The 71,385-nt window shown below is 36.4% G+C and overlaps 2 protein-coding genes across 2 annotated transcripts; both read left to right on the plus strand.

The window, feature by feature from the left end:
- The first annotated feature begins 23,381 nt into the window (after positions 1-23,381).
- On the plus strand, positions 23,382-27,329 carry LOC123552754 (baculoviral IAP repeat-containing protein 7-like). Its single transcript, XM_045342493.2, has 5 exons — positions 23,382-24,370; positions 24,626-24,819; positions 25,090-25,300; positions 25,744-25,947; positions 26,320-27,329. The coding sequence occupies exons 1-5, from the start codon at positions 23,587-23,589 to the stop codon at positions 26,514-26,516; spliced, it is 1,590 nt and encodes a 529-aa protein (XP_045198428.2). The 5' UTR covers positions 23,382-23,586; the 3' UTR covers positions 26,517-27,329.
- Positions 27,330-28,958: 1,629 nt separating this feature from the next.
- On the plus strand, positions 28,959-60,595 carry LOC128556575 (uncharacterized). Its single transcript, XM_053542087.1, has 9 exons — positions 28,959-29,940; positions 30,392-30,585; positions 47,305-47,455; positions 49,224-49,309; positions 52,104-52,232; positions 56,896-57,489; positions 59,080-59,092; positions 59,626-59,787; positions 60,096-60,595. Exons 1-9 carry the CDS (start codon positions 28,962-28,964, stop codon positions 60,290-60,292), a joined length of 2,505 nt encoding a protein of 834 aa, XP_053398062.1. The 5' UTR covers positions 28,959-28,961; the 3' UTR covers positions 60,293-60,595.
- Positions 60,596-71,385: the final 10,790 nt, after the last annotated feature.

A 71,385-nucleotide genomic window follows, 5' to 3' on the forward strand; every position in this document is an offset into this window, starting at 1 on the left:
AATAGCCGTAAAAAGTTTTCCCAAACAACTTAAGATTGTTATCGGTCTACAGTTAGAAGGATCCAGTGGAGAACCCTTCTTTTTAAATAACTGCTTCATTGTACCAATCAGCCAAGTTTCAGGCAGATTGCCTGAATTAAAAATAGCGTTAAAAAGGACGTATAAACAGGTAACATTAAGTGTTTGGTACTTTTTATATATTCATTACAGATGTTATCGAACGGTGATGCAGCTTTACAATTATTGCACTTTGAAATCATTTCATTAATTTCTTGGGAGGTAATTGGGGATTGCTAGGCTTTCAATGTCACTTTCCGTAGGATGCACATTTGAATTTACATTCTTAAAATGTTCGAAAAAATCGCTTGTCGTCGGCATTTTGTTTTGTTCAGTTTTATTTAAACTATTAATTTCCAAAAGTCTTTTGGACGTTTAGAGTGCATATCACGTATTTTCCGTTCATTATTTGTTTTACATATACATGTATGTATATATGTGTTCATCGTCTGTTTATAATGTTTTCTGGCACGGGCCTACGGAATCCTGTTGGGCCATTTATGTCGCCGTCGCGTTTGTGGGGTCGACACACGACAACGCAAAGTGACATAGCGACATTACGAAGTGACACCCGACAATCGCAAACGACGGCGACAATCCCAAACGACAATGTCGCGATATCTACTTTGAAATGTCGCCTTTCAAAAGCACGATATATCGCGATGTCACTTCGCGTTGTCGAGCGTCGTATCGCATTGTCGCTATGTCACTTCGTAATGTCGCGATGTCACTTCGCGTTGTCGTGTGTCGACCCTGCAAACGGGACGGCGACATTATCAAACGACATGCGATAATCACAAACGACGCTCGACAACGCGAAGCGACATTTTCCAAATGTCGTATCGTATGTCGCGTGTCGCCGGTTCTGGTGTGGGTCGACGCGCGACAATTCCAAACGATACACGACACGCGAAGTGACACTCGACAATACGAAGCGACATTTTCATAATGTCGTATCGCATGTCGCCCGTCTACCGGTGAAAGGGTAAGATAAAAAGCTGTATTTCCGAATTTTTCCGTACGTAAAATGTCCATGTTTTTCATTAACTTCAAATAATTGTAGAATGTTCCAAACACAAGATATTTTAATGAAAAGTTTTTTATAAATTAAATTCAACCATTGTCTAAACGGATATGTAACTTGTATAATTTTACCGCCGACGGTTTCGTGAAAATATGCATACTTCTTCATATATTAAATAGAGGGGTGGTCCTTGTCTGAGGAGTCATATCTTCATAACCTGATGTCCGATTTTAATAAATGATACTTTGTTCCAAAGGGCAAGCCAGTACCTAGAGAAACGAGGCCACGTCAGGTTCCAAACCGGTCGGCTAGGGTTCAAGGTCAAATTCCGGTAATATTCTCAAAATATGAACTTGTCAGAGCAGTCAAGACAGTCCTGAAAACCCAAGCACTACCTTCACTGAGTCCAATAACACCATTGGAGCAATTCTCATGGCTCCCCGGTTCGGGTCAGCTTAGTCTTGGCCAGCACCCTACCGCATATAACAAGTTTGATCATTTTCTGATACCCGTCCTATTTTTTTTTTTTTTAATTATTATTACAGATCAGCTCACGCGGAAAACCCACTTTCCGTTTTTCCTCGAAGGAAAAATCTTGCATAGCGAGGAATTCCTCCGAGAACTGCCTAATTCTGACTCGGAGTACCGACTGTTATAGTTTTATTACTTTAGCGGAATTTCGTCGAGTCGCTCCGAGAAATTACTTGACGGAACTCCGAGTCGAAATTATACAGGTAACACTATAAAGATTTCCGGTATTTTATGGCCACTCTGCGTGACTCCGAGTCTGTAATAAACAATAAATCGGTCATTTCGAGTGCCGCGAGATGATTTGACGAAACTTTGAGTCAGTATTTCCTTACTTGGACGGATTGTTTTTATATAATTAGCTTGTTCTTTTAATTGAATGTATGAAACTGTTGTGAATTTTGATATTGAAATAGTTTCTGACCATGCGAATTAGATTAAGACGTATATTAATGTATAATAAACTAAATTATTAATCATACGAAATTAAACAAACTTTCAAATCACCGCCGTTAAAGGCAAGTGATTTGTTAAATTTTTATATTTAAATAATTTCTGACTTTTAAATTTAGGAAAAAAGTCGTGTAATAATTTATACACTTAATTAAGAATAATTTATAAATAGATAAACTTTAAAATAACACCCGCTAAAAGTAATTGTTTAGTATAATATTGAAATACATTACCAGATAAGTTTTAAAAATACGCCCGCTAGAAATATAAATTGTTAAGTATTAAGAATTATATAAAACTAAACAAAATTTTAAATAACTGCCGTTAAAAAATAGTGATTTGTTAATTATTATATTGAAATAGTTTCTGACAGTGCAAATTAGATTTAGAAGTAAATTGATGTAAAATGGACTAAATTAGAAACAATATAAGACTAGATAAACGTTAAGATAATGGCTGTGAAAGAAAAGTGACCTTTATTAATTAATGAGAATTATAGGAGAAATGATTAATTTTCAATAGGATAAAAAATACTACAGCCGTATCCACTCAAAAAGTGATAAAATATCATAAGTAAACAGAAAAAAATGGTTTATTTTAAAGTAGGATAAAAATACTACAGTATTATTTTTATTTAGAAATACTGTGTTATTTCGCCTATCACTATGGAAAATATAATCACCCTGCTCCGATTTATCTGAAACCTGTCCTCGAAGTTACTCTAAGGCCCATTTAAATTTGTATAGGTAATTAATTATTCGTCTCGGAGTCACTTGAAGGAATTCCGTCAAGTGACTCGGAAACAAAAGAAACCAATATAAGTGTGTATTCCGCTAATTGGATTTCATCTCGAGTCACTTCGAGGATTTCCTTCGAGTGACTTCGCATAAATCCTCGGAGTCAGATAGCGAAATTCCTTCACGGAAAATGGCTGACTCGAAGAAACTTCGAGTCGGAGCCTTGGTACTCGTTTTGGCCATCCTCCGAGGATCGAGTAGAATGGGTTTTCCGCGTGAGCTGATCTGTATTGTAATTTATACTGAATTTCAGTTGATAATGACACTATGGTAGATTTTGACCCTTGTTCGAGTCTCTACGCCCCAGGTACCTACCTATACCATATATATATATATGAATATGTTTGGAGATGTTTTGGCTTTACATTTAAGCTACTTACAAGTCCATATGATGCCATCAGAGCTCAGGACAGGTATCAGAAAATGATTAAACTTGTTATATACGGTAGGGTGCTGGCCAAGACTAGGCTGGTCCGACCCGGGGAGCCATGGGAATTGCTCCAATGGTGTCATTGGACTCAGTGAAGGTAGTGCTTGGGTTTCCAGGACTGTCTTGACTGCTCTGACAAGTTCATATTACCGGAATTTGACCTTGAACCCTAGCCGACCGGGTTCGAACCTGACGTGGCCTCATTTCTCCTAGGTACTGGCTTGCCCTTTGCAACAAGTTATTATTTATTAATATCGGACATCAGGTTATGAAGATATGGCTTCTCAGACAAGGACCACCCCTCTATTTAATATATGAAGAAGTATGCATTTTTTCACGAAAAATGATACATTTTGAGACGGTCCTTTGACGAAACCGTCGGCGGTAAAATTATACAAGTTACATATCCGTTTAGACAATGTTTGAATTTAATTTATAAAAGTTATTTCATTAAAATATCTTGTGTTTGTAACATTCTACAATTATTTGAAGTTAATGAAAAACATGGACATTTTACGTACGGAAAAGTACGGAAATACAGCTTTTTATCTTACCCTTTCACCGGTAGACGGGCGACATGCGATACGACATTATGAAAATGTCGCTTCGTATTGTCGAGTGTCACTTCGCGTGTCGTGTATCGTTTGGAATTGTCGCGCGTCGACCCTCACCCAAACCCGCGACACGCGACATACGGTACGACATTAGGAAAATGGCGCTTCGCGTTGTCGAGCGTCGTTTGTGATTATCGCATGTCGTTTGATAATGTCGCCGTCGCGTTTGCGGGGTCGACACACGACAACGCGAAGTGACATCGCGACATTACGAAGTGACATAGCGAAAATGCGATACGACGCTCGACAACGCGAAGTGACATCGCGATATATCGTGCTTTTGAAAGGCGACATTTTAAAGTGGATATCGCGACATTGTCGTTTGGGATTGTCGCCGTCGTTTGACATTGTCGGGTGTCAGTTCGTTATGTCGCTATGTCACTTTGCGTTGTCGTGTGTCGACCCCACAAACGCGACGGCGACATTATAAATGGCTCCAACAGGATTCCGTACGGGTCAGTTCTGATTTGTAGTAGTCATTCTTATTTCTATTGTATTTACTACGTGCCTTATGATAAAGCGTTCTCGCTTTCTTGCACTGAGGCCCGAAAAAAGTTCTATTACTTTTCGGTGCATTTGTGGCAACGTTAAATGTCGCAACGCCGCTAAATGTCGCAACCACCGTTATATGTCGCAAGGTTGACGTTAAATGTCGCAACCACCGTTAAATGTCGCAAAATCGTCTGCCGCTAAATGTCGCACCTTTAACGTTAAATGACGCAAAAATTTGCCCACCGTTATATGTCGCAACACCAACGCTAAATGTCGCACTTCCTATTTGACAGTATGAATATCAATTCCTTGTGTATATTTACTTTTTTGAGGGAAGAAAAATTAACAGGTTTATGTAATACAAATAATTATCTTAATGATAAGTGCTGTTACGTATAGCAACAAGCGGACCTTGTTGGCCCTAGACCGCTCACCTGAGTACCACACCTTGCTTGAACAGTCACGCAAGAAAAATATTTATTATTTTGTAATAGGATCAGTGTTTTAGGACAGAAATATTCTGATGTTTCTTCTAACTAAATACGATTTGGTAATGATGTTGTATGTTTGTGGGGGTTGGGTATGGTTGGGGAACTGGGTGAATAACGACACAGAAATCTAAGACACAAACACACAGCACCAAGACAATTAATAGAAAATATAAATATTTACATTTCTGGAGTGTGTGTGGGGGAGGGGGGTGAGAGAGAGGGGGTTATGTGTGGGTAGGCGGAAATGTAGGTTAATTAGGGGAATGAGACTAAACAAAACAATTTTAAGAGACTAAAAGTAAAATAATAACAAAATTCCCGCTTTACCTAAAAAATGTACAGAGGGCCACATAGGATCTTTCTCCGACATTGAAGCTTAATAATTACCTTATGACTTTAAATGTAAACCTCCAAACAAAGAAATAGAATCCATGGCTGATTAATAGAAAATCTTCGCACGGTTTTCTACAGCTCGTACAAAACACAGTTACAGTAGTCGTGTCGCGTAGTTAAACATCCTGTTGTGTAACAGGCCCGGATCGCGGCCCGAGCCGATCCCCCACCCACAACCCCACCCTTGTTGGCTTAGTAGTGACTTATACTCATCTAGGTTGCACCCGACTATTTTGGAAATAATATTTTCTCAAAATGTAGACCCAAAACGCCCCAGAGGCGAACATTTTACACTTATATTTCAAAATTCCCCAGGGGGGAAGAACCCTTGACCCCTTAAAATGAGGGGAGTACCCCTCCAGTACCTTAAAACTAAGACAAAAATGCACCAGAGGCAACCATTTTATACCTGTTTTTCAAACTTTCAGGGAGAGCCCCTGAGCCCTCGAAAATGGCAGGGATAACCCCTCCCATGCACCGAAATTTTGAACAAAAAATGCAATAAAAGTCCAGCATTCCATACCTGTATTGTATAGAGGAAAAGACCCTAACCACCTAAAATAAGGGGAGTGCCCCTCTAGTACGTACCTCAAAAAATAGACAAAAATGCACCACAGGCCAGCATTTCATACCTGTACATAAAAAACTTTCCCACAAATACGGATAGAGGAACCCTGTACCTACCGCATATCGCCGGTGACGCTTTTGTTTTTAACTGGTGCCCCCTCCTCCATCAACAATTTCTAGCCCTCGGGCTGTTATGTAACGAAATTCAGGTCGACTCAAGACATGCGATACAACGCGCGACAATACGGAGCACGAGCTTAATATCTCATGAGCTAAACAGGACTCCATAGAATTACATAGTTCAGACCTGAAATGAATTTAGTACTGTGGCGAGTACTACGTTAGTGCTCAAACCTTTATATATAGAAGATATAACGTATGTATGGTGCGGGACCACTGAAAAGCAAACGTGCAGATTAGAGTGAAAGGTCATTTCAGCCCTTCCAAAATCAACACATTGCATACTGATGCATATGCAAGCATGCATTACCCAATCTTATCTCTAAGTTGTAAAGACTGTTTAACTTACCTTATTTTGCTGTGCGACATTTAGCGTTGGAGCTGCGACATATAACGGTGGGCAAATTTTTGCGACATTAACGTTAAAGGTGCGACATTTAGCGGCAGACGATTTTGCGACATTTAACGGTGGTTGCGACATTTAACGTCAACCTTGCGACATATAACGGTGGTTGCGACATTTAGCGGCGTTGGTCAGTGAATATTTTATATCGCTAAATTTCTGACGATAAATATTTGCTATAAAATCGTTTTGTAATGCATTTTAACCATTTTGGCGGTTTTTGCTACACAGGTGCTGTTTTTTTTTATTGCTTGAGAACTTAGATTGATTTGCATCCCTTAGTTCAGAAAGTGACATACTTAATTTGAGAATGGCGTGTCCGTCAGAAAATAATGGTTCTGTTTCAATGATTTCAAAATTTGAAAAATATGGAAAACATTTGGTAGAGGCAAAAATGTAATCTATGACAGATATTCCCCTAAACGTGAAGTTTCCTACATCTCTATCTTCTACTCTACCATTTAAAATAAATATAAGTTATTATTTTTGCAAATATCTAAAAGTTTCGAGCCAATAGTATTTACTTTATCATCTTTCGAAGCTATATGTTTTGAAAAATAGTATTAGAAATACAATCTGTTGAGTTAAAACTTTTTATAAGATCTTCATCAAATCCAAACTCTTTTGAAATGAAATCGTCTACCAAAATATAATCAGGTAGAACTGAAGTGTGTCCATTCACGTCCCCTAACATAATACAATATTCATGTTTAGTACACATATCGGATACTTCAGATTGGAAAAGAAAAACTCATCGTCGTTGTGAAAACGCGATTGTTGAGGCGGGAAATAAACTGCGCCAAAAATACTATCATTTTTTAAAGTTTTGTTAAAACATGTTTCAGCTTAATCCAGAATACGTATTCGTAGTCGGATTGAATGATATCTATAAACTCTATCAGACTGTTTTTAATAAAGTAGCCTATACCTCCAGATTTCCTAAAATGGGGATCTTTTCGTGGTTTAGATAAAAAAGTATAACCACTAACATTAACTATATCATACTGGCTAAGTTTGGTTTCAGCAATGCACAAAATGTCAAATTTGTTTATCATTTCGATAAATTCAGGATATTTCGTTCTAGTCATCAAACCACATACATTTATACAACCAACTTTTAAATTAGTTACTGAAACAATATTTGATTCAGAAATGTTAACTGAAGACAGTTCATGTATTGGACCTTGAACAGGTTTTTGACTGTTCTCTGTTATCAAACCAGAGTTTTCTAAACTTACAATGTGTTCACAAATAATTTTGGTTGAAGTACTTGGTAAATCCATGCACATGTTACACAAGTATCCACAATACCACAACTGTTACTGGTCGAAGTATCAACCATGCCAGAGAACACTGCCCCCGGCACTTCCTATCCATAGTTACCGTTATCGTGTTCCGTACGCACTGAGCTCACAACTGATGCATCACAGTTTGATTTATTACTGCTTGGAGCCAACGAAGCCTCGTCCTCGTGTTTTGCAGTTTCCATATGATCAAACGATTTGTTTTCATTAGAAACCGCTTCCGGAATAATGACAAGTGGAGGAGAAGTTGTCCCTGTATGAGAGTCAGATTTAAGATTGTTCGGTCGTTTGACGTTGAGGACTATATGGCGGCCGGACAGGGCCATCACCAAAACCAGAGGGTTTTCCGTTGGCAAATTGTGCATCATACGCCTGACGTATACTGTCTGATTCAGATTTAAGTGAGTCTGAGATTCGTTTAGACAGATCCGTTATTCGAGGTTCCCTATGAATTTCGTACCAATCTGGAAAGAAATTACGAGTAGCACGGACATTCACTTTTAGAGCTGCCGGATACAGTAGTTTTACATTGTCTTGGCCGAATTCTTCCCGTTTTCTCTTGAATTCAGGCCAAGGATCTTTTCTAACATCACTGATCTCCCTGGGGTAATCCCTAGACAGACCGATATTGGAATTCTTAGCCGAGGAGCACAACCCATCAAGGCCTCGACCTCACATGCATGGCTGAAGGCAGCAAATAAAAAACGGGGTTTGTTTGTGACTTTTTGATTGTGGTGTGACGGCCGTGGGGTGAAAACCCTACCAAGTCTAAAAGCACGAACAATGACAAATTTGGAAGAGTCCATTTTCAGATTATTACTAATAATATTGTTCACAACTTGAAAAGGGTCCTCCGCACTAGATTCGGGAACACCAGTTATAATAATGTTATTCTTCCTGCTATGCGCCTCTGTCTCTATACTTCTGTACTCTAGTAGGCGTAGGCGTTGTTGTGTGACCTCGTGCGTAGCGCTTTGTACATATATATGTGACTCAATGTTATCGATTCTGTATTTTAATAGTCCCATACTAGACATTCCTTCAATAATAACATTTAGCTTTTCGTCTGTAGGGAGTTATTTGAGTTCATCCAGTTCAATTTCACTAAGAGTTTGAAAAGTTTGTGACGGCGGAGCATTTGACCTTTCCGACCATTCCCAACCCGTTGAATGACAAACTCTCTAGCTTCGATTGACTTCATTCCAGGAGTCGGATAGGGGTTCAAACCAGTTCATATAAGGCATATCGGATGCAGCAGCAGCACCAAAGGAAGTTTTCCAAACGCTCATGTTCATAGTTTTGCAATAAACTGCGAAACTTTCAGCAATAGGTGACACGTCATCAAAACACGTCCGCCATGTTCAATTACCCTAAAGAATATACGTAAATAAAATTAATGCAAGATCGAATTCCAGCCGTTTCAAATTCAATCCAAATTTTAAATTCGATTGCTTTGAAAATTTTAGCAGATGTCGTTCTCTTTCTGTAGGGATGGGCGTTTTGGCCTGTAAAGGCACACAAACAAAATCCTGATAAATAATTTATCGAGATAGAAAAAAACTTCAGGCGCAAGCCATCAAGAATCTATTTCCAAGTGCAATTCAATAAATACAGCGGCGAATTACATAAATATGATATGGAAAGATGCATGAATACATGACAAAATGAATGCAATAACAACTACCTGTAAAGGCACAAAAACAAAATATTGATAAATAAGTTATCGAGATAGAAAAAACCAGGCGCAAGCCATCAAGAATCTGTTTCCAAGTGCGCATGCGTGTAGTTACATCCGGGAAAATTAAAAAAATGAGGCCCGGCATGCAAATCTTGTTAAGGCCTTAAATTAACTGGTAAGTGTTAGAAAATGTTAGATGGATGAATGAAATGAAAATGATGTAGGAATTCATATAGGATCGGGCTGTATGGAAATAATACAAAATAATAACACATAAAGACATTTCATACAATATATACACGGAACGAGGATAATACAACATATAGACAAAATACTGTTATTCAGTGGTTTTATTGTTCCTTCTCTTGAGAAGGAATACTTAGGGCCGGTAAGACACACTTGACTGAGCAAGTGACCTCGAAATGTGTTGTCATTACGAGCTGGCCAATCAAACTCCGTGACTAAACATATTATATTTTTCCTAATTGAGGCGACTCTGACTGAACATTCGATAACCCTAAGGGTAATAACAATTTAATATTTTTAGGATAACTATCGACAAACGTTAATGAAACAGAGTGAGAACTATAGAGTCTTTGAACATTCGAAACCCCGTAGAGTAAAAAACAGTTTAGTTTTAAACATATTTTATTGCCAATATATACATATATAAACAAATAACTACGTCAATTATACATATAATAGGCAAAAGGGTCGACCCACAAATTCTCGCAACATTAGTAACGGGTTTTCCCTAATGCAAATATTTACACAATGACAGCTAATCAAGTGCATGTGAGGTAAATAATAAATTTACAATATTACAGCTGTACATGTGTACTTATATGAACAACACATTTGTGACTAGTGGCAATGTATAGATAGATGTAAAAGTAAAAATGATACAATTATTTTGCATTAACATGCACTACATTTGGGAAAAAAGAACTTAAAAAAGAGAAACGAGTACATGTATACTTATATTGACGAGCATGTTTGTGACTAGCCAATATACAAACAGATGTAAGAGTACAAAAAATGCGTTAACATGTACTACATTTGGGGGGTGGGGGGTGGGGGGATGAACATAAAAAGAAACAACGGGGGTCTTGTCAATAATAAACTATATATAATATATATATATATATAGTCAAACTCGCAAACTCCCTTTATACGAACTCTTCGGGACCTGGGAAATGTCAAAGAGTTATAAAAATAAATAGATCGGCAACTTGAAAGGCAGGAAGAGCAAATCTCGTCAACATCCCGTGGCTGCAAACGAGATCTCGTTACCGGAAGTTCTCCATGCGCCATTTTGTATGCGAAAGATATGACACTGTCAATTATTAATTATCACCGTATGACCACGCTTTTTTGAAAGTAAGAAACGTGTATTTTGTGCTTAAGACTATTTCACATTAAACAAATGTTGTTTTAGAAGCTAACATGTATTTTACATGTAGTTTTAAAGGTACAAATTGCAACTCCATGCTCGCTTCACTAAGATAACGCCAAATCACGCTCGGACGCGAGATCACGCGAGATTACAGCCAGTTGCCATTCTGTGTATTTTATACTTCTTTGGAAATGTGTTCGTATCAAACGAAATTCATATTAACGAATGTATGACTCCCGGATAATTTGCCCGAGCAAGTTGGGCAGTATCACCGGTACCGCCGGTGAATAGCTTCCGATAAATTTAAATACAGTAGTGAATAGATGTACATTGGTAGTTTTAAACTGATTAAGTTTATGCCATTTTTATACCATTTTTCTCATCATTCCATTTTTATTTATAACTTATGGTACCTGCATCATCAGCCCTCTTTTGACAGTCTCTAATTTCTATTTGTGATTTTGACTTCACTATTTTAGTTTAATCATATTTTATTATACATATATACAGAAATACAAACAACAATCAAATATGTCATATATACAAATGGGTTGGGCCAAAAGTTATGCCAACATTATCGAGGGCCCTTCCCATGGTTGTCACGCTATACATTGCAAAAGTAATGTGTTTTATGTCACACTTATACATATATACATACATAAATATAGTAAATTATGATTGCTAAAGCTTTTTAGTAATTAAACAGGTTTCGTATTTTTAAAGGAAAAAGCAGATGTTATAAGTAAAATCAATTATGAAAAGCTGATAAGGAAAAAGTAAACAAAAGAAAAACACCAAATATATATTCATTATTTATACACTGCTATAAACTGTCCTGCATAAAACATGGTCAATGGTACTGCTATCTTGTGAATTTATACATGTATATTTACCTATATTTTTTATCTTAATCCACTGTTCCATTTGATATTCTTAAACCGTTCCATTTAATATTCTTAAACCTGTACATTTACAAAATTCTAGTAATAATTTTCCATGTTTATTTATTTTTTTATCCATATTCTTTCTTGGTAAAAAAAACTTGCACATAATCTTCAGGTAATAAATTATGTAAACTTAAATGTATATTATCATTAATAACAAAATCTGTCATTTCTTTGACCCTGGCATTAAAATCGCCGGAAATTATAAATTCACACTTGTGTTCATATAGATTTTCAAAATACATCATATCATCTGCTTTCATTTCAAAAACATTCTTATTATCAATAAATACTTCTCTGCTACTTTTTTGAGGTATATTGTATGTCAAACATGATAGGACATCATAATTTAGCTCAAATAGCACTGTGGGAAAACGGACACCTGATACAGCTTTGAAAGTGATCAGTCAGTAGCATGATCGCAAATAAATATTCAGTAATGTGGTAGGATTTCAAACATAAAACAATAAATACAGATTTATTGAAAAATAAATATATTTATGCAAGTACGGGACGGTACGGGTTTTAATATTATTCAATTGCGGAGGCGCAAATTATCAAGAACTTCAAAATTGTCAATAGAAGAGGTTCTAGCACGTACAGTTCTGATGTTTTACTACAATTTGATGTCCAACACAATGTAATGTTATGCTGCAGACATCGCCGTAGTGTACAACACTGGACAATCGTATTTATATGGTTTTAATTTTCTTTATTCGTACTAGGTCATTTTCGACCCAGTAATATAGTTTACTTAGTGCTAGAGATGTCTTTGCTGTTCATGGGAGATTCTCATAGAGCTCAATTTGTGGCGTATATTTATAAACTGCAAATATATGTTTTACTTAATATTGATTCGGCAATTGACGTGAAGTTCTGTGGAATTAGTGGCGGTTGTTTAACAAACTCGAACCATGTCCTGTTCTTTCAAAACTGATTAGTGAAGCATCATCCTGACTATGGTGTCATGTTCATTGGTGGTAACGATATTGATTAACCAGGCTCTACTGCATTAAATACAGAGACCATAGCATTACGAAATGTTTCAATTGCTAAACTTTTCTTACGTTGCTACAATCCGAAACATATCTTTATTTGCCAATTTATTCTAAGGCAACACACCCGCCACAGCCCAGCGTACATATACAATGATTTCATTATTACTGAGAAAAGCAAACAGGGTGTTTAAGAAAGAACTTGGAATACTTAACGTACTGGAATTTGAAAGGAATGAAATATTCTAATGCTAACATTTTACAGATAGATGGTGTTCATTTCAACAACCTGGGATTTGAATTTTTTCCACAATTTGAGAGAAATGATTTTGAAGTGCATTGCAGATATGTAATTCACACATGTACTGGAAGATACTGTATTATAATTGGTGGCACATTTGTATCTATATTATCATATAACAGTAAGTATAGACATAGTAAGTATATTAGCCGTCATACATGATAGAACCAAACCCATATGGGGTCCATTTCAGTTAAACAAGACTTCCTGCAGGCTTATGAACATGGCAGATCTTGTATATCACAAATTTTCTGTCCATTTGTGGTAAAAGACTAAATGTAGTTAAATGGACTAACAGAATTATAAAGTCTAAACACATTGTCTGTATTTGTTTATATAGTTTAAATGTAGATAATGGACTACTAGAATTATAAAATCTAGACACATTGTCAGTATTTGTTTATATTCTGTTCCACTATATAAATAATGGTTACAGACAAGTAATCTGCAGTCAAATACACCGCAGGTTGTCAAATGGGCAACAAAATATGATCGTTTTTGACAGCTGTCTACATTTATGTAATCAAATGGGCTGCATGGAGTCAAATGGGTTACTAAGTCTATGTTACTCAGATATTTTGTCCGTAAATGTAGTCAAATGGACTACAGTGTAGTCAGATGGACTACTTTGTATAGTCAGATGGACTTCTTTGTATAGTCAAATGGACTATATGTAGTCATATGGACTACTTTATTTAGTCGATGGATTGTTTTTACTGTATGGCTAAACACAGGATGACTGCCATACACTTGTAAAATGTTACAAGAGGAGATTGTTGTAAATACAGTATTATCTCGTGGAAGTTGATCTTTACATGCTCTTTTAGTAAGTATAGATATAGTAAGTATATTAGTCTGTCATATATGATAGAACCATTTCAGTTAGATAAACAAGACTTTCTGCAGGCTTATGAACATGGCAGATCTTGTATATCACACATTTTTCCGGTTTCTAGTAAAAAGACTAAATGTAAGTAACTGGACTAATAAAATTATAAAGTCTAAACAGATTGTCTGTATTTGTTTATACGTTTGTGGCCGATTTGTTTAAATGTAGTTAAATGGTCTACTAGAATTATAAAATCTAGACACATTGTCTTTATTTTCTTATATTCTGTTCCACTATATAAATAATGGTTACAGACAAATAACCTGTAGTCAAATACACCGCAAGTTGACAAATGGACAACAAAAAATGATTGTACTTGACAGCTGTCTACATTTATGTAGTCAAATGGGCTGCATGGAGTCAAATGGGCTACTAAGTCTATGTTACTCGGATATTATGTCCGTATTGATGTAGTCAAATGGACTACAGTGTAGTCAGATGGACTACTTTTTATAATCAGATGGACTTCTTCTTATAGTCGAATGGACTATATGTAGTCATATGGACTACTTTATTTAGTCGATGGATTGTTTTTACTGTATGGCTAAACACAGGATGACTGTCATACACTTATAAAATGTTACAAGAAGAGATTGTTGTAAATACAGTATTATCTCGTGGAAGTTGATTTTTACATGCTCTTTTAGTAAGTATAGATATAGTAAGTATATTAGTCTGTCATATATGATAGAACCATTTCAGTTAGATAAACAAGACTTTCTGCAGGCTTATGAACATGAAGTTGATCTTTACATGCTCTCGTATATGGTTTTCTATTTCATATGCCACCAAGACAGCGAAGGCTGCTGCAGCTGGGGAAGCTGCTAAAACCGAACAAAGAACAAACCAAATTGAGCAGGTTTCAGAAGCTAACACATCCAATTTATCAGAAAAAGTCTTGAACACAATTATATCAAATGTTGTTCCTTCTGTCACACAAGGTATGTTGTAGGTTTTAAAAGACTTGAAGGTACTACCGCCTGACTATTCAGAACCAAAACTTCGGGAAAGAACAGATACCTTTGGAATCCACACAAAGCAGTTCAACATCTGCTCCAACACCAACTTTGCCAGCTTCAGTTATGAAACAAAATTCTGCCACATTTTTGCATCCACTTTTTCTTGGTATTGATGAAAAAATCAAAGCTAAGATTGTATCAGATCAGTTTGTGGAGTTAGATTCCATATAAAATAAAGGTGATTATCAATATCATTTAGTCGAAAATGGCAGTGGGGAACTCTCGTTCAAAAAAGTTTTAAATCGTCGACCAGTATAAAAACGCTGGATCAAGGGTTTAATACATTTCATATTTTTACAAATGTTTACACAGACAGACACCCAACATCTGCTGCTACGTTAATGAAACATTGCGACACGGTTCGTAAACTTGCAAAGCAATCGGGGGATTCCGCTGCCATTTTTACGATAGACAATTTAGTCTCTTAAAAGAAGCAAGATTGGCTTCGATTTCATATGGGGAAATCGATACCCAGTTATACACGCAGGCACTGGTCATGGGGTTAATTAAACCAAAACAAAAACAGTTCTTTCTTGGTGCAAGATACCACCAAAACAAACCGTGCTTTGATTTTAACAACGGGTCTAGTGCCAAAAAATCGTGGATCTTTCAGCACAGATGTCAAAAGTGCCCCGGTCCTCATGGACGAATTGTGTGTTTTTAAAAAGGTGCAATCAAATTTCAAGTCAAAGAACTGATAACGAAGCCCTATGCATGGTGCCTGCAGTCTTAAATAAGGCTACTTTTCATATTGTTACACCAATTAATTCTGATAACCTACGATACTGGCTGCAAGGTATACGACTTGAAATTAACTGAATATTTGATGAATGGCTTCACAAACGACTTTAAAATACCTTTTACAGGTACTCATTCTAATAAATTTCCTGGGAATTTCAAATCTGCGACTGAAAATTTAGAGGGCATAATTTAAAATCCCTGTTGAAATTGATGCGGGTCGTGTTCCGGGTCCTTTGAATGAACCACCTTTTAGCAACTTTATGACCTCAACTCTGGGTTTAGTACCAAATCAGGAACCCAGTGAATTTCGTGGAATACATCATTTATCATTTCCAGAAGGTCAATCAGTTAAGGCTGGAATCCCATCAGAATTGTGTTTTGTTCAATATAAAAATATTGATGATGCAGTAGAACTTGTGAAAACTATTGGACCTGGTGCACTTCTGTCAAAATTTATGTCCAAAATGCATTTAAAATCATTCCAATTCAGTTGTAGGCTTGGTAAATAAACAAACATCTCAGGACCTAAGTATTATATGCCTGGTCAAAAGATTAGTTCTACAATGTTTGAAATATAACTTTTTGTTTTAAGACACGCATTTTAAGGTATTAGACCCCTAATAGCAATGTTTAAAAAATGGCATTTGCTTGGTATATTCTTAAAGTTGACCATGTTTTACACTGTGTCGCAAATTTTAAACAACTTTTACCGTGCCGTTCTTTGTAAACTTTGTATAATTTATGGTATTTCCTCACGCTCAAGAAGAGACAAAATTCAATGTGATAGTCCCTATCTAAAACATTTGCAGAGAATTCATTACAGCATTTAATTTGATAAAAGAAACATCAAACTGTTGTTAAACAATTATAAAACACAAAATAGAACTGTAAAAATCATTTTTTTCTAGGGTGCCTCAAGTAAACAGATTTAATGAGACAGAATTCTAACTCCAACATTGAAAAATCAAGGTCGAATCCTCTGGGTCTGTTTTGAATTTTGCTAATTTCATTCAAAAATAACCTTGGGGCAATAGTAAAACCTACCTGCATTTCTTCCACAATATGTAATCTAAAGAATGAAGGCAAAATAGAGAACTTTTAACGCACGTAACTCAATATTTTTAAAGATGTCTATATCTACTCCTCCTGATTCAGAGGTAAATTCACATTGAACAGCAAAAAGTCGCTTATAAAATGAAATTTTTCCACTTTTGTACAATACATGCGTAATTAGTCTTGAAAGAAGTACAAACTTACTAGAAAAAAGGAAAACATTGAAAAAAAATTTGGTCCCAGTGGGGTTTGAACCTACGTTACCCCCCCCCCCCCCCCCCCCCACCCTGAAAATTGCAGTCAAAGTAGGTTTATGGTAGGAATTGAATACTCTTCATAAAGGAGATACTCTATTACGTGTCCAATACCTTAAAAGCATTGCAAGATTATCATAATTTAGTTCCTAAAACAGACACACGTTTGCCAGTTGCATAACTTAATACGGTCAATGGACGTAGTTTGCAATTCGCAATTTCTACGTATACTGCTAACAGCCAGTTATTTTTTGACCTTTCATGTTTTCCTTCGAGTTAGAGAATTTACTTCTTCCTCTCCTGACTCGTATATTATAGTAGTAGAACATGTATATATAGCATTCAGTCGAACTAAATAGCTTTGACTTGGTTCTGAAAGCTATAAATATAGTCGAGGCAAGACCCATAAACTGCATATATCATGTTGTCACTATGAATTAGGTGTGCCCATTGCATGCATTGTACTCGTATTATACATTAAGTAACGCTCCACCTGGCCCACTATTTTCGTTTTTGATAATCATCCAGTGACAAGATAGTTCTTTTGTACCAAGCTTCAAATGTCACTCACTCGGTTAGGTTATAGTAATGACTTTTACAAAGATCATAGTTTCCGCATTGGTGCGGCATTGCAAAGAGGTTTATGGGTTGTTTCAGAAGAAAAAAATCGATCTTTTGGCAGGTGGTTTTCAAACGCTTATAAAAAGTATATTCGCATTCCTATGGGAGAAAAATTAGATTGGGTCAAAGCTCCAATAATATAGGTACATCATGGTCACAGATGTGATGGGGTCAAGGGTCTCTCACCTTGTGATTATCATGATAACAAGTATTCTTCAGTTATCCTCTTAATACAAATATCAGTATTGGATTTTAGAACTCATACACCTTTGTTTGGGGTGGATTATTTTTATCAAGTTAATATCTAGTTTTCTTATATTGTAATTCTTATTGCTAATGGTGCGATGGGGTCATGGGTCTCTCGCACTTAAGTTATCATTTTACATGTACATAAAGTTTATTAGTAGGCAATTTTGCATGTTTTTTATGAGTTTCTAATATTTTGCTTGTGTGATGGTGCCAAGGGATGCTCACCTCTATTTTGTCATGTTAAATATACTTGTACCATTTTCTACAATTTCTGCATGTTAGAGAGTGTAACACTTCAACAAGTATTCTTCAGTTATCCTCTTAATACAAATATCAGTATTGGATTTTAGAACTCATACACCTTTGTTTGGGGTGGATGATTTTTATCAAGTAAATATTTAGTTTTCTTATTGCTAATGGTGCGATGGGGTTTGGGTCTCTCGCACTTATTTTATCATGTTACATAAAGTTTAATAGTAGGCAATTTTGCATGTTTTTATGAGTTACTGATACTTTGCTTGAGTGATGGTGCCAAGGGTTGCTCACCTCTATTTTGTCATGTTAAATATACCATTTTCTACAATTTCTGCATGTTAGAGGGTGTAACACAACACATGAGTAAGCTGTTGATAAATAAATGATACACTCACTTTCTTCGGATGGGGTTATTGCTAATAACTTAATAAATGAAATCCATTTATTATGTTTTTGCAATATGTGGCATAAAGGTTAGATCCCCACCTTTGATGATGCATATCAACTGTTAATATTTGTTTTTTCTTGATAAAATTAGTCACCTATCACATATTGTGTATGATGATGTAACAGAACCATTTATTGTTAACTGTGTTTTCAAATTCGTCATTTAGATATTAAATGACAGATTTCAATCAAAGATACGTGTTGGGTTTTGATTTGATTTACTACATCATCAAACAGAGCTCGTAAAGAGCGTGTAAGATATATACTTTGGTTATATGGAGCTAATACTACGGAGCTTGCATAAATACAGATTTATTGAAAAATAAATATATTTATGCAAGTACGGGACGGTACGGGTTTTAATATTATTCAGTTGCGGAGCACGAAAAGCTTACGCGCAAATTATCAAGAACTTCAAACCCTCCCTCCCATCCCTGGTATGCTCAGTATACATATAGTTGTAGATAGTTCAACATGTGCCAGTCATTTTTTGTTGTCTTGATAGATATGTCATTACAGTTTCATTGTAAAAATGATGTTCAACATATGGTAGTCATTGTTATAATAGATATTTCTCATACTTCTTAATTGTTAGCATGGCATAAAGGTTAGATCCCCACCTTTGATGATGCATATCAACTGTTAATATTTGTCTTTTCTTGATAAAATTAGTCACCTATCACATATTATGTATGATGATGTAACAGAACCATTTATTGTTAATTGTGTTTTCAAATTCGTCATTTAGATATTAAATGACAGATTTCAATCAAAGATACGTGTTGGGTTTTGATTTGATTTACTACATCATCAAACAGAGCTCATAAAGTGAGTGTAAGATATATACCTTGGTTATATGGAGCTAATACTACGGAGCTTGCATAAATAAAAATTAAGAATAAAAACTGAATCGAGCGATTTTATTATAATTACATCGTCCAGTATTGTGTATGATATAAATACTATATGTTTTGTTGTTACGGAGATATTTATTCTATTTGATGAACTGAAAGTGTACTGAGGATAGACGAAGCAAATAAATAACTGCACACAGGGGATAGCTATTAAGTGGACTGAGGATAGTAACGATGTATTTTGAATAATGGGACTGCGATAATGATTACGGCTTTTTACCACTACGTTAAGTCGTGGGGACATGATTTCACTTTTGTCCATAGAGGGATGAGAACAAAAGTGCGTTTTTTAATCGGTATGTAAAAACAGTTTCACTCTGACCTCTCGGTGCGCTTGTCTGACTTTTCGTCCACTTGTCTAACGAGAGCAATACCTGCAATGGTTGGTTAAATTGAGCAGATACTGCATTAACAAAGGGGTTCAGTTACTTTGCTTATTTTCTAATGTGCAATTTGCAATTCAATCTAAATAGATTTTCTCCACAAAAATAAGTATCCTTTGTTCAAATCAGTTAAGAATTAAGTTCACAAGTATAGATTAGTTAACCATAGTTTGTGTGTGTTCACAAATCTCAACGTTCGAGTCGAAACTATTTGAATACTGTGAAATCATTAATATTCCTGGGGGACTAATTTTCGTGGATTTTGTGGTTGAGTCAATCGACGAAATTTAATCCCAACGAAAAAGTAAAATTCACATTCATTTTATGTTCAAAACTTGAAATCCACGAATTCATATGCCCACGAAAATGCCGTTTAGACCAAAACCGCGAAATTTCATGTCCACGAAATTAAATGATCTTACAGTATGGTATAAAGTTTAAATCTGATTGATAAAAACTCAATGTACGCACGTATTGAGTGTACTTTATACTGACTAAAGGTTACTGTTAGGTTTAACATAGGTTTAATGCATGATGGGGCACCTTGGGTCTTCGTCCACTATCAAAGCTGGAAAGTCGCCATAATTATGACCCATAAATGTGTCGATGCAACGTTAAACCCAAACAAAAAAAAAGTGCGGAACTCCTTCATTTAACTTTATATAACAGAGAATTAAAACTTGATTCGAGATTCATGACTAAGTAAGTTTCCTAACCAAAAAATTTGCTAACGACGGATATTTTTTCTTGGGTTTAACGTCCGTTTTCAACAGTTCTTCCTGTTTGTCGGGTGGGCAGTTTACCTAACCATCGCTCATGGGAAGAAGCAGTACAAGACCCCCGTCCTCCGTATGAATCTGCCAAGCGTTCTTACATAGAGATATGGCTAGCAAGGCTCGAACCCATCCCCCACAGGTTACAGTGATTTCAAGTCAGCGACTTACCACCCGACTACAAGGGCGATCACACGATGGATGGTTACTACGATTCGGAATCTAGAAACCACATGGGTGCGTTATTGCAGTAATGCCAGACTAAAGTGGACATAGAACTCCCAAATTGATTTTTGTCAACGGGTTCGACTAACAGCTTATTCTTATCTCTACTTTTTTCGTTTGACTAAAGTTTTCATGACATCTCATACCACATGTCTTTAGTATGCAGTAATTATTTGACGGATTTCTATGAAAAAATGTATATCTTTTCATATAGAATCTTTTCTTATCGATGTTAATTCTTTGGTTTGGTATTCTACAGTTTGAGAGAAAATATCGGTAGAAATGGAAGACTGGAAATAGTTATCAGACTCAGATGGTATAGTTATAATGATTGCATCACTTTGTGTTTTTACCGACAATTGTTACATAAATTCATACCGTGTAGGAAAGAAAATGCGTATATATGTTCAAGTTAATGAAAATTGGCTGCGTGTTTATCATTTAGCAACTTTTGAAGCAGTCTAAAAATAAAAAGTGCTAAGACTGCACGCGATTTACCCAGCCGCACTCAGTGTGCGTTGTGGTCCGATACACATGTGTAGAAGAAATGACTTACAGAACAAGACTTTGTGCTATTGTATTGTAGTAACCTGAAAGCATATTCAGTTAAAATAGCACTGCATCGAGTAGCGCCTGTGCAATAAACTTTTTATTACAAAATCGTGTGTATGGTCATAGATTTCCATTCTCTGTGTAACAAGAGCCAAATGTTCTATCATTTGCAACAAGCTGCGACAGAACTATGTGCATTTTAAAACAGAAAGGCACTACACATACTAGGTTTAGTCCACCTGATTTGAAGCGATCCTAGGAAATACTGAGAAACTTTTTTCATATGGGCAATATTCCCACTCGCGTCAAAGACCAAAATAATTGAACAATTTCCGATGAAATTTTCATCGCTGCCGGCGCTTTACATGCTATAAATTTAAATGCCGATTATTTCACGAACTGGCCATAAGTTTAATAAAACTTACATGCATCGAAAGGTGATTCCTCATTGATTTACATAAAAATTATCAAAGAATATCCAACATTACGAATTTTCTAGTGATTTAAACTTATGTATCACTGTATGTTGACAGCTAATATGCACAAACGATAAAACAAATAACTTTACATGACTGTGTACTGTGATTTATCCTCATTTATTTTGGTCCTTCCAGTTTTGACGCATAGATTCCTGTCACAATTATAAAACAATCTGAACGTCGAACTATTTTGACTTATACTAGGTATTACCAGACGTTCACGAGTCTAGGCACAACTTCCAGTTATATTTCGACAAGATACTGCATGTAGTTTTGAATAAATAAATTGATGAATATAATCTATTACAGCGTTTGTTTTCTCACAGCTGAAAGCAAACTTATAGTTCAATGTGTAAAGAGAACATCGAGTATGCGATATTTTCCATGACCGACATCCGTGGACATTTTACGAAGAATGGATACATGTACATTCAATTTAAAATAAATACATGAAACCTTCGAGACAAAACCTGCGTAGCAGTTTTATTTTATTTTGTCGAGAGTTGCTATATAAACACATGTATACACATCAATGTTCAAATCTATAATCTACATAGATTTAAGAGTATATATGCACATGAATGTATTTATTATGCTGAATCAGAGCTATCTTGAAATAAATACCTATGATATTTTGCTTTTGAAACTAACCTGTAACGATCAATTGAAAAATACTTTAGGGTGGAGTTAACTACAAGCGTGATCAAATTAACCTCTCACCGATAACTAGAGTGACACCTACGTCATTTACTACCAGCGTTTGATGTAAACGCCCAGTCGACGAGTTTTTCTGAAATTGGCAGTATGTTGTTCCGTTATGTTTGTCGCTTCCTTTCATATCGACCGTGCGAGAAGCGTGATATCACGATGGTGAAACGCGAGAGCACGAAATTATTTGGCAGTTTCGCCATCGTAAACTCGCGCAAAAACATCGTGGCCTTGCGCTTCGCAACTGCTATATCACACTTTGTGCATCCCTAGCTTTATTAAGCTCACTGTCACGGTTTGGACTCCCGGTTTATCCCGGTTCAGTGATTTTTTATATACTACTGAGTAAGCACCGGTAGGCGCCGGTGTGTCACCGGATCACAGCCGGGCTATGACGGGATGATACCGACGGTCATCGGGGCACTATCAGTTATTATGCATCGATGAAACCCCCAGTGAATAATAATGATAATGGTAATGATGATGATGATAATTAAGACAAAGAGAAATATGAAAAAGATAATTTAATATCACTAATGTTAATGTTTAATAATGATATTTTATGTGTCAAAACGTTGTATATTACGTCAGAAATATTGCAGCTAATAGTTTGATAACGTTTGGTAGGAAGAAAAATTCGTAACACTTTTTCACTGAGATTGACATATGTTTATAAGGATAGGCCTTATTGGATTTCTAATTATGTTTTCTATGTATGTTTATATATATACCTTCCTCATGCTTTCGTCATTTTAAACTGCTTGAAAATGTCACTGAGGATACTTGTGTTAATTGCTTGTTTTGTATTAGAGATTTTATTACAAGCGGGAAAATTTACTAGTGTTTTAGTAGAAAAATTTCTGATAGCATGCATCACCCTCGAGAAAATAATTTATCTCGAATTCAATGATAACGTTACTCAGAAACAAGAAATCAGTGTTTATTTAAAAAATGATGGAAAACACATACACTTTCTCATGAAATGTCTTGTAGTTACTGTTGGCTGTGTGGCTGCCATAGAAACTTTTGAGGCATCAGTACAAAATTTTCGGAAGCATTCACACACAAAAGACGACGTAAACATATCACTTAATAATGACGGAAAGTTGTCAAAGTTGCCTTTTCTCAGAGAGTTTGCAAGCACACCGATACAGAGATGCTGGACTTTACCCTTTTCACTTGGAGAATATCTTAACAAAGCAGAAAATGGCAATAAAGTAGAATTCATGAATTATGAATGGGGAAGATACGAATCATTTAAAAACTTTCCGATGGAATCTCCAGTAACACCGATGCGACTGGCCTCTAATGGATTCTACTATACGGGCACTAAGGATACTGTCGAATGTTTTTCGTGCAAACTGAAATACAGCGGTTGGAAAGAAGGCGATGAACCAGATGACCTTCATAAACGTTTGTCTCCAGACTGTAATTTTATGAAAGGTGTTGACTCAACAAATGTTCCAATACATCCAACATCCGAATCGATATCGAATGGCTCTGAATACCCTATGGAAGGAGCTATTGGCGGTGCGAATTACACAACAGAAAATTACAGAGAAAGTTATAATGCTGTTGTACATGCACAACGTCAGTCTAGACAGTCACAAGCATCCAACGATTCTGGATCTTTACAACGAATTAATCACAAATATCCGGATTTTGAAAAAAGTCAAAACAGAACAGATTCATTCAAAAAATGGCCATGTCAAGATGTGATAGATCCTGCGGTTCTAGTGTTCGCGGGATTCTTTTATGCTGGTATCACGTAATACTTACCTTAAATTTAAATCCGCTTTAAGTCTATAAATGTTTATCCGTCTATAAAATTCCAACCCAAGTTGTTTTCTAAACATCGTACAATCGGGTAAGAATATCGGATTGACTAAATACCATAGACATAAAAGTTTCTGTGCTTTTATTATTGACTTTATTATATACATGAAGTGATGTCTGTCAGAGGTTAAAGAATCAATTAAAAACTTTAAAAAGTAAATGTTTTTTAAACGTTTTTAGGTTTCAGTGACTGTGTAAGATGCTTTTCGTGTGGAGGCGGACTACGTAATTGGGAGTATGGTGATGGTCCATGGGAAGAACATGCAAGATGGTTTCCAGGGTGTAAATTTCTAAGGCAACAGAAAGGACTCGAGTTCATTAGACAGTATCAAGAGACACGCACTGATTCTGAGGACGAATTACCGACAGAAGCGGTAACTATCGAATTATTTAATTATCGAAGGAAGACTATTGCTTAAAAATTGAATCCTTAATTTTAACGTTACAAGTCTACCAGTTCGAGTGTCAAAAATACATCATTAGTACTTTTATTAATCTAAGCAAGACTATTACCTCAGATTTGTAACTATTAATAATAAAAACTACGTAAGAAGGAAGAGATACTTTTTTGAATGGGATTCTAGATTTAAAAGTTGTTTCATTTCTATTATGTAGCCATTTAAAATTCTGCTGTAACTTTTCAGATCGTTTCTGGAGATGAGGCCTTACGAACCCTTAGAGGCAACAGAAGTTTTCATGAAACGGGTAATAATACTATTGGGGCCAAAATATGTGAAAACGAAACTGAAGTAGAAAGAACGATTGCATACGGAGTCAAAGATAAGCTAAATGAAATGGGTATTTCATATTCTTTCGACCACGTAAGAAAAGCGATTCATCGGTTAAAGTTAAATGGTGAGTAATCATTCTAAAACATATCCTGTGTTTGTAAACAAAATGATGGTATTATTAGGTCACACATAATATAGTATTTTTCCGCGTTCAAGTGTAATTCCGAATGTTGAGTAATCATTCTAAAAATATATCCTGTGAGTGTTTGTAAACAAAATGCTGATATAGGTAGGTCACATATAATAGGTGAGGTATATTTAATATTCTTCCGCGTTCAAGTGTAATTCCAAATACACGTATCAGTATTAAATTACTTCCGATACTATCATATAAAAGTTAGAGTACTTGACCGAAACACAAACAATAAAGCATTTGTATGTGAAGTTTTGTCAATTTCTTTGTGATTTAAAACGTGCTATAGAATACTTCATATACCCGCCTAAAAAGAGAATATAATTGTTTCATACAAAAGAAGTATTCTTGATTGCCGCCTTTTTACATTTAAGGTGATCAAATTTTGATAGAATCAGTTATTATACATCTAATTGACAACCCTGAAGAAGTCGAAAGGGATAATTTGGGAGAGAAGAACATATCAGAAGAAGGGTCTATTTTTATCGACAACATCCGTATTAACAACGAAACTGAAAACAAAGTGAAACATAATGCAAAATCTAGCAGAACTATTGCATCCGATCTTACTCCTGCAGGTATGACCTGTCAATACTATTACAGCATGACGGGGCTGTGACCGTCATGTTTTAAAGTTACAACTATAACACAGTTAATTTGCCACTTTATTGGTGCTTCAGACATCAGGAGTCTTTCAAAGGATAATATGCAACACCAAGGTAACTGGATGCCTACCCCTTCATCTGTTGTCATACTGTAATTTTAACCATTCAGCATATATTTCTTGCTTTCTATTTTACGTCTCTGTACTGCAAAAACAACAATATCAACACTATCATCACACCTATCACCAGTGTATTTTAACCGTCTCAAAAGTTATATATAAAGTAAACATGTAATTATTACATACGTTAACAAAGTAGCGTTTTAAATATTATCCTGTTTTTCAGATTCTGATACGTTACAAGAAGAAAACACAAAGTTGAAAAAACAACTATTGTGCAAAATCTGCATGGACAGTGATTCAAATGTGGTGTTTATACCATGCGGACACATGGTTTCATGCGAGAAATGTGCTCCACATATCCGGAAGTGTGCAGTTTGCAGGGTTCCTATAAAAGGGCGCGTAAAGGCATTCATGTCTTGACTTATTGAAAGGAAAGAAACTTCCATTTCTACTCTGGTCATGTAAACCATTAAAATCCTTAGACAATTAACCTTCCATACTGATTTGCCCTCTGCATGTTACTGACAACTTCTCTACGTTACTGCAATGTGAAGAATTAATGACATCGAACGTGTTTTCTACCAAATTATAACAGAGAACACAAGCCAAGTCCGGGTATCGAACTCGCAAAATCTTTAGTCGAAGTCTCGTTGTCAATTTACTGAGCAAATTCGGAGGTAGCTGTTAAATCAGTTACATTTGCATTGCCGCCTTCATATGTTTATTTTTTTTATATATATGCAATATTTTCGTATAGATTTTCATTGGTTAAGTGACGAAGGGCTCTCCTTGTCGTGCCCGAAGGCTAGCTCGACCCTTCTGCCAAATATTTATATTTTACTGGTAGATGTGGGTTCTTTGGGTGCTACACACCTGGGATCACTTGTTTGTCCCAGTGAACAAATATTGAAACTGAAACAAAGCAATAATTATCTTAGATAATATATTTATTATTCTTATGTAAACTCTCTATATATGCATTTACATCAAGAAGGCAAGTGCAGTGAAGCATTTACCATTTATACAATACATTGAATTCCAATTATACATGTACACTTGATGTCCTAACAATATTACATGAAATACTAATTTTAGAACAATTTACATCAAAGTCATAAAAACTAATACACTTATAAATAAGCTCTGTAACTAAAGAAGTAAAAGTACTAACCTGAAACAAAGCAATAATTATCTTAGATAATATATTTATTATTCTTATGTAAACTCTCTATATATGCATTTACATCAAGAAGGCAAGTGCAGTGAAGCATTTACACTTGCTCTCGATTATTGCAATACAAAGACATAGATTAAAGATTAGTACAATTCAGGTTGGGGACCGGGGTAGACAAGGATAACGGTAATTTATTATGTCAAGTATAGGGTTATAGGATGGAAAAGATGTACGGATTTATAGTAAATAATATTTGGGTGAAATTGTTACACTGAATCTTAAAAGGGGTGTACTCGATTTAATTACAACAAAAACAATTTTAGTATGCTTTATATTTTATTTAAGAAGATGTAAAACAATTAATTTCAGAACAACACTGTCATGCCCTATGACATAAGACATCTGTAATAAATATATTAGCAATTACATTTTAAAGAGATTCACTGTGCACATCATAATTTGTTGTTATTTATTAAAACTGATTACTGCAAGTGGTAATATTGAAACCTGTTTTACACCTGCATGTCAAAACCTCCGCCGGTCCTTCTATATCATACATGTGCGACACACCCAAAGCCTTCATCATTTTTGCACATTAATGTGTAATATACATGACCATGCGTTAAATGAGATACCGAGCCTCAGTGTCGGTATGCGCCGCCATACTAACCTGAGCCCGTGCAAAGCGTAAATACCTCACTACTTCAGGGCTTGGTATTCATTACAGGGGCTGAGGTTAGTAGAGCAATACATACCTACGCTACGATCCGTATTTACACTGGCAAGTTATGAAAACGCAACAAACATATGCCTGAATATACTTTATACTACAAGAGCGCCGCCAAGCGGGGCAATATACGCCCGAAGGGTTACATCAGAGGATGGGAGAAAAATTTAAAGAACTTGGCTGTTGAAGCGCTCTGCACGTCGTCTCGGTATGGTGAACATTTGTGTCAAGGTTCTGTGAAATTATTCAAGGGGTTCAAGAGTTACAGAGCGGAAACGAACTTGCTAACGGAGGACGGACACCGGGACCATAACATAATACGTTCCTTCGGGCGTATAGAAAGCATCATATTGAAATGTTCAACACATACACATCTCGATACTCTATACCCATTGTGTTCAAATTTAATCAGCACAAGAAACCGTAAAATTAACTTATTCGATATACAGTAGCTTATTTTTTATAGGAAATCTTGCGCAGTTTGTAAAGTTGTCAGACTTTTGCACACGTTAAATATAGATGTAGGTTCAAGACACGGATGAGACGTTTTGGAAATTTAAATATCTCTTCTACTGAAGTTTTCTCTCTGTTTAGTCTTCCAGTTTATCGTATCGCTGTTCCTTTTGTCTTTTTTGTTTTATTTTTTGCATTTTATTGCTTTTGTTTCAGAATGCAGAGGTTTTGTTCCGAAACCCCAGCTTATAGCGGAGTGCATAAAATGGTTATTTTCTAAAACTAAAACAGACTTAACATTTCATAAGAAAAACAGTGGTAGTGATAGGCACTGCTCGTTATCCCTGCCCTGCGGTAACCTATCAAATAGTATTATTGATATAAATGGTTTAAGTGAACAGCGTATGTAAAGTACTTGTATAGACCTTGGAAACCCTAAAATCTATTTTAAGTTATATCTCTACCTTATATATATGAGTTAAACTTTATTCCCACCGCACTTCGATTCAAAATGCTCTCGAGAACTTCACGACGCCTTATTGTCATTTGTTTAACGATTTTATGTTTTATATCCGTGGCAGATAAAGTGCGTGTAATTACAGAAATGAGTATTATTACTGCGATATCTTGTGCATATTTGAAACAGAGAGGAATTTGTTGTTTTGGAAATAAGCAAAAAAGTGTAACACTGCTATCATTTTTAGTTTGCTGCTGGTATGTTTTTGTAATATGGCTTTCTCTGAGTTCGAAAAATACACCTATCATAAATCGGTATAACAGAACAAAGTCAAAGAACTTAAGTGATATTTCAGACTGGAAAATGGATGCGTATGAAACCGTTTTGAGTAAAAGACTACAAAAAAGCAAGGACATCGACTATAGTCATCTTTTTTCGTTTAGTCGTTTTTCAAGGCAAAGGTGTTGGGTTCTCCCTTCGTCTCTGGAAAAGTACTTTAAAGAGTTGGAAAATAATAATAGTACTTCCGGGTTGATGAGGTATGAATGGGCAAGGTATGGAACATTCAAAACATTTCCGTTTAATTCACCCGTAATGCCAATACGTCTAGCGTCAAACGGATTCTATTACAACGGATCAGGAGACAGTGTCACGTGTTTCTCGTGTGGACTTGAGTACCGCGGATGGAGGGAGGGTGATTCTGTTGCAGATATACATGCCAGACTCTCACCAGATTGTCACCTTATCGTAGGAGCTGATCAAAGAAACGTAGGGATTCATGCCAGCGAAGTTCAAGGTGCTACAGGAGGCGGAAGTATTGTAACTGATGGCAGTATCCGAAGTGGAGAGGTCTACGTACAGAGGCAAAGTCGGCAGTCTGAAGCAAGCAGGGGTACCACTACTTCTACACTGCCACGACATAAGTACCCCGATCATGCAAACTATCATCACAGAATGGACACATTCACTGGGTGGCCGTGTTGTGATATAATAGACCCAGAACTTCTCGTTTCTGCTGGTTTCTTTTACGCAGGTAGATATCCTGTCAGACAGGACTATACACACGTCTCAGTACTGTTATGTTTTCTTGTTCTTTTGGATAAGGGTGTTGGAGAATGAAAAATATATATATGCATCACGAATGTAAACCAGAAAACTACATCTACTTTTTAGATAATCATCTAAAACTAATAGATATTTTACAATTATTTTTACAAATGATTTATCACCAACTTTGGGTTTTCGATGAACAACGAAGTATTGAACATATTTTTACAATTAGAAATAAGGTTTTTGGATCTAATCATAGCTGATTAAATGCGATGCAATTCTGATTTTTGTAAATGATAATAGCCATTGTTTAAACATGTTTTTTTCTTATATAGTAATGATGTCAATGACTGATTCAATATATTTCGTATCCTTTGTGACAATGACGGTGAAACATACAAACATGAAAACAGTTACAATGCTCTATTGTACAGGTTTCAGCGACTGTGTAAGGTGCTTTTCTTGTGGAGGCGGGTTACGTAACTGGGAATATGGTGATGGTCCATGGGAAGAACATGCAAGGTGGTTCCCAGGATGTGTGTTTCTAAGGGAACAGAAAGGATCAGAGTTCATTAGACAACACAGGGAAGTACAGGCCGACACTGATGCCGAGCAAGATACATCGTCGGTAATTAGACTCGGAATTTATTAAATAAAATATTGTCCCACAATACTAGAATCGCATGTGAATTGTAAGTGATTATTTTTCCAGTCTGACTGAAATTAACTCTCCTACTTTTTACCTGACCTGTTGTTACCATTATGAACCGGTTGTTCAGACGCTGACGGTTATAAAATAATACTTGAAAACTAATTTATTATGCTGAAACACTACTTTATACTTGAACACTAGTCAAAACTTGAACAAAGTGAACATTTACCTTTATTTTTCATAGTGTTTTAGGTATTCAAAATCTCCGTACTCGTGCGAAGCATGTGGCAATTCACCATACATAAAATATGTATTGTGACAAGAAATATTTATCCGGCAGTCTACACATTAAACAAACAGTGATTGCCTTTTATCTTTCCTGTCTTTTTCATAGTGTATCTGTTCAAATATTCCAGACTTTCCTTCCTGACATTAGGTCGAAGCCACATGATTCCGCGATATCCTAATCTTTCCGAGTGTTTACGCTTATTTCATTGTTATTCCATAAAGTCTGTTAAATATGTCGATTCCTTCGTAAACTATGGTATTGAAGCTGTATTTTAGCCAAGTTTCAGTGTTTAAATCCACGTTTAAATCATTTTTAAACGTAAAAACATGTTATTGATTTTTACAAATCCTACTGTATACGCCATTTTATCTCTTGCATTGTGGGGTAGTTACGGCCGAGTAATTTAACCTCTCTAATATACCTATATACAGTAGTTTGATAAAGGTTGTTACCGTAGTTATTACAATATTCAATGTTAAACTTAGTCAGTTGCATTTTTCATTAGATTTTAGCGGCCATTTTCTTGTCAGAATTAATACAGTTTTCTCTATCAATTTTGGGTCACTACCCGTTTTGGGTAGCGGACATTCTACCAATCTTTGGTCAGCACTACCAAGTCCGGGTAGCAGCTACCAACCTTGGGTCGGTCTACCACTGCTTAGTATATAAGCTGCCCAATTTTTGGTCACCTGGCAGACCTCTTGGACATACATCCTACGCCGTTATTTCCTGTTTTATCACGAATAATTTAGAAGTAAGCCAAAAAAATTCACGAAGTAAAAGTAAATTGCTTAGATCTGGGATCATTGTTTTTTCAACTTATTTCTAAAGACTTTTACAACATTTTGATATATCTTTAAAGAAACAGTGCTTCATATTATTTGTATACAGTAACTCTTATACTATTGTCACAACGGATACTATATACTGTTATAGAATCTACGCGTTTTGCGCAATGCTGTTATACAACGTACACGGAGATCTTGAAAATACGCTCGTTATATTTATAAAGTCTAGTCAATATATTCTTATCAAGGTTATGGAAAGCCAACATTGTCCTCTGTTGTTTCCTGTGCTTAGAAAAAAGTAACTTAACAGGTCGGCAAAATTAATATACTTTATTACTACAGTTTACCAGTACCAACTGCCGTATTTACCCTGATACATGTACTTACTTGTACTAATCAGGTGTTGAGAGTGGTCCCACCTGCCATGGTAACTAAATTAGATTCAGCCAACTACCGTATATACCCAAGTTAGATTCAGTCTACTACCGTACTTACTCTTACTTAGATCAAGCCAGCTACCGTGTTTAACTAAACTGGATTCAACTGACTACCGTATTTACTCTAAGCTAGGTATATTCAGCCCACTTCCGTGCGAACTGTAACTTAGATTTAGTCAAGCTACCGTACTACCCCTATGAAAAGTACACCTGCATAATTTACAAAGATCGTTTGACAGATAACCTGTTTGTTCATAGCCAGTATAAGGAGACCTCTACCCTCTGGATCGTAACAATATTACCCAGTAGATATCTAGAAAATAGTCGTATTTTAGCCCACCATCATCAAATGGTGGGCTATTCAAATCACTCTGCGTTCTTGGTCCGTCGTCCTTCCGTTAACAATTTCTCGTTATCGCTCCTCCTCAGAAACTACTGGGTGTATTTTGACCAAACTTTGTCAGAATGATGTATTGGTACCCTAGTTGTGTCCCCCTGAAAATCAGACTAGTTCAACAATTTTGAGTGAGTTATGGCCCTTTGTTTATTTTTATAATTTACATAGATTTATTTAGGGAAAAACTTTGAAAATCTTCTTGTCCAAAACCACAGAGCCTAGGGATTTGATATTTGGTATGTAGCATCATCTAGTGGTCCTCTACCAAGATGATTCAAATTATTTCCCTGGGTCAAATATGGCCCCACCCCGGGGTCACATGGTTCATATAGACTTATATAGGGAAAAACTTTGAAAAATCTCTTGCCCAAAACCACAGGGCCTAGGGCTTTGATATTTTGTATGTGACATCATCTAGTGGTCTTCTACTAAGAGTGTTCAAATTATTCCCCTAGGGTCAAATATGGCCCCGCCCTGGGGTCACATTGTTTACATAAACCTATATAGGGAAAAACTTTGAAAATCTTCTTGTCCAAACCACAAAGCCTAGGACTTTGATATTTGTAATGTAGCATCATCTAGTGGTTCTCTACCAAGTTTGTTCAAATAATCCCACTAAGATTAAATATGGCCCCTCCCCGGGGGTCACATGGTTCATATAGACTTATATAGGAAAAAGCTTTTAAAATCTTCTTGTCAATTATATCTACAACATGCAACTTTGGACCACATGTATAGTTTTGAGTGGCAAGATGAACCTTGACATGAGTTGACCTTGATCTTGACCTAGTGATCTACTTTCACATTTCTGTAGCTACAGCCTTCAAATTTGGACCACATGCATAGTTTTGTGCACCGAAAAAACATTTGACCTTGACATTAACCTAGTGATCTACTTTCACATTTTGAAGGTACAGGCTTCAAATTTGGGACACATGCTTAGTTTTGTGTTCCGAAATGAAATTTCACCTTGATTTTGACCTAGTGACCTACTTTCACATTTCTCAAGCTACAGCCTTCAAATTTGGACCACATGCATAGTTTTGTGTACTGAAATGAACTTTGATCTTGAGATTGACTTAGTGACCTACTTTCACATTTCCGAAGCTACAGGCTTTTAATTTGGACCACATGCATATTTTGTGTTCTGAATTGAAATTTGACATTGATTTTTACCTAGTACCTATATTTTACATTTCTAAAGCTACTGCTTTCAAATTTGAACCAATTGCCTGAACCACATGCACAGTGTTGTGTACCGAAATGAAATTTGACCTCCATTTTGACCTTGAGCTAGTCTTGAAATTTGGAACATTCAAAAATGGCTCAATGGTGGGCGCCAAGATCACTCTGTGATCTCCTGTACTCGGGTATACACTTGAGGTTAAAAAGTCAGTCTTAGGGACGCCTACAATCTTCTTTTATCAACAAGAGGCCCATGATGGCCATAGATCGCTCACCAGAGTAACACACCATAACAGACATGTTTGACCTAGTGACCCAGTTTTTGAAACCACATGACCCAGTTTCAAACTTTTCTGAGTTTTCAAGGAGATAAACATTCTGACCAAGTTTCTTGAAGTTTGGAGCAAACATGTGGCCTCTAGTGTTTTTCTTCGATTTGGCCTAGTAACCGAGTTTTTTAACCAACCGGAGCTAATTCTTAACCTGTTCGAAATTTCATGGAAACAAATATTCTGACCAATTTTTATTAAGATGTGACCAAAAAATGTGGCCTGAGTGTAAACAAGCATTTTCTTTCATTTGACTTAGTGACCTAGTTTTTGACCCCACATGACCCAGATTAAAACTTGTCCATGATTTTATAAAAACATAAATTCTGTCAAGATTTCATGAAGATTGAAGCAAAAAGGTGGCCTCGAGTATAAACAAGCTATTCCTTTGATTTTACCAAGTGACCTAGTTTTTGACCCTACATGACCCAGAGTCAAAATCATACAATACTTCATGATACCAAACATTTTGACTAAGTTTTATGAAGATTAAGTAAAACATGTGGCCCCTAAAGTGTTAACATTCTTTACCTTTGATTTATCCGGGTGACCTTGTTTTTTACCCCACATAACCAAGTTTCAAACTTGGCCTAGAGGTCATCAAGATAAATATTCTGACCAAGTTACATGAAAATTGCTTCATGAATGTGGCTTCTAGAATGTTAAGAAGCTCTTCATTTAATTTGACTGGGTGACCTAGTTTTTACCCACACATGACCCAGATTCAAACCTGACCTAGAAACCTTTGATTTGACCGGGTTGCATACTTTTTGACCCCACATGACCCACTTTCAAACTTGGCCTAGAGGTCATCAAGCTAAACATTCTGACCAAGTTTCATGAATATTGCTTCATAAATGTGACCTCTAGAGTGTAAAGAAGCTTTTCCTTTAATTTGACTGGGTGACCTAGTTTTTGACCCTACATGATCCAGAATCAAAATCATATAAGACTTCATGATACCAAACATTTTGACTAAATTTTATGAAGATTAAATAAAACATGTGACCCCTAGGGTGTTAACATGCTTTACCTAGTTTTTGACCCCACATGACCAAGTTTCAAACTTGGCCTAGAGGTTATCAAGGTAAACATTCCGACCAAGTTTCACAAAGATAGGGTCATAAATGTGACCTCTAAAGTGTTAAGAAGCTTTTCCTTTGATTTGACCTTGTGACCTAGTTTTTTTCCCAGATGACCCAATATCAAACTCGTCCAAAATTTTATTGAGGGTAACATTCTGAACAAATTTCATTAAGAGTGGGACAAAATTGTGACCTCTAGAGTGTTAACAGTCAATTGGTTGACGACGGACGACGGACACATGGCGGTCAAAAAAGCTCACCTTGAGCACTTCGTGCTCTGGTGAGCTAATAAAAACTGCTAGAAATACATCAATTGATTTGAATTGTGACAGTATGACTCAACATGCTCAATCATTATAAAACCTTTCTCATTCTTAGTTATTTATGGTGTAATAATTTTATAAAGAATTTAAATGTTAGGTGGGCCGGTGGTCTAGTGGAAACACTGTCAACTCAGAGGTCTGGGGTTCGAATACCGGTCCAGGAACTGAAAATTTCTGAGATGCTCTTGAGTGTCCCCCACTTGACTAAGAGGCATGTACTGGTTCTTCTCAGGAAAGACGGCCTCGCGTGTATCGGTGCTATACACCGGGCACGTTAAAGAACCAGACTGTCTATTCGCAAAGAGCTAGGCTAAGTTAGCCGGACAGGCCTGTATCACCCTCTGTTCTCTCTGTCTGTTCTGTGGGCTTTTAATCACTCTGTCCCTCTGGTCAGATCGCTCTGTGTCTGTACTAGTAGAGGACGAATTTCGCGCCCCCTGTGGCTGCGTGTGCTATATGTAAAGCACCTTAAATTTGAACGTTTTTATCATGAAAAGGGCGCTATATAAATCTGGTATAATAATAATAACAACAACAACAACAACAACAACAACAACAATAATAATAATAATAATAATAATAATAATAATAAATGTCTTATTTTCTTTTTCTTAGAGTATTTCATATCAGAGAATTTCTGTTACTTTCTGCAGAATGCTGGGGTCTGCTAGGGTCGGTGTGTATTATAGCATGTAGCTCCATACATCTCTATGGTCTTGGCTACATAGCTGACAGGGCTAATGCGATAAGTTATGAGATATCATTTCATAATCTGGGGGATAGCTTGTAGCTGGTATAAAAGGGGTTGTTTTCATGTTTTTCTTTAACAGTTGTTTGAGAGGGGTTTTAGGCGAGGAAGTCGAGTAGATTAAAAATGTAATCGAACTTATTAATTAATTTTGATATGTGTTGGTTGTGGATACTTACAATTTTGTAATCATGGCAAGGTATCAAAAATATCTCATATTATCCCGGATCTTGACAATCACTCATTTAAAAACCATGCATCTTTATTATCTTTATATGAATTTGCTTTCGATCGACTGCCATTTGTGCCACTTGTTTAAAAATATTACAGTTATTATTGTCACTCCTAAGTCGGCATCGGCAATTTCGGCCAAGACAAAAGTAGTTTTTTTTCTCAGCAATTACTTGACATATTGCTTGCAAATAATTTAACGTAATAAGATGTCCGTTAATAGCTAGCTGTTCTAACCCTGACTTACATTATAATTATTTTTACTCATTAAAAGTAACTGCTATATAAATCTTTATCGCTCTGAACATAATTATGGAAGATGGCAATAACTAATGACAGCCGAGCTCAAGGCAAAGAATTAGATACAAGGTACAATATACAAGAAGCTTTATTCAACGTTCAATATTACATAATAAAAACATTAGCTTAAAGCTATTTCCCGACAAACAGTAGTAAAATAATAACAGCTAACAAGACGGCCTGAGTTTAATTGTTTGCTTAAACAAATTTATTTGCTAAAGCTTCAGAAATAAGAAGAACTAGGTGAGAAGGTCATGGTAAAGATTCATCAAGATAAATACTGAAGTCTGTTAAAATATTATATAGGTGGTCCAAATCTCTTTGCTGTAGCTGCAAAGACAAGAAATTAGGTCAACAGATCAGGGTTAATAATATTTAAGATGAGTATTGAATTCTGTAATAAAAGTTCTACATGTGATCCAAATTTCCATGCTGTATCTTCAAAAACAAGAAAGTAGATCTGGAGGTCACGATCAAGATTATTCAAGATGGGTATTGAAATCTGTACAAAAAAATTATACAGGTGATCCAAATTTCTATACTTTAACTTAAAAAAAGTATGTCAGTAGGTCATGCTTAAAGTGGAATTATGCGCACTTTTCAAGTAAATATCCAGCTGAAATAGATGTGTGGGTAAAAATTTTTCCTGTTGCCAGTACGAAATAATAAGTTTCCTAATATGACTTTTTTTTATTTTGACTGGGGAAAGTCAAACTGCGCACAGGAGTTGCTTCCCTTCTACTTCAGAAATCTCTACTTATAGGTAAGGGAAATCTGCGCACAGGAGTTGCTTCCCTTCTACTTCAGAAATCTCTACTTATAGGTAAGGGAAATCACTGCGTAGAAGATTAAAAAGAAAAAAGAACTTTTATTTTATTAGTTGATTTCGTTAAAGCATCAACTTACATACTTATGCAGCAATATCATTCTTTAAACACATTAAAATATATAGCAACTGAAAGTTGCATTTATAAAACATTCACCAAAAACACACTATGTGCATTAAGATGCGCATAATGCCACTTTAAGGTTATTCAAGTGAGTAATGAAATCTGTATCAAACATTATACATGACTTGTGGTTCAAATTGTTTTGCTGTAGTTTCAAAAGCAAGAAAGTAGGTCAGTAGGTCAGGACAAAAACATTAAAGACGAGTACTGACATCTTTATCGAAAGTTATTGACGTGGTCCAAATTTCTATGCTGTTAAGATCGATGTGCAAAACTGTATATGTCATCCAAATTTCAAGGCTGTATCTTAAAAACAAAACAAGTAGGTCAGTAGGTCAAGGTCACTTTCAAGTAACCCATAATGACTTGGGGTCATCAGGTAATTATAATTAAACAGTATAGGAAATATGATCAGATAATTTTTGAAGTATTTTTTCCTATATAACTCAAAGTCTTAAGCCTTGAACTTTCAGACATTTATTTATTTTTTCCTATATATCTCAATGCAAAACTTTGGGCCTCCGACATATCAAATATCAAAAGCCTAGGCCTTGTAGTTGCAGACAAAAAGATTTTAAATTTTTTCCTATATAAGTCTATGTAAAATTGGTACTACTTGGGTTGGGCCTCTTTTCATCTCAGGGGCCTAATTTGAATAATATTGATTAAGAACTACTAGGCAATGCTACAAACCAAATATCAAAAGCCTAGGCCTTGCAGTTTCAGACAAATTTATTTTAGAGTTTTTCCTATATAAGTCTATGTAAAATCTGGTACCCCCGGGGCGGGGTTACTTTTCATTCTAGGGGCCTAATTTGAACAATCTTAGCAGAGGACCATAAGACAATGCTACATACTAAATATCAAAGGCTTAGGTCTTGTGGTTTCAGACAAGAATATTTTTAAGTTTTTTCCTATATAAGTCTATATAACACATGTGACCCCTGGGGCGGGGCCATATTTGACCCTAGGGGGATAATTTGAAAATCTTGGTAAAAGGCCACTATATGATGCTACATTCTAAATATCAAAGCCCTAGGCCCTTTTGTTTTGGACAAGAAGATTTTTAATTGTTTTTCCTTTCCGTTGCCATGGCAAACAGAGTTTTGTGAGGAATTCTTTGAACAATTTTGAAAGGGAACCATCCACGGAACACCCTGTGAAGTTTCATCAAAACTGAACTGGTGGTTTAGGAGAAGATGCTGTTTAAAGGAAAATGTGGACGGACGAACGGACGGACGCCGGACGGTGAGCGATCACAATAGCTCATCCTGAGACTTTAGCTCAGATGAGCTAAAAAGCGACTGTGAAGGAAAAGCACACAATTAAAGCAACGCATAAAAGGTATGGGAAGTAACCCTGTTACAGTAGATATAATATTACTGACATGGTTACTCCCCCGTCAAGTAAATAAGAGGGAATAAGCATATATTTGATACATGCAAGTAAAAGCAAGTCAATAGATATAAATAAGAAATAGCAGTTAACCATCGGTAATGTGACAAGTGTAAGGCAAAACCTAGTTCTCCAAGTAAAAGTAATTATGTCAAGAAAAGTGCCGCACCCGCATCTGTCATGTACCATATTATCAGAAAAGGAGCGATCAGTAAATTGAATAAAAATGGTAAGCAAATAAAATGTAAGATACATTTTACTCATTAAATTGTCAGTACTCGGTTAAATACGAAGACTTATTGTACAAACATGAATGATAATAAAAAACGGTTTAAATTTAGCTTCACTAGGTTTTGCCAGATGTACGGCTAGTCCACATGCGCTGAAAATTCCACAAGGCAAGGGGAAAATTATCAATTGATATTAATAAATATCAAAATAACAAGCAGTATGATGATGGGTTGTTATAAAGCAATATTAAGTGAAATAATTGGTAAAAACAGAAAGCACAAAAGCACAGAAAAAGAAAATAATAATAACTGGTAAAAATAGACATCTATAACTGAAATCGCAACTACAAAGTACACAAATAAACAAGCAACATAAAAAGCCAAGCAGCAAAGAAAACAATAAAAGCAGCTATGTGTACATGGTACATTTGGGACCTGTCCAGATGCTGATCAGCTTGACAAATTCTTTGTACCCCTGTGCTGTCCTTATATCATTTGACAAACTGTTCCACACCCGAACGGTCTCAAACCTACAAGAGTGCTTGCCATACATGACTGTCTTTACTGTTGGTATATCTATTGCGTTTTCGTATCTGAAATAATATGACGATGATTTTACTTTGACTAAGGATCTCATAGAGATGTTGTTTATCATTTTGTAAGTTTTAATAGCAAGTCTTCTTAGTCTGCTTAGATGTAAAGCATTCAGTTGTAATTCGTTAAATAAGGTTTCACAAGATGATTCATAATCATTATAAACAATTCTTAAACCACGAAACTGTAACTTTTCAAACTTTCCGGTATTTGATTTACTACAAAAATGCCACAAGAGCGGACAATAGTTGAAGTTGGACCGGATGAAGGATTTAAAAATGTCCAATCTTGTTTGAATATTTCGGAATTTACTTAACCGTTGTAGGACCTTCAATTGTTTTGTGGCTTTGCGACATATGTTGGGGACCTGGCTGTCGAAGCTATGTAGGGTAGGGAGTTTAGTGTAACACCTAGTAGTTTGACCTCAACTTCACATGTGATTTTGTTGTTATTTAAATTGAAAGATTTGTCCTCATTATTTGATTTCTTGCCTATGCATATTGCTTGAATTTATCTGGGTTTGTCTGCATTTAATTGATTTCAAACCAAATTATTAGTTTTCTCTGCTTTTAGATTCTAGTGTTTCCTTAAACGTTTTTAAGTTCTGGTGAGTGAATGACAAGATATTGTCGTCGGCATAGTTATATACGTTTGATTTCTTAATAAAGAAGAAGATCTCGTTTATGAAGATGTTGAATAAAAAAAGAGGCCCAAGTGTAGATCCTTGGGATACTCCTTTTATGATTTCTAGCCATTCTTTTCAAACGCTTGTATGCCTCCATGCCTGCAAAAAAATTTGATGTTTCAAAATAAAGACTGGAAAAAACGCATTTAGTAATATTTTCTGCTAAAAATGAGAGAAAGTAACAAAATAAAGCTTACTGTAGATGTAGACAAAGATTGTGATGTAAATAGCTTATAGTTTAATTAAAACCAATATTAAAATAAAATTATCATACATACAGGTACAAATTCAATTTTGATAACTAGTGTATTAATTTAAGGCAATAACAGTAAAAACCGTTTTACAAACATACCATATAGATACGAAAATTGGTAACGCTACTGGAAAAAGAAACTGCAATATTTTAAGAAATAAAATGAAGATTATTTTAAAGGAAAAACGGTCACCTTTAACATATAGAAGCAGAAAACAGATAAACAGATCATCTAATCTCTTTTGCGGCGAACACATTTAACATTTCTGAATTAGTAGGAGACATACCCAACACAGAACATAATATAGTAAGTCAACTATAAATAACATTTGGCACACTGAAACAAAATTATAAATTTAACTGGAGAAAATTGCTTGAAATTCACAAATACAATTTCACACTTCATGAACTCTACCTGACACAGACTAGCCTAATGTTTTTAAAATCGATTAACCGAATAAACTATATCTTACAAATTGCTAAAAATGTTGAATAAATGTTATAAAGTTAAGCAGTTTACTACATATTTATTCCAGCGGAAAGGGAGATTGAGGTCACAAAGTAATCGATGCCATGTATGCCCTCATGTTGTGACGCTAATTTTACAAAATAAAATGATTTAAACTGAACTTTATACATATAATCAACATGTACTCTAGATGTGCAAGACATTTTTTTGGCTATGTTGATAAATGTAAAACATCCGTACCTAACTATACCTCTCAAAAATGTACTCCTTCATTTGAAACTTCATACTTACGGTCACCTTGAAATGTAGATTGATGTTTGTCACATTCTTGTATCTGAAATGGACAAAGGTGGCATCGATTGTGCTCAATGCCGCTGAAGTTTGTAGTGAGATGTGTTTCTACAGTGTATTACGGATTCCAATAAACCTTCCTTCACATGAACGCGATGAAGTGCAGAAGTGCATGTCATATTTGTCTGGGGCTGATGCTTGGGAATACCTATAGCTCCATGTCCCCTTCTGTTCAGTTGAGAACTACTTGCCTGCATTACCAAGAAGTGTAGATCTGCTTGGCATTTTGTTTTATGGCAGACAAATGTACGGAAACCCATTAGCCCTTACCATCAAGTTTATGGAGTAAATTACGTCCGCCGTTTTAAATGGATTTCAGTGAAACTTGATATCCTTAGGGCGGCCAGCACATATTTATGCAATTTCGCCAGGAATATGTATGTTTTTGACAACACAGAAAATGACGTCACTCGACCTTCAGCTATTTCCGGAAGTAAATAAAATGAAAGTAGAAATGCTAAAGTTGAAAACGAAAGCCGCATTTTGATTCGTAGATAGTTAGGGGTCACGCGCAGGGGTCACCCCGTCTAAATGTATGCGCGTGGACTGCTTTTTTTTCTTTTCTTTTTTGCTATTGGGGAGCCAATTTTTAGCACTTTATTACGAATTGAAATTACCTGGGCTTTAGTACAGCATGTCAGCTTTTAATCTATGAAAAAATATTTGAGCTCTGGATAAACAGAAATTCCACAGGGGTCGTAACAGACCAAGGGTACATTGATAATTTTGGAACTTCATCAAATCGCTCAAAATGTCATTTTTGATGTTGTCTGAGAGTGTCAGTATATGCCTCAGCTGTAAGATATAACCGTATTTGAGAGCTGCAGACCTAGACATTTCAGAAATATTTTCAAAATAAGTTTCGTGTAATAAATGTTGTTTCTACGGAAGCGTGAAAGGGCCATCAGACGCTAATACGTTTTAGTGCGTTAAGGCTGCGAAAAGGATATACAGATTTCCTAAAATGCATTTTAGTTAAGCCATTTTTGTCTCAAACGTCAGTTTTCGTACAGACGTGTTAAAAATGTCGAGAAAGCACTGATTTCTAGATAAAAAATGATTTCTCTAATAACCTTAGGACGGCCAGCACATATTTATGCAATCTCGCCAGGCATATGTATGTTTTTGACAACACAGAAAATGACGTCACTCGGCCTTCTGCTATTTCCGGAAGTAAATAAAATGAAAGTAGAAATGCTAAACTTGAAAACGAAAGCCGCATTTTGATTCGTAGATAGTCAGGGGTCACGCGCAGGGGTCACCCCGTCTAAATGTATGCGCGTGGACTTTTTTTTGTTTTTTGCTATTGGGGAGCCAATTTTCAGCACTTTATTACGAATTGAAATTACCTGGGCTTTAGTACAGCATGTCAGCTTTTAATCTATGAAAAAATATTTGAGCTCTGGATAAACAGAAATCCCACAGGGGTCCGTAACGGACCAAGGGTACATTGATAGTTTTGGAACTTCATCAAATCGCTCAAAATGTCATTTTTGATGTTGTCTGAGAGTGTCAGTATATGCCTCAGAGGTAAGATATAACCGTATTTGAGAGCTGCAGACCTAGACATTTCAGAAATATTTTCAAAATAAGTTTCATGTAATAAAAGTTGTTTCTACGGAAGCATCAAAGGGCCATCAGACGCTAATACGTTTTAGTACGTTAAGGCTGCGAAAAGGATATACAGATTTCCTAAAATGCATTTTAGTTTCGCCATTTTTGTCTCAAACGTCAGTTTTCGTACAGACGTGTTAAAAAATGTCGATAAAGCACTGATTTTTAGCAGGCATATGTATGTTTTTGACAACACAGAAAATGACGTCACTCGACCTTCAGCTATTTCCGGAAGTAAATAAAATGAAAGTAGAAATGCTAAACTTGAAAACGAAAGCCGCATTTTGATTCGTAGATAGTCAGAGGTCACGCGCAGGGGTCACCCCGTCTAAATGTATGCGCGTAGACTGCTTTTTTTTTTTTTTTTTTGCTATTGGGGAGCCAATTTTCAGCACTTTATTACGAATTGAAGTTACCTGGGCTTTAGTACAGCATGTCAGCTTTTAATCTATGAAAAAATATTTGAGCTCTGGATAAACAGAAATCCCACAGGGGTCCGTAACGGACCAAGGGTACATTGATAATTTTGGAACTTCATCAAATCGCTCAAAATGTCATTTTTGATGTTGTCTGAGAGTGTCAGTATATGCTTCAGAGGTAAGATATAACCGTATTTGAGAGCTGCAGACCTAGACATTTCAGAAATATTTTCAAAATAAGTTTCGTGTAATAAATGTTGTTTCTACGGAAGTGTGAAAGGGTCATCAGACGCTAATACGTTTTAGTACGTTAAGGCTGCGGAAAGAATATACAGATTTCCTAAAATGCATTTTAGTTTAGCCATTTTTGTCTCAAACGTCAGTTTTCGTACAGATGTGTTAAAAAATGTCGAAAAAGCACTGATTTTTAGATAAAAAATGATTTTTCTAATAACATTAGGACAGCCAGCACATATTTATGCAATCCCGCCAGGCATATGTATGTTTTTGACAACACAGAAAATGACGTCACTTGACCTTCAGCTATTTCCGGAAGTAAATAAAATGAAAGTAGAAATGCTAAACTTGAAAACGAAAGCCGCATTTTGACTCGTAGATAGTCAGGGGTCACGCGCAGGGGTCACCCCGTCTAAATGTATGAGCGTGGACTTTTTTTTTTTTTTGCTATTGGGGAGTCAATTTTCAGCACTTCATTACGAATTGAAATTACCTGGGCTTTAGTACAGCATGTCAGCTTTTAATCTATGAAAAAATATTTGAGCTCTGGATAAACAGAAATCCCACAGGGGTCCGTAACGGACCAAGGGTACATTGATAATTTTGGAACTTCATCAAATCGCTAAAAATGTCATTTTTGATGTTGTCTGAGAGTGTCAGTATATGCCTCAGATGTAAGATATAACCGTATTTGAGAGCTGCAGACCTAGACATTTCAGAAATATTTTCAAAATAAGTTTCGTGTAATAAATGTTGTTTCTACGGAAGCGTCAAAGGGCCATCAGACGCTAATACGTTTTAGTACGTTAAGGCTGCGGAAAGGATATACAGATTTCCTAAAATGCATTTTAGTTTAGCCATTTTTGTCTCAACGTCAGTTTTCGTACAGACGTGTTAAAAAATGTCGAAAAAGCACTGATTTTTAGATAAAAAATGATTTCTCTAATAACATTAGGACAGCCAGCACATATTTATGCAATCCCGCTAGGCATATGTATGTTTTTGACAACACAGAAAATGACGTCACTCGACCTTCAGCTATTTCCGGAAGTAAATAAAATGAAAGTAGAAATGCTAAACTTAAAAACGAAAGCCGCATTTTGACTCGTAGATAGTCAGGGGTCACGCGCAGGGGTCACCCCGTCTAAATGTATGTGCGTGGACTTTTTTTTTTTTTTTTGCTATTGGGGAGTCAATTTTCAGCACTTTATTACGAATTGAAATTACCTGGGCTTTAGTACAGCATGTCAGCTTTTAATCTATGAAAAAATATTTGAGCTCTGGATAAACAGAAATCCCACAGGGGTCCGTAACGGACCAAGGGTACATTGATAATTTTGGAACTTCATCAAATCGCTCAAAATGTCATTTTTGATGTTGTCTGAGAGTGTCAGTATATGCCTCAGATGTAAGATATAACCGTATTTGAAAGCTGCAGACCTAGACATTTCAGAAATATTTTCAAAATAAGTTTCGTGTAATAAATGTTGTTTCTACGGAAGCGTGAAAGGGTCATCAGACGCTAATACGTTTTAGTACGTTAAGGCTGCGGAAAGAATATACAGATTTCCTAAAATGTATTTTAGTTTAGCCATTTTTGTCTCAAACGTCAGTTTTCGTACAGACGTGTTAAAAAATGTCGAAAAAGCACTGATTTTTAGATAAAAAATGATTTTTCTAATAACATTAGGACAGCCAGCACATATTTATGCAATCCCGCCAGGCATATGTATGTTTTTGACAACACAGAAAATGACGTCACCCGACCTTCAGCTATTTCCGGAAGTAAATAAAATGAAAGTAGAAATGCTAAACTTAAAAAAGAAAGCCGCATTTTGACTCGTAGATAGTCAGGGGTCACGCGCAGGGGTCACCCCGTCGAAATGTATGTGCGTGGACTTTTTTTTTTTTTTTTTTTGCTATTGGGGAGTCAATTTTCAGCACTTTATTACGAATTGAAATTACCTGGGCTTTAGTACAGCATGTCAGCTTTTAATCTATGAAAAAATATTTGAGCTCTGGATAAACAGAAATCCCACAGGGGTCCGTAACGGACCAAGGGTACATTGATAATTTTGGAACTTCATCAAATCGCTAAAAATGTCATTTTTGATGTTGTCTGAGAGTGTCAGTATATGCCTCTGATGTAAGATATAACCGTATTTGAGAGCTGCAGACCTAGACATTTCAGAAATATTTTCAAAATAAGTTTCGTGTAATAAATGTTGTTTCTACGGAAGCATCAAAGGGCCATCAGACGCTAATACGTTTTAGTACGTTAAGGCTGCGGAAAGGATATACAGATTTCCTAAAATGCATTTTAGTTTAGCCATTTTTGTCTCAACGTCAGTTTTCGTACAGACGTGTTAAAAAATGTCGAAAAAGCACTGATTTTTAGATAAAAAATGATTTCTCTAATAACTTTAGGACGGCCAGCACATATTTATGCAATCTCGCCAGGCATATGTATGTTTTTGTCAACACAGAAAATGACGTCACTAGACCTTCAGCTATTTCCGGAAGTAAATAAAATGGAAGTAGAAATGCTAAACTTGAAAACGAAAGCCGCATTTTGATTCGTAGATAGTCAGGGGTCACGCGCAGGGGTCATCCCATCAGACCTTGACATTTCAGAAAATTTATTTTCAAAATAAGTTTCGTGTAATAAATGTTGTTTCTACGGAAGCGTGAAAGGGTCATCAGACGCTAATATGTTTTAGTACGTTAAGGCTGCGGATAGGATATAAATGAACACCATGTGCGGAGATTTATAAACCAAGTGTAAAGTGCTTGACATTTTAGCCTGAGTTGGACAGTTATACCCTATTCGCAAAAAATCATTTGAATCATTTGAATCTTCAAACACATGACCACCATGAGGTGCAAATATGTGTCACATATCTTTGGCATTCATAGCCAGAGTACTCCCTTAAGTGTGTCGATAACCACAATCCTTGTTTGTGTCCTCTTGTTTAAAACGTTTTCAATGAAACATCTTACCTATCATCAAATGAAGTGTAAAAATATGCTAATATATTTTCTGGGGTTCAACAAATGTGGAGGCACAAATATACAAATGTTTTTTTTCTTATTATAGTTTATCTCGCATTTTGTAAAGTATAAAGTCAGTTATTTTTGACTCCCTTAATTTTTTTTGGCTACAACATCCCCACCATTTTATTTTTCGATAAAAATTCCTTTCCTTTGACAAAGCGATATTATTGGATGTTAACATATTAATCACATTTAAATGATAGCTTTTGTTATATATGTTTGCACTTCGCACACCTGTTACGATGATGCAAAAGTTACTATACATCTCGTTCATAAAAACAAAAGAAGAGCTGCAAAGTTTTACGCTTCATTTTTTGTTCTTTTTGATTCAGAATGAAGCTGGCCGTACTGAGTCAGAATCTTCAAGCGCTCCCGAAACTGTTACGGATGACTTTAATAGCAGTGCTGCACAACTGCTTATATCGATGGGTTACAACGAATCCTTCGTGAAAGCTGCTATTGAAGACTTAAGGAAAACCAATGGTAATGTACATCGTTCAGAATATTCACTTAGAAAATTTTACGCCAGGCTATTCTTGCATTGTGTGGTTTAGCTTAGTTTTACATGTATATCGAAATATATCAAATAAACCCGTGCAAATAGTGATTATAAAATTCATATGTATCATGGTAGCAGAATGAAACGTTACACTTAAACACGGAAATCCAAACAAAAAATAAATGTGTGCTTATGCAAAAATAGATATTGTTGCGTGACCTACTTGGATTTAGTTTATATGGATAGATTATTTGATTTGTTACCAATGATTGATAAAATGATTTATATCAGACCCTATATGCCTATCCTTTACAAGCAGACAGGTTTATGTCCCTCTTGAACGTTGGAGTGCTATTTTATCCTACCAGTCCTATAAGCTATGAGGCCGCGATCATTTTGAATAGGACAAGTATATGCGCGCTGGGGAAAATATTTCATGATGGACCTGTGAATTCTTTACTTGTGGGTGAAACAGGTCTCATAAGCGTAAATACGACTAGCTTCTACTGATTATAAAACATACCGTACGATTTGTTGTGAATTAACTGTTGTTGTACTTTTAGTAGTTCAACCGCCACCCTTGTTTAAGAGCAACATTTAAAAAACACGTTTTTTTCATCCTCAAGTAATAAGTAAGTAGACTAGCCCAGTTTAATCAATCTAGACGCATACATAGAGCGCTTACTTCACCCGATTTACATTCGGAACATTTTCACGCGTTTCGGGCTTTATCGTATGTTTAACATGGGATTTTTGAACCGTCCAAAGATGTTGGAAATGTTTGTCTCATTATTTTATTTTTAATAAAAATATTACTGCTTTCATTTTCTACCACTTTTTTCCATCCTTGCCTGAAAAAACAGTAATGAGTTTGTACACTGTTCAGACAATTGTGCTCTGTTGAAATTTAACCAAATACATGTTTACCTGCATAAACAGAAAGCATGATATGTCACCATGCGCGGATCCAGAGCGGGGATGACCGGGGGTCTGGACCCCCTCTGGAAAATCTTTAAAAAAAGAAAGAAGACAAGAAGGAAAGAAAATGTTTTTCGAAAAAGGCAACATTAGGACTGCATGTAAAGTATATGCGGCTGCTGCTACATACGACCCCGACATAATTCATATTATTCATCTAAAAGAAACTAAGAATTTTACCTTCAAGAAAGCTTGATTTTATCATTTTTCCCAAATTTAACAGGTTAGTCCATAAAACTGTCCCAGAATGAAAAAAATGAAGTGCTAAATTTCAAAAATTCCAGGGTGGGGGGTGGGGGGCAGGGGATCGGACCCCCTCTGAGAAAATTGGCTGTGTCCGTGCATGGTCACTATACCTGTCCAGTACTGGACATTATGGTAAACGCTTCTTTCCTGCACAAATGACAATTTCGCAACTTCTGTCCGGTTTGTACAAATTTCTGGCCGCGATAAACCATTTGACTTGTCTTTTCTTTTTGAATAGGAAGAGATATCCTTCCTTTATGAGAGGGTATGAATCTTTCTGATAGAAATGTTTAATGAGCAGAAGTCTTAATATCAGGCGGACAGCAAACACTGAATAAAACTGAGGTTATATCCTGTTGTTTAGTAGCTCCCAGCAACCGCAATGCTTGCTTAGAGCCCTGCACGAACAGGTCAGCATATCCTGCAGTTTAGTAGCTTCCATCAATCGCAATGCTCGCAGAAAGCCCTTCACGAACAAGTCAGCCTACCCTGCAGTTGGGTAGCTTCCATCAACCGCAATGCTTGCAGAGAGCCCTCCACAAACAGGTCAGCTTATACTGCAGCTTAGTAGCTCCCAGCAACCGCAATGCTTGCAGAAAGCCCTCCACAAACAGGTCAGCCTATCCTGCAGTTTAGTTGCGTCCATCAACCGCAATGCTTGCAGAGAGCCCTCCACAAACAGGTCAGCTTATACTGCAGCTTAGTAGCTCCCAGCAACCGCAATGCTTGCAGTGACCCCTCCATGTACAGAAACCAGTAAACTAATAGAAATCAAGCCTAAACGAGACAAGATCCTAGTAGGCGTTCTGTAATTTAATATAATCATTTAATATAAAGTGCTACCGGCGATGTGGACACAACCGACAGCAGGACATATTTTGATCTCTATGTATAAGTTTATTTATACTCGCTGCCGTCTAGCCATATGGGCGAGAATATCTGTGCCGTCGTTGTCCATCCTAGAACGTCAACGGGCGACTTCTCAAGCTGACTGTCGTAATCCTGTCGAAGTACCATGTTCTGCGTTCGGTGGCAACGAAATCTGAGGAGGTAGACCGCCCTTCTTAGGACCACAGCTCTCGCCCTTTGTTGCGACTCCACCCACTGGCATCATTATAATTATGAGAACTTTCGGTGAAGCCGCATGCCTTATCCGCGACGTGCATGCGGTGAGAGTTCAGAAGTAGACTGATCTCTCTAGCTGTTCGCAGGTCCTTATGTGACTTTTACCGGGTACTAGTAGGAAATCGTTTGCCGATACGGACGGTAATCAAGCACCCAGACGATTCGTCCTCAAGGTCAGAATGACTGAGTATGAACGAACTTATTTTAAGAGTAAGTCTTAGACTAAATATTCAGTCTAGAATATGATTTCTTGATGTAATTAAACAAGATTAAGAGAATGAATAAATATTTAAATAGCGGTTATACTTCAAATCGATTTGCGAAGTAGTTTGAACACGGATTCTTTTACTACTTTGTTTCCTTTTTGTCGCTGTTAGCCACTATATTCGATTTCGGATAGCAGTGTATTATATCTAAAAGGGTCCCTTGTTACGTTATCTTTAACTGCTCGAAGATTCTACAGTCGAGCAGAATTACTACGGAATGCTGGTTATCTGTATTGAAGTGATATATCCTCTGTCCTATATAAAACAAATATTATTGTTTAAATTAGTGTTTTCTTGAAACATGCAATGGTTTAAATCCGTATATCATCTAGACACCTACAACGAAATTTATGCGTAATTACTATTTCTGACACCTCCATGTTTCCGTGGAAACAATTATTTATTATTTATTGACATGTCAATACTTTTCCAAAATTGACAGATTATTCACTGGCGATATCATTGCCATGAATAGAAACCTGGCCGATCTGGAAACATGAAAATGGATATGTACACAAAATTTTCCAAGTTTAACTCGAGCCAGTTTAGACATAGTGACAAGTTTAACCAGTTTTAAAATTTATCAAATCAGTCTTAAGGTATAAGTCCATGTTTCGGAGAAAAAAGTTCGAACGTCACCAAATCATAGAAAGAAAGCATTGTTTAACATGAAAATATAACAGCATATAAAACATTTATATTATTGTACAAAACCATTGTTAATTTATTCATAAATATATTGAATTCCGGAAAGGGACTACATGAAGGGGCCACACTTCTGGACAGTCCAGCGCCTTTAAAAACTCACCATTTTTAAAAAAGCTGTTACACGTCTTCGTTTTGATGCATTTGCAACATCGTGCGAGTGTTTAAACTTTACACAACTAGGTAAAACATCGTTTTGACAATTGTTTACATTTATTTCTTTACAAATGGCATTCTTATTTAAAGGGGGGCAACTCATTTAGAATATTTTAAGTATCCAACTCCGTAGGACAGAACAGTAAAACATGTATTGGACAGATAAGTTGTGTGTCAAGATGCTGTTCATTCGCTAAAAAAATCTGTTGCTTTGTGATATACTGCTAAACCTTAACTGCTGGTCAAGAAGCATATATACATGAGGCTATAAATTATTTTCAACTACTCAACTATGAATAAATAGCGCAAAATGATGAGTTGAAATTACCTTGGAATCTCTTTTTTTTAAAAGATTTTATTCGCATGTACGGAATCCTACTACAGTCACAGTCAAATACTAGATAGGTGCGAATTTTTCTCACTTTCAATTTGATGTTGAAAATCGATATTTGTCTGTATTTAGTCTTGATTCACCCATCTTTATTGTACTATATCTTCAGAATTTTCACAGAAATATTATTGTATTGGAAAGTAAGGCCGACTTCTCCGTTTTGAATCACTTTCTGATGAAAATCCTGTATGATAATCAGTAAAAGGGCTTTAAACGCTATGTTAAGGAATGTTTCAGTCGACATGTTAAAGATATTACGTTAACATTTGAAATGTTGCAAAATGCTGTGTGATGAAAGGTTTTTCCGGATAACTATTTGTATCACAGTATCACTATAAAGTTTAGAGTTAGGTCCATGGTTTGGAGAAAAAAGTCGAACATCATCAAATAATAATAAAAAAAAATTGTTTTGCATGAAAATTTAACAGCATATAAAACATTTATATCTTTTTTCAAAACCATTGTCAATTTACTCATATTTACCAGAATCGCGTTTGATATGAAGGTGCGAGAACTGCATTGTGTTATGGGCCTCAGAAACCGCACTTGGCAAGAGTTTCCCCATTCGGAAGAACCAATGAAATGCAAGCGAAAAACTGGCCGAATAAAGGCTTTTGAGGTACGAGCTGAAGCTAAATAGTTGGTGAACGGAAGAGAGTAAGCGACTGATATGGTCCGCAAGCAGGGGTAACCGATTATCCTGCGTTCGTCTAAGTTAACGACAGCCTAAGACCATTCGGCGCATGATAAACTTGTATTTGTAAGGTTAGCGATAAGGTGAAAATACAAGAAAGCAGACAAATGGCTGTCGATAGACGGGGTGCGAAGCTTTTTATGTGTAGGTGTGCAATGAACTTTGATGAAGCAAGTAAAGGCAGCTTCGATATAGAAGAGGTAATTAACAGACGCTCGCCCAGAAGCTATCGGAAGTCTTTCTTGTTGAAGTAGCTAGAAATGATGTGGACTGTAGCAAGGTATTGGAGACATTTTCAAGGGGATATCTAGAGGCACTTTGTCCAGATGAGGTGCAAGTCGTAATGCTTCGGCTACCTGCAAACAAGAAAGTTTGTCACAAATGGTATTTTTATGTATAGGAATGTGCCTTGATTTAAAGGTGAAAATGAGTGCAGTCTAAAGCTTGTAACACAATAATACGAATGAATTTCATCATGTGTTTGTCTTTAGATGTTTGATTATTTTACTACAACCATGTTATCGCAGACAAACAAGATGTTTTTGTTGTACCATAAATGACCGAACAGAGAGACTGCAAGGGCAATAGGGTAGAGCTCTAAGGTGTTTATGTGATGACATTTGACTGCTTCTGGGAAGGATCCAAAAGCCCAGGAGGAACCGTGAGAGCAACCAAAACCTTTAGATCCTGCAGCATCGGTGTAAAGTTGTAGAGAAGTAGAAGAAACAAACAGATCATCAGTAAGTAGAGTCCATCCAATGCGGCATTGTATTTCTCAAGAAAATTGTACCATAGTCTGAGATACGCACGGCATTCTGCGTTTAATTTGATGAAGTGGTGTGGTGAAGTTCTGCCACAAGTGAGGCCAGGAAGACGCCGTAAGAAACAGCGACCTGGCTTAATAACCTTACACGCAAAGTTGAGATGACCAAGGATGATTGTAATGCTTTTAAAGTGATTTTACGTTTACGCATGGTTTGAAGTAAAAGCGACCTTAGTGTTTTTAACTTTATTAAAGGCAAATGCGCAGTGAGTGTGTTGGTATGTACTGTTATACCATGTCCTTTAATGGATGTTGTAGGTTCAACCGTCTTATCACTCTTAACGGGAATACCAATAGTGTGTGCGAGTTTGAGAAAAGAAGTTAAAGCAAGTTTGCACTCATCCGAATTTGGTTTGCCCATAAAGATGAAATTATTAATTATATGTGAAACGTTTGGGATGTTAAATTCATTATTCAAGAACCATTGCAAAGCTTTGGAGAGAGATTTAAAGATAGCAACCGAAGATATGCGCCCATAGGCAAGACCGTATCGAAATAAAACTTGCCTTGGGATGATACGAAAAGCCTCTTCAATGTCGGCCTTTGCGACAAGTGAATTGGTGTCTGAATGTATGAGCTGAGCAACATGATCAAATGTTTCAAAAATCAATGTGGAATTTTCTTTTGGAATGGTAGAGTTAACTGAAACAGAATGTTTAGGGAAAGACAGATCATAATAAATTTGAAAGAATTGGAAGCACGTTTCGGGACCACCCCTAAAGGACTACAGATGAATCTATCCAGATGTGTTTGAGGAAACGGACCTTTTACTCGTGACTTTTATATTTCAGTTTTTATTTTTTTGCGAACAAAAGTGGCATGACTGATGACCGTTGAGTAGTTGCGTACCAATCTGGGTGTAATATCTGAGGTGCTTCCAATAGAAAACCCGTTAGTGAAACCTTGAATAAGCTTTGATTTTTTATCTTCGGGATAATTAGAAAAGAATTCTACAAGGTTATCCACATAATCTGGGGTAGGCAAAAAAACCAAACAATTTTGATTTACTTGGCATTAGTAGGGGCGGGCTTCTTGGGGGGAGGTTTCTGTGGTTGGGCCATGAGGAGCCGAGAAGAACTGATGTGCAGGTTTTGTGCAACGGTGTGCTCCGTGATGACTCTCACACTTTCTACACTGAATGTGGACGGTGCACTGGGGCTTAAGACAAATGCTGTTTTTTTTTATAGTCCGAGCAGTATTTCTTACGCTTCATATTGGTTAAAAATTTTGGTCTGTGACTTTGGGAGGGACGAAAATAAGAGGGGACTGGCTGGGAAATGGTACAATATAGATACGTTTGGTAGAGGGGAGACTGCTCTTAACTGACGGAACTTTTCATCGTTACTTTGCAATTCTTTTGGTGTTGTGCTAAGTTCTGAATTAACGTCATGTAGCGAAACATTTGAGAGATTTCCTCTGAATAGTTTGAGCAATAGATATCACCGTATAGCTGAAATGCGCGCGACCAAGTAAGAATATCAGAAATTTGCGCGTGCAGTTTGAGGTTTCAATTTATAGACTCGTCTGCCGATTAGGGAAATCAGAATGATTTACTTTGCCTTATTTAGATAAGAACTACTATTGCACTGAATAGCATTACCTAAACAACAAACCGTTCCATTATAAAAAGTACAAAAACATCGCTGATCTAAAAAGCCGAACTATATATAGCACACATTATTATGGCGCTAAGGAGTGAAAACAAAAGAATAGCATAAAATTAAGTCAATACACTAAGTTTACTATTTAGTCAGTGATTTCTCGTATGATATTCGTATTATTATGGCGTTTAGAATTGAAAACAAAACAATAACATTGAATTTAGTCAATACATTTCTTGTACAGTATTCGTATTATACCTTTTCGTCGGGAGTTCGATCCCCATTTTTTTCAGTCTGCATTACATACTTCGTGTAAGTTTGTTTTCTCTGGTTCCTAATTTATTGTTTTGTTTCTACAACTGGTAGTATCTTTAAATCAATCGATCCTGAAATTATGGCCGGGCAATGCTTTTATGAGAGTGAAGTGTAAGATCGTTATAAAACTTATAGAACTAACCCGTACAGCTTACACATATCACAAGCGTATTATGTAATAAAAAAAAACATTAGATCATATTAAAAGTGGAGTGTATTTAAATTAAATTACGTGCCAATTGTGACATATAATTTTAGTGAACATGTTAGAACTAGATTTACTTATCCGTTTTGTCTTCAATGAATCGTATTGAAAAAAAAGAGAATTTAAATACAGATTTTAAGACAAAATTTAAGGGGTCTTGGAATCGAACTCACGATGAAAAAGTATAAAACGAATACCTTAACCGCTCGACAACGAGAAATCACCGATTGCGTCGTAAACGTATTGAGCGTACTGATTTCATTTTAATGTTATTGTTTTGTTTGTTTACATTAATTCTTAAAACGTCATTATATTGTGCAATACTAATAAACTTTGATAATGTGGCAGTTGACCTCAATACAGTCGACACTGTTTATTTTCCAATACAGGTAAATCCAATATTTGCTGCACAATAGATCTATGAAGGATTATCTTTGAACACCCCTGGACTTATTGGACTCACCTGCCACATTATCAAAGTTTATTAATACCTATACAGGTGCGCTCTTTATTGATAATCATGTTTAGTGTTATTTTCTCTTATTGTCACGTGATGCTTGCAAGGTTCTGGCTGACGGGAATTCCGTTTTTTTATAAACCGGGAAACCCTTATCAGAAATTGCAGAAAAATGTTTTTAGGCCTCACCAAATTAAAAAAAAAATGTTCATCGGATTTGCTGCTCATATATTTTCAGAAACACACAACAAATTATTTTTTGTTTGTGTATGGCTTCCGTTCGCCGCACTAAAAAAATTAAGCCAACATTTATTGGTGCGCTACTTTTAACAGACGTAACAGTGTAAAAATGCCCGGAATCAGTCGTACGGGGAAAACTTACAAAGCGCCGTTTGTTTAAGGGGTTGGCTACCGATTTGTGACTTTGGCGGTTGCGTTTGATAGTTTGGGATAACGTTTGCGGTTCGTGAAATTTCGTAAGTTTCCGGTCGTCTCCGGAGAAATCTATTGGGATTACTCGCGCATGCACGCGGACGTGTAAAAGCAAGTGGTTCTGTACAAATGATAACAAAGGTTAAGAGTGATAGCAGCTGTCAAAATTATTTTTTGAAACCGTGTTCAGTGTTTCGACAAATAGTGAACAGAACTGTTATAAGAATTTGTGACAGTCTGTGTGATAACTGATAAGCTCCAGTGGAACTGATTTCAATTGTGAGACGGTGTTGCAGGATTTATTAATCTCACATGTGTAGCGTGAAATTGGTGGTAGTGACTGTGTTGTGCATTGAATTCCTTGGAGGAAATGTGGACTTTTTGAATTATATAGTGTACTAAAGTGCAGTCTGGAAGGAGGTAGGGGCGGTTCAAGACACCTTTTGAAGACAATGTCCAGAGGCGGTGCAAGATAGAACTGCGGTAAGAAGTCTGTTTGTAAGAAGACCTGCAGACAAGGTAGGATCGTTCATTTTTGCTTAGGCGTATAAGCAACCAAACAGGGTTCTCAGCAGACAAGGCTTGTCCAGATTTCATTGGGTCCACCCCTGTCCATCATTTAGGTGGCGACTTGGTCTGTGTAGGAGACCTTAGGTATACTTGTTCCGTTCCAGTGGCAGTGGTATTGTTACTGAGAGCTGTGCAGAAGTGACTTAAGCCTGTGGCTTTTGTCAATGTGTCAGTAATCTGTTTGGATTTTGCAGCTGGTAGTGATTGTGCACAGGCAGGCGGTGTTTCTTTATGCACTGTATGTATAAAGGGTAATTGCGGGAGACAATTATTATTGCTTGTAGCAGTATGGCAGAGGATACAAAGTCACTATTGTTGGACAAGATTGAAGCAAGTGAGCTTAGGGAAATGTTGGTCACGTTATTAAAGGGCGGTTAACCTACGGTGGAGAAAAATAGGAGTAAATCGAAGAAGGCGGTAGTTTCTGATGGAGAGTGAGGTAGTGATAACAACAATACAGACGAAACCTGAGCGGTTGGAAAGGCTAAGGGTTGCAAAAGAGGCGGTTGGAGAACGGGAAGTGAATTGTGGCAGTCCTCGTAGGACTGTGACGGGAAGTCAGCATATGCGGTCAGAGGAAACACAATCAGATAGGTGTGTGACGGTCAGTGGAAGTGAAGGAAAGCAGTCAGATGATGAAGCTGCAGCTGGAAGGACTAAAGTGGCGTTCAACAGGGAAGCAGATGTTCAGGCCGGTAATTGCGGGCGGTCAGAGGATTATGGTGTAACGGAGTTAGCAGAGATCTGTAAACTATCATCAGCATCAAGGTTTAAAGTGAACATCCAAGTGGCTAGTACAAATGTTCTGGCAGTGGTGGATACAGCGGAGGAGGTCACTATTATTTCAAAAGAGGTGTTTAAGGCTCTGAAGATTCTACCAAGGATGGTTAAGGATGTAAAGTTGCTGACTGCTGGTAAGGAGCTGTCCATGAGTGGATTTATAGCGGGTCCAGTCAGGCTGCAGATTGCTTCCAAAGTGTACAAAGAAGACCTGAACGTGGCACCAATAGAACAAGTCATGTTGTTGGGGCTAGACTTGTTGCACAAAAGAGCAGTTCTGAACCTGACAAAGCGAATTATGATTTTTTGATGATGAAGTTATACCACTAATGGTGGAGGAGTTTCCTGGTAATCCGCTCGTGGCGGGGGTTACGGTATGCAGGGACAATGTGCCATCGGAGCTTGCAGTATGCATAAAATGTCAGGAGAACAGGGGAAGCAGTGGCGTTGCGAAGCTGGCTGGTCAAAGGCAGAAGTGGTCTTAAGGAGTTTGCAGGTAGCAAAAGGCTAGAACACCGAGAAAGGCTGTGGGTTTAGAAAAGGGTCAGCAGAGGTACTCAGCTAGGGGCGGATAAACAAGGCAATTCCAGGGGGACTGTTAGAAAAACAAGTGTATCAAAAGTCAGCAGAGTGGGATTGCTGGGAGGAAGGACCAGGATAGGAAGCGCCAGGTACGGGGAAGAAGCAGGGATTTAGAGGGGCTAGGATGGGCTCAGGTGGTGGAGCCCCCTCCTTAGCAGTTTTAAGAAGCAAGACAAAAATGCGGGACAAGGGACGTCCTACGCCTCTTGTGTGGTGATGTCATGGATGTTAGCGAAGAATCTGAAATTTCAAGACATACGTAGTTCGAGTCAAGTATGACACAAGAATTGCAGTTGCATGGTAATCTCGGGGTGGTACCAGGAAATCAGAAGTAAGGCATCAAATAAAAGGACCTTAGAGGCCATAGAAAGGTAAAATCATCGGGGAGCAGTAAAAACAGGCTAGAGTTGTTGGTAGATGTTGGCTATGGACATTGCTGCTAGTATAGGCAAGAAATAGTAAGAGGATGCACATGTGTAGCAGTCGCAGACAGCAGGTGCGTAGTTGAATGGTTGAATTCAACTATGAAGGCAGTGTCGGGAGCAGTTGTCGCATGTCACGAGATCAAAGAATGGCTAAGTATGAGACTGAAGGTGGTAGCCTTCGGCAGTGATTTAGCGTGGTAGATGGTGGTATCAACGAGAGAATGTCTCGGGAAGTTGTACAGGAGCGCTAGATGAGGGAAGTCCACAGGGATAGTTGTATCCGGAGGTGCAGCAGGGTTTGCACAAGGTGTGGGGACTAAATCTGTTGTGGGACAGTCTACAGCGCATCTTTTAAGATCTTGTATATACAGCAGAGCAATTGCGACAGGAGGACAAGTGGTTGCAAATGCTGGGGTCGTGGAGTCATGCAGAAGTTTGGAAGTTGGAAGTTGTGCATCTGAGTCAACAGGTAGTAATGGCTAAAGATGCAACAGTGGCAAACCTCTCTACATTAGGTTTGTTAAGGTGGGAAGCCAGTAAATTTTGTGTAAGGATCACATTCGTAATGTGGCTGTCAAAGGTTATGTGTCATATTTTTCAGGAATGGCATGAATTTGTGGCCTACCTCGTATCTGGGCTAAGAAGACGTTGGGGGTGGGGGGGGGGGTGGTGAATCAATGAGGGAGTTGCCTCCTAGGCAACTTTCAAGCTGTCAGTTGCTTGCGGGTGTTTGCATTTTTAGTACTGGTTAAACTTCCAAATGGCAGGAACTGCCCAGGGATGGAGTGCGTTTTAGTGACCGCCATTGATTCTGGATTAATTTTACATAATGGCGTACAAATTTCTACATTTTTCAGATTCATGGGATAGGTATTTTGCTGTTTTCTAGGGATTGGGGTTCAAATTTCCAATACTTGGATGGCATATTGAGCAATAGGGTAGGCTACACTCCTTTTTTGATAAAGTGGGGGAAGTGTAGTGGTCGATGACCCTTTTTAAGAGAGTTACACGGTACCGTGTCTGATATCGGGTTTTAACGTAGGATATTCGAGGATTCTGGGAGACCGTCATCTTCGAGAATTGTACAATTCATGCTTAGCAGTTGCGCAGCAGTATTTAAGGGTTTTTCGGGTTTAACAGGGTTTTAGTCACGCATGGAAACTCCTCTTTCCCGTACTTTTACTCTTGTCCGGATGCCGTTCGGTTCAGAGAGGTTTCATTGTAGTTTTACTTGAATCTATTAAAGGGTAGACTTAATAAAAAACTGTTTGTTTAGATCACTTAAGCACAACTTCAGGAAGAAATCCAGGAAGGGACTTAAGCCTTTCTTTGATGATATTTCATTAACTTGTACCAATGTATGTAATTTTGTCGCCACTATAAATATGTGGAATTACTTTCAGGAAATAAACCGGTCACGGAAAAGATCTTTGAGAACATTTTGAATACAGAACCTAACCTGGTCAATGCAACGAACTCAAAAGACATTTTGCCAAGGTCTACTATGAACTTACTATCTCATTCTAATCAAGATCACGAAACAGCGGAAAGAAGAAACCGTGAAGGTATAAATTTGTATTAAATACCTAAAGTACATTTCATTTTACTGACAAGCTTCTCTTGAATAATAAACAAACTATTTGAAATTATAAAAAACGTTTGATGAATTTTATATTTTTGTGGGTATATATTACAATATGCAATCAAAATGCAAACTATCGACATACAGTAAAAGAGCAAGTACATTTTGTAGACAGACATTTTGTGCAAACTGTGATGTTTAAATATATATATTACTCACCAATAGTCGAATGAATTATTCGCAGCTTAAAGATGCCAAGTAGCTTGCATTTTCTTATCCCTAATTTTTCAGAACGAGACCGTTTGTTGGAAGAGATCCGTAATCTGAGGCACAGAATGACCTGCAAAATATGCCTAGACAATGATGCATGCATTGTGTTTATTCCGTGCGGGCACATGGTATCATGCAGGCAATGTGCTGAGAGTCTTAGCACGTGCGCGGTCTGCAGGGCTGACGTAAGAGATACAATACGTGTATATCCCGCCTGAAACCAAAAAACATTTAAACTTAAAGGTAAAACAGAACAGAAAATAAGTTCATATCCGATTTATACTACATTTTGCAACTTTGATATGACACGCTATGTTTTAGTACATTCTTATTCATAGTCTATAACAGATCTGTAAAATTATCAAAGCTTGGTCTAACATAATAACAAGAATATTTACGTATGAAATGGCCTTTATCTTCCAAATCATGCGTATAAAAGGAAGTTCAATAAAGTTCATTACTAACAACTATTGGTCAGAGAGCTAACGGACTTTAATTGAAACAATTGAGGCCAAAAGAAGTTTATACTTTTTACGAAACAATATTACACATCCTCCATGAAAACCCATTTCTTAAGTGTCAAAGCCGTGCCTGTCTGTACACTCAACAGAATTCCTAATCGGTCAGTTTATATTTGTATTACTATATTGTCAGTAATGCATGAATTTACACGAAATTTCACATGCTGACATTTGAATAGGTACTGCAGCTAATTATTTAATTTTTTTTTGGCGACTCTTGGCCAAAGTAACCGCATTATGCGTTTTGCCTAAGATTGGATATTTTGCACGTGTAGTGCATGTGCACCAACATGCACGTGTTCGTTTACAATTTTGGCATTACTTTCGAAAGTCCAACAAGAAAAACACATATTATGGTGAAATTGACTCAAGAGCAATTGGATCGAGCTGTCGGAATGATGCTAGCTGGGACACATTTACGACACGTGTGTAATTATTTTTACAATTTCAATAGAATTTGATGTAATTTGTTTGTAACTGTTACTTTGATGGTTATTTCCATTTGTGACCTTATTTCCGTTTACAAGAACCTTCACTCGTTGTTTATCTACCATCCGCGCTCTTTTGTCGAAATTTAACCAAAGTACAATTCATTGAAGTGACCGATTTTGAATTTTGTTGTATAATTTCGACAGCCCGGGCGCGTTGCTCTTGTGTCAATTTCACAACGAAATGTGTTTTTCTAGTAGGACTTTCGTCAGTAATGCAAAAAGTATATATTAACACGTGCATATTGGTGCACATGCCATGCACGTGCAAAATATGCTAAATTGGCCAAAACGCCTAAAGCGGTTACTTTGGCGGTGAGTCGGTCAAAAATAAATCAATAATTAGCTGCAGTACCTATTTAAATGTCGGATGTGAAATTTCGTGTAAATACTTGCATTATTTACAAAATAGTAATACAAAAAAGAAATGACCGATTAGGAATTTTGTTGAGCGTATTTTGTTCACTTATGTTTGTGACAGTGGAGGTAAAACTCACTTGTAAAAATACTAGGGGTTATGGTAAAGTTTACGTATACGTCTAAATTGTTTTTACTGTTTAATTACAGTAACTATCTGATTGTCAGTAAATGTATATATTTCAAACAATGTCAGCAATAAGAAATTCATCAAAAATGGATAAAGGGCAAACTTGATATTCAAGGTCAAAGGTCAAATTTATGTAAAAAATCACAAAAATGGCACATTTGAAAATTATTTTTTATTCTAATCCAGAAATTTAAACTCTAATTGCAAAAAGTCAAGGTCAACTCTGACAATTGAAGGTCACACTTCATTTTCATGCAAAAAAGTGAAAAATGTTACTTTTACTTTTTCTAACCTGTTTAATTTTTTGTGCCCCTCACCCCGATGAGTGGTGGGGGCATATAGATTTGCTCTTGTCCGTGCGTCTGTCCGTCCTTCCGTGCATGCGTTCGTCCGAAGTTCGTGAATCGCCTAACTCAAAAAGTATTTGATATAAATTGATGAAACTTTGTATGAGTCTTTGTCATGATATGAACTTAAGCACCTTCTATTTTTCGTCTTGCTCTGCCCACTAGTTTTAGGGTTTTGGCCCCTGAAATAGTCAAAAATGCACATTTTCACCTTGTGACACGCCTAGCTCAAAAAGTATTTGATATAGGTTCATGAAACCTTGCATGAGTCTTAATCATGATATGAACTTGTGCACCTTTTATTTTTCATTTGGGTCCGCCCCCTATTTCTAGAGTCATGGCCCCTGAAATATTTAAAAATGCACATTTTCACCTTGTGACACGCCTAGCTCAAAAAGTATTTGATTTAAATTGATGAAACCTTGCATGAGTCTTAATCATGATATGAACTTGTGCACCTTCTATTTTTTGTCTGGCTCCACCCCCTCTTTTTAGAGTTATGCCCCCTGAAGTAGTCACAAATGCAGACTTTCACCTTGTGACACGCCTAGCTCAAAAAGTACTTGTTTTAGATTCATGAAACCTTGCACGAGTTATCATTATATGAACTTGCTTGCACACCTTTTATTTTTCACCTGGGTCCGCTCCCTATTTTTAGTGTTATGGCCATTGAAATAGTAAAAAATGCACAGTTTGAACTAATTATGTACCTCACTCAAAACGTATTTAATGTAAATTCATGAAACCTTGCTTGAGTCTTTATCATAATGTGACCTTGCCAACTTGGCATTCTTCTTGAGAATCTTAACGTTTATTACAGAGTTATTGCCCTTGAAATAGCCAAAATAGTGTTTTTTTGTCTGTGATGCTCATAGCTCAAAAAGTATATGGGAAAGAATAATGAATCCTTTTCATATTTTTTGAGGCTATACCAATTAGTAATTGCTCTTGATTTATTTTTAGCTCACCTGTTACAAAGTGACAAAGTGAGCTTTTGTGATCGCGCAGTGTCTGTCGTCCGTGCGTCCGTGCGTGCGTAAACTTTTGCTTGTGACCACTCTAGAGGTCACAATTTTCATGGGATCTTTATGAAAGTTAGTCAGAATGTTTATCTTGATTATATCTAGGTCAAGTTCGCAACTGGGTCATATGCGGTCCAAAACTAGGTCAGTAGGTCTAAAAACAGACATTCCTTGTGACCTCTCTAGAGGCCATATTTTTCAATGGATCTTCATAAAAATTGGCCAGAATGTTCATCTGGATGATATCTAGGTCAAGTTTGAAACTGGATCAACTGCAGTTTAAAACTAGGTCAGTAGGTCTAAAAATAGAAAATCCTTGTGACCTCCCTAAAGGCCATATTTTTCAATGGATCTTCATGAAAGTTGGTCATAATGTTCACCTTGATATCTAGATCAAATTTGAAACTGGGTTACGTGCGGTTAAAAACTAGGTCAGTAGGTTTAAAAGTAGAGAAACCTTCAGTGACCATAAATGTGACCTACTGATCTACTTTCTAATATTTTAGCTTTTTTTTTTGCCATTTGAAACATGTGGTTCAATATACTCAGGTGAGCGATTCAGTAATCTTGTAATGTATATATGCCCCATAACGTCAGTAATAAAGATATCGTCTGAAATCAGACAAGTTCAAATGTGATATCAAGGGTCAAATGTCATTTTCAAGTAAAAGAATGAAAAAAATAGCTCGTTAACTTTTATCTTTGATAATAATATCTTGTCGATAATAGTCAATGATATCAGTTCATTTTAATGTTTAAAAGTTCGGCGATGTCTGGTATGCACATATAATTTCAAAACATTCAATGTCAACCATAATATCAAAGGTCAAATAATGTCTAAAATTTTGCAATAATATCATTTTAGTAACAGATCGTTTTTCATGCTACTGTATATATTTCAGACGATGTCATGGAAGAGAAAATAAGTCAAGGTCAAACCTGGTATTGAAGGTCAGGGGTCATTTTTGTATAAAAAAAATCACAAAAGTAGCATACTTACTCATTACTTTGTTCAAAAATAGCTTGTTATTATAATTCACTGTTTGCAATTTACTTAAATGTATACATGTCAAGCCAAGTCAGCAATGTAGGTCTTATCCCACTATGTCAAAGGTAAACCTTTTATCAAAGGTCAGAGGTCAAATATGTGTAAATAATGCAAAAAACCAGCTTTTTGCAATGATTTTTCTTTACTTTTTAGGGTATTTTTGTCACTACTATTCATTTTAAAGTATATTTAACAGACAATATCGATATCATTGCTGAAATAATAATGAAAACATAGTCAAGGTCAAACCTGACATTAAAGGTCAAAGGTCATTTTTATGTGAAAATTCAAAATACAGCATATTTAATTTCTTCTTCGTTCAAAATCATCTTGTCATTTTTTTTCATTGAAAATAATTCTCTCTTATGTATTTTAAAAACAGTGACTGGTAAAGCTTATAAAAAAATGAAAGGTCAAATTTGTTTGAAAGATCGAAAAAATAGCATTTTTATAATACTTTTCATTGTTTAAAGGTATTTTGTCATTATTAGTCTTGCCGTTTCATATATATATATATATAGGTCAATGTAAACAACGAAGATATCATCAGATATGAATTTAAATTAACCCTGACGTTAAAGGTTAAATTCATTTTCGGGTAAATATTCAAAAGAAAGCGCTGTTAATTTATTTCTTTGTTAAAAATATCTTGTCGTTATAACTTGATATTAATTCATTTTAATGTTAACCTTTACTTACTTACTTACTGCGTTCCATCTTCTTATGGCCGTTTTATATCTTAAGATTAGATACGGCAATGAAGTGCACCGTTAAAACTTTCTGTTTTTTTACTATATATTTACAGGACGTATTAGTGTAAAACATATTCTATTTTGGTAAAAAAATTACGGATGGATATTTTTTAACGCTGAGCGAAGCTATTTTGTGGAAAATTTAAGTAAAAACAAAACTCGTTTTTTTTGCTCTCATTTTATTAAAAGCAGAGCAATTCCGATTAACTCATCATTAAATAAAAATCTATTATAGTTGATTGTAAATGTGTAAATAAAAACTGGCGGCACTTTAGCTACCTACCCTATTTGTTTAGCATGTTACCAGAAACAAACTTTTTTTTGCCTAACCTTAAGGGCCATATCTTCACATTCACGTCATTTTTTTTCAGCGTCGAAACATATTCAATTTTGGTAAAAAATTACGGATGGATTTTTTCAAATGCTAAGCGAAGCTATTTTTTGTGGAGAATTTAAGTAAAAAGAAAACTTGTTTTTTGGCTCTCATTTTATTACGCGAAAACATAGAGCAATTCCAATTAAATTATCGTCAGCTTTCATTTCATGTATAATTTATATATTGCCGGTACAATCATTTTAAGGCAGATTTTGTCCCCGTATATCTGACGTCAAAAGTGCGCGAAGTGGTCATGTTTGCGACGTCATGGAAACGTCACTGATGCATTAAACGTAAAAATATACACAGATGTAAATCAGAAATATCTTCCAGTTTTTGTTGGTACCAGTCAATAACGTGGGCTTTGAAAAAAAGTTATAGTGTGGTTCCTCCTTAACATGTATAAATAGAACGTCATGCGAAAGTCCATTGTTCGTTTTTATTGAGTAACTAAAGTTATTGACCATTTCGGTTATTAACAAAGAGAACAAGAGCTGTCACTAATGGTGACAAATGCCCCCGCAGCACCTTGACCTTTAACCTGGTGACCCCAAAGCCAGTAGGGGTGGTGTACTCAATAAGTACTATCAGCATGTGAAGTTTGAAGGTCCTGGGTGAAGTGGTTTGCATGTAAAGTGCCTTCATGCATAAAGATAACGTTGGCCCCTGTGACCTTGACCTTTGACCTGGTGACCCCAAAGTCAGAAGGGTTGGTGTACTCATAAAGTACTATCAGCATGTAAAGTTTGAAGGTCCTGGGTAAGTAGTTCGCGAGTAAAGTGTCTTCATGCAAAAAGTTAACGTTGGCCCCTGTGACCTTGACCTTTGACCTGGTCACCCCAAAGTCAGAAGGGGTGGTGTATTCAATAAGTACTATCAGCATGTGCAGTTTGAAGGTCCTTGGTGAAGTGGTTCGCGAGTAAAGTGCCTTCATGCAAAAAGTTCACGTTGGCCCCTGTGACCTTGACCTTTGACGTGGTGACCCCAAAGTCAGTAAGGGGGTGTACTCAATAAGTACTATCAGCATGTGAAGTTTGAAGGTCCTTAGTAAAGTGGTTCGCGAGTAAAGTGCCTTCATGCAAAAAGTTCACGTTGGCCCCTGTGACCTTGACCTTTGACCTGGTGACCCCAAAGTCAGTAGGGGTGATGTACTCAATAAGTACTATCATCATGTGAAGTTTGAAGGTCCTGGATGCAGTGGTTCGCGAGTAAAGTGCCTTCATGCAAAAAGTTAACGTTGGCCCCTGTGACCTTGACCTTTGACCCGGTGTCTCAAAGTCAGTAGGGGTGTACTTAATAAGTACTATCAACATGTGAAGTTTGAAGGTCCTGGATGCAGTGGTTCGCAAGTAAAAGGCCTTTATGCAAAAAGTTAATGTTGGCCCCCGTGACCTTGACCTTTGATCTGGTGACCCCAAAGTCAGTAGGAGTGGTATACTCGATAAGTATTAACAGCATGTGAAGTTTGAAGGTTCTGGGTGCAGTGGTTCGCGAGTAAAGTGCCTTCTTGCAAAATGTTAACGTTGTGACGAACAAACTAACTAAAGAACTATCGAACGAACGGACGGACAGTTGAAAACTAATATGCCTCCCTTCGGGGGCATAAAAATTTATTTTATCATAATCCGTTCCACCGTCTTTACTTGCCGACTGATTTTAACTATTCTGTTCCTCTATTGTGTTCAAATCATATTGTATTAGCCCATTCTTTTAATCTGTCGCGTCATTTTCACAGTTTTCCAAATGCATGATAACTATTTTTGGCTCAGTTAATAAAACCGGTAATTGGTTGCACCTGTACTTGTCCCTTTAATGATTAAACATAGCAAAGATAAAGAAATTAAAAAAACAAACAAGATTGAACTAAAATTATATAATCGACCATCAGTATACTAACACATGTAGTAGATCTAGCTTAGTAAAACGCATTTAACAAACCCACTTAATAGCCTGAAAAAGGTTTTATGCTAAAACAAGACTGATTTAAATTGATCAGGGAAGAATTAAGATCATGATAAATTTCATTTTTAAAAATACCATTAATACCTTCATACTTTGTTGTTTGTGCACATACGAGGGGCGTTCAATATGTAATGTTACTCCGTACGTAGTTCCGTAACCGCTTGTTATTTTTAGATGCGGTTTTCGGCACATTATAGAGTAATTTATTGGCAACACAAAGCTATATAAATTATAAAAATCGGCAGGTTCAAAGTAAAAATATAATCATTACAGTGAGGTATACTCAGGTATACTAGACCATAATTAAAATTTAGGTTTGTCCCGGGCATCCAGAGTCTCAGAAAAATAAAATAACTTGTAAAATCAAAAAATCCTATCATTTGTCTACGAGATACAGCAGTTTGTGATGCGTTTGTGTTTGTTTTAAACTATTTATTGCATTTTTAATTTTACAACACAACTAAAAAAATCTAAACTCGAGGTTGATTCCATCTGGAATGGGTGTTGAGAGTGATTGATCAAAGTTGTAAGAACTAGTTTCGCAATCGAGAATTAAGATACTAGTATCAACTTAAAATACAAGAATTTTTAAACGATGATTATCGCGCCTGACAAAATTGCAGAGGCTTATTGTACTCACCTTATCAATTTTCGATTCAAAATATACACACTCAATTTATAACTATTATAAACTTTTTTATTTTAGTTTTCATATGTTTTTGTGAAGATCATGATTTGTTTTATCTGTTTAAATTGAAAATTGAACTATACTTCTAGTTGTTGAACAGTAAAATCAAGAAATTGCATATTACAATCTCAATATTTTGGACATAAATTGATTATATTTTTACTTTGAATCTACCATTTTTTATAATTTATATAACATTGTGTTGCCAATAAATTGATCTATAATGTGCCGAAAACCGCATCTAAACATAACAAGCTGTTACGGAACTACATACGGAGTAACATTACATATTGAACGCCCCTCGTATGTGGATAAATTTTGTACTTAAGTTATAAAAGTACGAAATTAATTACTATGTGAAAAATGGTTATTTATGAAAACTGGCTTTCAGTTTTCTATTGTGGGATTAGGGAATATATAGGGAAGCATTAAGATGCTATTAAATCACAAAACTTTTTCATCATTAGATTAAAGTTTGTGCTCATACTTGGATAAACTATGTGGCATAAAAAATAAAAAAAATATTACAAATTAAAAAAAAAATCATTTCCTATATATCTCATAGTAGCAAAATCAATCGGATCGAGAAATCGATAACGCCGATAGCGTATTTTCAAGGGAGACAATTTCATCGATAAGCCAGCAATTTGGCTATGAAAGCTGGCAATGTACAGTCTACTCGGGTATTCCGAACCAGTTTTCATAAAACTTAAAATTGGACTAATGTTTCAACATGTACAATATCTTTTATATATATATTCATGAAATACATCATTTAACTGCCAATAAAAAACCTTTTATCTACATTATGAAATATCACTTACTTTGCGTTATTTTTAAATTTTCTCGAATTCTACGACCTTGGCTATTTCGAGTCATTAACGGGCATTCCGAATCACTATTGCCGTTACTCATTTCTACCTTTAGATGTTTACCGACGGATTCTAGTTTTAAAATGAAATGCTCTTCGGAATGTTAGAAAAACTTCATGCTCTGTAAATCACACAACATAATTATTTTGAATTAAAAGTAAGACCATAATAATGAAAGCTGTATACATTTATTGTTGCTGTTTCAACATGGAGACAAACCGCCATTCTGTATAACACATAGCTGCATGTAAAATCATTCATACTTACTATGGCATTTGAATATGGTAACACTATTAGGTGGCGGAGGGATTATAGGAATGGTCTGCGTCCGTCCTTCCGTCCGTAACCAAATCGTGTCCGGTCCATATCTCCTAAACCCCTTGAAGGATTTTCATGAAACTTGGGTCAAATGATCACCTCATCAAGACAATGTGCAGAACCCATGAGTCAGCCTTGTCGGTTCAAGCTCAAGGTCACAACTCAAGGTCAAATGTTTGAGCCTTCCATTTTGTGTCCGCTCTATATCTCCTAAACCCCTTGAAGGAAATTTATAAAACTTTGGTCAAATGATCACCTCATCAAGACGATGTACAGAACCTATGAGTCAGTCATGCCGGCTCAAGGTCAAGGTCACAACTTAGGGTCAAAGGTTTGAGCCTTCCATTTTGTGTCCGCTCTATATCTCCTAACCCCTTAAAGGAATTTTATAAAACTTGGGTCAAATGATTACCTCATCTGAACGATGTGCAGAAAATATGAGTCAACCATGCCAGCTCAAGGTCAAGGTCACAACTAAGGGTCGAAGGTTTGAGCCTTCCATTTGGTGTCCACTCTGTATCTCCTAAACCCCTTGGCGGATTTTCATCAAACTTGGGTCAAATGATCACCTCATCAAGAACTCATGAGTCAGCCATGTCAACCCAATGTCAAGGTCACAACTGAAGGTCAAAGGTTTCAGCTCTGTATCTCCTAAACCCCTTGAAGGATTTTCATGAAACTTGGGTCAAATGATCACCTCATCAAGACGTTGTGCAGAATTCATGAGTCAGCCATGTCAGTTCAAGGTCAAGGTCACAGCTAAAATCAAAGGTTTACCCTTTCACTATCCATAGCAGTGGCGGGGGATTTAGCTGTCTTTCAGACTGCCTTGTTTAACATTGGTCTGTACATTACGGAGATGTATTTGAACGAGTACCAAGCTGAGAAAGCCATATTGGACATGGTTTTCCCAGCTGGGTACGAGATCAAATATATCTCTTATTGTACACATTTTTCCGTCTGCTATGAATACGACGGGAAAGATGGTCAATTTCTTCATTCTCAGTTAATATTTTCTTACCTTTGTTGCTTAAATCATTTCCTTTATAAATTAGAAGTCAATCAAGGCCAGTAGTTGATGTCCCGGCGCTTCGAGTATTCTTATATAGTAAATGATCACATATTTCGTACTCAGTATGGTTCGATCCCGGATAAATAGACACATTTGTCGAGGGGTTAAGACGCTTTACTATTAAGGTGAAAGTCCCGGGCTCGATTATGTGCTACTCCTATTGCGGTGGGTCCTTGGGTAAGGCACTTTATCAAGATTGCCTCAGTCGACCCAGATGTAAGTTAATACCAGCAAATTGCTGGAGGATAAAGTATAATAGGTTTTAACTGTTCTTGAAATAGGGTCGTTAAAAAGCCCTATATAGCTGTACATTGTTTCACAAAGCGACGGTAAATAAAATTTACTTTTACCTTTTTAGAGTGCAAGCTGAAATTATAGACGGCACTAAAGTGTTGTGCTTCAATATAAGAAACGCGCATGAGTTATAGAACTACAAATTAGCGCATCTAGACGGTGTATTCTAATAGTCGAGTTCGTATCTAAATAAAGCAAGAAACAACTGAAACTAGCCAGCTTTTAATGCTATAACGCATGGAATTATACTGTAGACTAAATTACAGTATATCGTGCTGTTGTTAAGTTGCTTAGCAAGTCATACAAATTTAGCCGTATATGTCAATGATGGCGTTCTTTAGTGTTTTTATGCTATTAAAATGCGCAAAATTTAAAAATACACTGTCTTTAAGTACGTGTCGTCTTACACAAGCGCCCTCTAGGGGTCAACACTGCAGTAACGTCTATAACTTCAGCTCGCACTTTATCCGTGATATAACCAAACCGAGTACGAAACATTCGTATTTATACTCTATAAGATTACACGAAACAAAGGACATCAACTACTTGTCTTGACTGCTGGTTAAGCTAATGTAAGTAGATCTATGTAACAAAGTAAACTAAATATTAATTGACGCTCTTTTTGGTCGCATTTGTAGCAGACGAAAAAAAGCACTTAATCATAGACGACTAAGTAATATATTATTGTCGTCACACGCTGGCGATACGGCTAAGACGTCAGAGTCGTATCTCTAGAATATGGGTCTGAAGATAAGGATTACAAAACCTACAGATCATTTTGATTTTTGAAAAACAGTAAAGATCTTCCGTTGGCATTTTGTTTTCAATGCCACAGCCAATAATAGTTTTAGGCTTGCTTTTTTTAGATTAGACAAAATGTACAACAAAATATGCAATGTGCACATTACAAACTTTCTGCCAAATCAGGCTGCAATTAAAAATAAATAAATATTTTTTTTAAAAAAACATTAATTTTTTTTTCAAGACCGGTAGATTCTAGTAGC

This window comes from Mercenaria mercenaria, chromosome 4 (assembly GCF_021730395.1).
Source record: "Mercenaria mercenaria strain notata chromosome 4, MADL_Memer_1, whole genome shotgun sequence".
Lineage (NCBI taxonomy): Eukaryota > Metazoa > Mollusca > Bivalvia > Venerida > Veneridae > Mercenaria > Mercenaria mercenaria.

Bases quoted from the DNA above. Each gene is read 5' to 3' on its own strand.
- LOC123552754 (XM_045342493.2), top strand. From the start codon at position 23,587: ATGAAATGTCTTGTAGTTACTGTTGGCTGTGTGGCTGCCATAGAAACT. The intron at 24,371-24,625 runs GTATCACGTAAT...AAACGTTTTTAG, and splicing joins CGCGGGATTCTTTTATGCTG to GTTTCAGTGACTGTGTAAGA. The intron at 25,301-25,743 runs GTGAGTAATCAT...TTTACATTTAAG, and splicing joins TCATCGGTTAAAGTTAAATG to GTGATCAAATTTTGATAGAA.
- LOC128556575 (XM_053542087.1), top strand. From the start codon at position 28,962: ATGCTCTCGAGAACTTCACGACGCCTTATTGTCATTTGTTTAACGATT. The intron at 49,310-52,103 runs GTCAGCCTATCC...TGTATTTGTAAG, and splicing joins AGAAAGCCCTCCACAAACAG to GTTAGCGATAAGGTGAAAAT. The intron at 59,788-60,095 runs GTATAAATTTGT...CTAATTTTTCAG, and splicing joins GGAAAGAAGAAACCGTGAAG to AACGAGACCGTTTGTTGGAA.